This window comes from Emys orbicularis, chromosome 2, assembly GCF_028017835.1.
Source record: "Emys orbicularis isolate rEmyOrb1 chromosome 2, rEmyOrb1.hap1, whole genome shotgun sequence".
NCBI lineage: Eukaryota > Metazoa > Chordata > Testudines > Emydidae > Emys > Emys orbicularis.
The window spans coordinates 140,588,767-140,659,047 of record NC_088684.1 but is presented as its reverse complement, the minus strand read 5'-3'; the positions used below and the strand labels follow the sequence as shown (position 1 = coordinate 140,659,047).

Below are 70,281 nucleotides of genomic sequence, written 5' to 3'. Positions count from 1 at the left end.
ATTTTTGTCTAAAAGTCAAAATTTCTGGGTGTGGGAGGAAAAAACCCCCCAACATTCCCCCCCCCCAGCTCTGTTATTCATCCCCACACTGGCCCTGGCAGAAGGAGCATGAGAGAGAAGATGGCTACAGAACTCCTGCACTTCAGCAATACCCAGTTGGCAGATGTTAGGATAGGTGCCAAAATATTTTAGGGCAGTGAGCTGGAAGGCAGTATAGAATTGTCCCCAGCATCAGGGATTCACAACCTGATCCTTTGGGCCACCCATCTCCCACTGTGCTGCATTTCAATTCCTCAGAGCCTACCAGAGAATTCATCCCCAAGTACTGAACTGAGAAATACATTGTCAGCTACACGTTATTTGCTTTAGGTGGAAAGTTCAGCAGAGGCGTAATAACTGAATGCAAAGGTCAGAGTGGCACATTTTGTTAGTCTTTTAGGTGGTGGCATATAGCTCTATAGTCCTATACCTCTTATCTCTTGTGGGTGAAGTCAATACTTATCAGAAGCATCTCAAGAAATGTTGATTTACCAGGGGAGATTTCTGAATCACTGTTTTTTTCATCTGAGTTTGTTCGATCTGGTTTTTCAGGTGTTATTAGCCTGCTTCTGCTTGGTTGAAATGAAAGAATTTTGCAGATTAGAAAAAGACTCTAACTACAATTTTATAAATTTATCGTTTTCAAAAATCTACATCTCTTGTATTTAAATGATTGACATCAGGTGCTGGGACTAAAATAATGAAACTTCTGCTCTTGGTTACATCAATGTAATCTGTGTTAAATCCATTGGCTGCAATGATATCAAAGTCTGGTATAGGCTACAGCAGGAATTGAACCCATGAAAGTAACTAGGAGAGAGGCAATTTCCTGCAACTTATTTTTCTATTTTTACAAAGCATTTACAGAACTTTTTTTCCATTCCAACACCTTAGTCACGCTCCATTCTCTCCTCTGCAATGATGTTACCTGTCTGACTTTGAGCACAATAACACAGTAGAATAGTAATGACAGATTTTGCAGCCATTGGATGGAAAAGTTTGCTATCCCCTAGCCTTGACCAAGAACAGCTGATGCAAAAAGGGAAATGCAAATAATCAGCTGAAAGTTCAGATTTGCTGAGTGACATTCAAACCTGCCATCTTTAGTTTATGCTGCTTTCATTCTACACAAGGATTGACATTAGTGAAAGCGTTGCACATAGACTGAAGGAAATTTTAAGGCCTTTGGTGTCTAACCTTTTACCTAGCTTTAGTGAACATAGCAAGTATTCAGCTACACAATCAAAAGAGGTTTTACATGGCTTTCCCTCATTGAAAATCTCCCATTGGTGCTTTTGGGATGCATTGTGCATACAATAAATGGGGATTATATTCCCCAAAGTAGTAATGTTATTTGTGCTAGGAAGGATGTACATACTTGTATGAATTATAGTGCAGAGGTAGTTAGAAAACAGCCTGTGAAGTGACTGAGAAGTGGGAACGGGAAGATATGAACCCCACCCTGTAGCCGGAGAGACAAGCAGAAGATTCTATTAACCAATAGAGCGCCTGAGCTGTGACAGAAAAAAGGCAGGAAAACACTAAGGGGAAGAAGAATCCCAACCCATGTCCTGAGAGAAAAACAAAGCTCCTTTTGAACAAATAGAGAGTCTTGCTCCCTGAGCCATGGCAGGAAAATGGAGGGGAAACTGCTCTTGTGCAGCACGAGGGAAGAGAGGACCCTCACCCTCACTCAGTCATGAGCATACCACAGAAGTTCTTATTAAACAACATAGAATATGAGCTAGAGTGGGAAAATGGAGGGAAAACCTGAGACTGCGGAGCATGAGACGAACCTCACCAAGTGGCTGACAGAAACATAGAAACTCTCATTGATCCAATAGAGAGTTTGAGCTAGGGCAAGAAAATGGAGGGAAAATCTGACACTGAGGAGCGGGAGATCAACCCTTTCTGGAGGCTGAGCAAAAGGAAGAAATTCCTATTGAACCAACAAAGAACATGGGCTAGGATAGCAAATGGAGGGAAAACCTGCCACTGAAGAGAGGGACATGGGTCCCACCCAGTGACTGAGAGATAAACATAAAGGCCCTATTGATCAAAATGTCCTGCATGTGAGCTTCCACACTCTCTGAGGAAGGCAATCACCTCAGTCTAAGGGTCCAGTATTTACAGTGTGTTGCCATCATCTTGCTCTTCTTTTCTGATCACCCTGTGAGGTAGATACTACACCTCTTTTATAGATAGCGAAGGGATACTCATTTAACCAGGGAAGCCAACAGTATCACAGAGTTGACATTTTGCTGTCTGGGATGAGTATCTGACTGGCTATTAGTGATATTTCTAGTTGTGTCCTTACTCATATTGGCCCTATGCCCATTTGCTGGTCAATTCAGAGATATGGATGTTGACCAGCAAAAAAGCAATATACTATATACTTCCTTTCCAATGGGAGTTAGGTGCCTATGTGCTGCTAAAAATCCCACTAGGTGTCTTTTGGTGACTAAATATCTTTGAAAAATCTGACCCCAAAGTGATTTAGAAGCATAAGTCCTACTGAAAGTCAACAGAACATAGGCTCTGCAATCACATGAGTGCTTTTTGAAAAATGTACCCTTAATCTTTGTTTTATGGCCCTGTTCCCTGACAAGGCTCAGGGTTATGGAAGGTTATAACTAGAGCTGTGAGAAGAACTGATTTTTTTGGTACAGTGGCCAACCCAAAAAATAGGGGGGGGGGGATTGTTTCAGGTTGATCCTAATTGAAAATTCTTTTGCATTTTTCAGGGAACTCAAAAAAAAGGTGAAAATATTTTGTTTCAGGTCAAATGAAACTTTTTGTTTTCATTTAGATAGTTGTGGTTTTTATTTTTTACCTTTTTAAAAAATAATAAAATTGAAGTAAAATTCAAAACAAAGTCATTCTGAATCAAAAAGTTGAAATATTTGGTTTTGAAAATTTTTCAGAATTTTGGAGCAGTTCGGTTTTCTTGACCAAAACAGTTTGGTGAATTCAACATAAATTTGCAGAAGGTTTTGATGGACCAAATCAGCATTTCTCACCCCCCCCAAAAAAAATTGGTTCAAAACATTTCATCCAGCTGTACTTTTAACTCGTATCACATGGTAGGAGTCAGAATCCACTGTCACAATTCTCTCTCATAGATTAGTTTGCGCTGCACATGGAATATTGTTTTCTGCTAGGAAGAATGTCAGATCTGCTCAACTGTGTGTGTCAAAGATACAACAGTATTGTCAACCCCAAATGTTCAAAAATCACAAGTCAAACTCCAGAAATCATGACATCACAAGTATTTTTTAAAAATATACATATATATTTAGGGGTCTTTTTATTTATCATCTGGCTTTTGGGCCTTTAGGGCACATTATTAATTTTTTTTCTGCAACAACGTCTAGAAACTTTTAAAAAAATAAAAACTGAGATTCTCACACATTCACATAACTCCACAAGCTGAGGTTTAAGAAATACACTAAATATCATGAGAGTCACGATAAAATAGTGAGAGTTGGCAACACCAAGTTAGCCCTGCTAGTGGGAATAAAAGTACAGCGAATAAAAGCACTACAGATAATGGGAATTTTCCTTTAGCAAAAAACAAGCCCATGCTTTACTGAGGAAGGTCATTTTTTTCCTGCTGATTTGAAATTGAGTTCTTTTGTTAAATTAAAAAGGTAAATATCTATATGCATTCTTGAAAAAGTATCATTTTATTAAATTCACAGCTACTGAAGTCTCTTTTGAGCTACTAAACCAGTCACTTTGGAATCTCTGGTTTGATTTCCTCCTCCTTACTTTCAGTGGAAATTATTCTCTTTTCAGTCTGCTTTAAGCCAACTGTCCACATTTCTGCTGTCTCAAGTACAATTATGGTATTGTGCTGAACAATCAATACTATATTCATCATGCAGTATAATGATTTCCTAATCAATCTTAGCAAGAAACCAAGATCCATAATATTTGAATTAAATTCTTAAGGTTTTTCAAATGCAATGTGATTCATCTAAAAAAGTAATTCCACTTCTGAAGAATTTAGCTTTCTGTGACAGCACTTTCACTTGAGAAACAATTTCCTTAGCTATATTTATATGTTTGACTGAGTCCATTCTAAGGCATCAAATTTTGTTTTTCACTAAAGTTTCTTTGCAGATTTCAGACTTGCTTTGAATGCTTAGGTTCACTAGCTCGATTTCCGTAACATTCATGATGCTTCACTGTAAAAATATACTGATGGATCTGCCTAGTTATGTTTTTTACAGGCCATTTCCATGGGGGGAAATGTGCAGTTGGAGATGGATGAAATATTGCAATATGTAATAATAAATTATAATAAAAATAGGCATTTATGGTCATGCCTTTTATTGTGAAGTGTTTGAAGATTATAGACAAGATTCTTGGCCCTGTTCCAGATGCTTGTTGTGCCACTCAACCCTAACGTTTGGACCCTGTAAAATTGTCCCTGATTTAGGGTAATCATTGATGTTCTAGAACAGGCAAAGTGGCTCCTAGACTACTCCTGTCCCAACCCCCAGTGCCAGGTGCAATCCAGGGAGAAAGAGGGTGAGTACAGAACATCCCTCTCCTCGCACAAGCTCTTGCTGCTGCAAAAAGTCTTTGTGGGCCCTGGGCATCCATCATAAATTTGAGTAGATTGACCCCTGACATCCGTCCCTGGCTCTTGCCTAATTCCATTCTCTTTACTTACAGTTTTAATTGGAAATGAGTATACGTTTTCATGTCCTGTCTTAAACTGTTACTAAGCACTATTAAACAACAGCTGCACTCCATTGTAAGGTGGCTGCATTTCAATAATACACTTATTGATCCTCAAATAGCTACACAGATGAATCTAGATTTCAATAATTATTATTTCAATAATAAGTATATTGATTCACAAATATATATATTGTGACAAAGTTCCTCCTCTATCTTGGTGGGTCCTGCGCTTATTGGCGGATTTTCCTGCCTCAGAGATTCACCATGTGGGTTGGGGAACAGCCCAGAGACCTTCCCCTCTGGAAGAACCCACAGTCCAAGTCAATTGGGAGGTTTGGGGGGAACCCAGGCCCGCCCTCTACTTCGGGTTCCAGCCCTGTGGACTGCAGCTGTCTATAGTGCCTCCTGTAACTACTGCATGACAGCTACAAGACCCTGAGCTACTTCACCATGGTCTCCTCCAAACACCTTCCTTATTCTCACCACAGGACCTTCCTCCTGGTGTCTGATAATGCTTGTGCTCCTCATTCCTCCAGCAGCACACCCTCTCACTGTCAGCTCCTTGCACCCCTTGTTCCCAGCTCCTCACACTCACACCACAAACTGAAGTGAGCTCCTTTTAAAACCCAGGTGCCCTGATTAGCCTGCCTTAATTGATTCTAGCAGCTTCTTCTTAATTGGCTCCAGGTGTCCTAATTAGCCTGCCTGCCTTAACTGGTTCTAGCAGGTTCCTGATTACTCTAGTGCAGCCCCTGCTCTGGTCACTCAGGGAACAGAAACCCTGTCTAACCTGGGACTAATAGATCACTCTCCTGTAGCCATCCTGCCTGGAGGGAGGGAGGGAGGGGGCTGCTCCTCCTCTTTCTCTACTACCTGCTTGCTGGCTGGCTGCTAGACCCACCCACACCTTTGGTTGCTGCTGCTCCAGCTACAGCCCCTTGGGGGGGGGCCTGCTGGCCCACTCCCCAGGGGAGGGGAGGGAGAGACCCCAGCCATTGCTCCTGCTGCTGGGGATGCCACCACCACCTCCACCTGAGAAGGGTCCTTCCTGCTGGCCACCAGACTGCCGCCTGGAGCTGCTGCGTTTGCTGCTGGAGCCCTGAGGAGAAGAAGAGGACCATCTGCCAGTGGGGGAGCGCGTAGGAATTCTACAGACCACTGTGGAGGGGGCCCTCCCGGACTGAGTAACTTTTGAACTGTGCTCTTGTGGTGGGGATCTAGACTGTTTTGTGGGGACACAGGGGGTGTGGCGTGGAGCCTGCCCCCTGGTCCATCTGTGTCCCCCCCCCGACCACCACCATCATCATTGTTGCCCCCTCCACCACCCCCACCGGCTACTCACCATCTGCCTCGAACTCCTACCTCTGGGACTCAGCTGCTCACCTAGGCTTGCCACGCCCTGTTGCCACCATTGGGCCTGAAACAGCAGCCAACCTTAAAAGACTTTATTTTCATTGCAAGCGCACGTGGGTGCACGTGCCCCCCCCTTTTCGACTGACCCCCTCCCCCCTGCAGCAAGCCCCCAGCTTTGCCCCTGCTGCCTACGCATTTGCCCCTTGCTGCCTTTTACCCCTCCCCTTTGCCCCAACCCCTCGCTAGCTCTAGCTTGTTTGCCTGCCCCGCCCTTTCCCTCTGCAGCCTTTGTTTGTTTGACCCGCCCCAGCCTCTGAAGCTAGCCCCGTGGTTCCTCTGCCCCATTTCCAGCCTGATTGTTCCCCTTCCCCTGCGGTCCCCTTGCATTGATTAGCCCCTCCCCTCGTGCGCCCATGTCCCCTCCCTTGCGCTTGTGCCCCTTCCCGTTTTAGTTTGACCTTGTCTCACTGCGCCCCCCAATGCTGTTATATTCCCCCTTCCTTGGTGCGACTAGAGGAGCCGGAAACCCTCCCCGAGTCAGTGACTGACCCCTAGCCCTTGATAGTCCCGCTCCCATCCAGCCCACCCCTTTTTGGCGCCCTCCTCCCCTGCCTGCAGCCTAGCGGGGAGAAGTGGTCGACCTGCTTCCCCTCTCCCTGCCCCCTCCGGTGTTTGTTCTGCCCCCGTCCTCATTATGGCAGGGGACGAGGCGAGTGGGACCTCTCGGGCAGACCCTGCTGCCCCTCCTCCACCCGCCCCACCATCGTCCCCCCAGCCTCTACCTCAACCGCCGCTGCTGTGCCACCTGCTAACGCCCCTGCTGGAGCGCCGGCAGCAGCAGATACCGAGGTGACCTCCGCTGCTGCCACGTCCCTCGCTCCCTCCGACTCTGGGGGAGCCCCCCCAGCCGGCAGGAAGGGCCAGGGCACAAAGAAAGGTAAAGGCCCCGCCAAGAAAGCCAGGCCCTCCATGGCGGGGGCTGCCCCCACTACCACGGCCCCGCCATCGGCCGCGCCATCCCTCCCCGCTGTTCCCTCCACCAGCTCTGTAGGTGTCCCTCCCCCGGCCCCCAGGGCATATGCCCAGGTAGCGGCGGCCCCCCCGCCTGCCGCTGCATCATCATCTCAATCAACCACCGCCTCTGCTACCATCTATAGTGGCCGGGGCCCCTTCCCCACCTTGACTAGGAAGCACGGCGTCCGTTGCCTCCTGGTACCCGCCTCGCCCCACGTGGAAACCTACGTGCGGGCGTTGGCGAGGGTGGTGGGGCCCACGGCCATTGTGGCGGCCTCCAAGATGTACGGAAAGGTCGTCTTCTTCCTAGCATCGGAGGCCGCCGCCCAGGAGGCGGTGGAGAAGGGCCTGGCAGTGGGGGGAGTGTTCGTCCCCCTGGAGCCGCTAGAAGACCTGGGCGCCCGACTGGTCCTGACTTCTGTCCCTCCCTTCCTTCCTAATGCCGCCCTGTTACCTGCCCTCTCTACCCTGGGGAGGCCGATCTCCGTGGTCAGCCCTCTCCCGTTGGGCTGCAAAGACCCCGCCCTCCGTCACGTCCTCTCGTTCCGCCGGCAGGTACAGTTACAACTGCCGCCGGCGGCACGTGACGGTGAGGCGCTCAAGGGGTCCTTCTTGGTCCCCTACCAGGGGACCCGCTACCGGGTGCATTATTCAACGGGGGAGGCCCGGTGCTACCTCTGCCGGGCGATGGGGCACGTCCAGAGGGACTGCCCCTTGGCCCGGCACGGAGGGGCATCCGGGACCCCCGAGCCCCGGCAGGGCGCCGGCCCCGTCATCGCCGGCGCCCCTAGCTGCCCGGCGCCCGAAGCCGCCCCTCCTCCTTTCCAGCCCAACAACGCTCCCGCTCGGGCCCAAGGGGTATCTCCCCTAGTGTGCCGAGACGAGCGGGAGGGCCCCGCCTCTGCCGCCTGCGATCTGGCGGGGCCTGTGGAGGAGGGTGAGGTAGGGATACCGCCGGGCATAGAAAAGGGCATGCCCCAGGGTGGCTCCTCCCTCCTACATGCTGCCCCACCATTGCCTCCCCGAGTCCCTGAGCCTTCGCCCTTGCTCCCTGACCCGACCCCTGTTAGCCAACCCCCAGATGATGCCATGGAGGGCTGGTCCTTAGTACAGGGGAAGCGGGGCAAGCGGAAGGCTCGAGCTCCACTCCTCCCATCTGATGCGGTAGCCCCCCGGAAGACCAGGAAGGGGGGCACTGATGCTGAGCCTTCCGCTTTGCCCCCGGGTGGGTTTTGTCCACCATTACCGGCTAGGGAAGACGTGGCAGCATCGGAGGAAAGCACTACCCCTCCTCTGGTGTCCCTTCCTATGGAAGCCCCTGATGGAGCCCCTCTCACCCCCTTGCAATCTGAAGCCCCTGTATGCACCAAGGCGAGCGTCGCTTCGGGTGCAGACGGGGAGAGCCCTGGGGTGGTGGAAGGTGATCTCCCCTTCATTTATGAGGAGATCGAGGCCCTGGGTCTGACCCCGGTTACCCAGGGGGAGGACGACCCTCTGCCAGTGGGCCTCGATTTGAACGACCTCGCCTCGGCCCCCCTTTCCCCGTGTTCCGTCCCCTTATCCACTGCCTCCGTTCCCGCCTCCGAGGAGCCCCTGGACTCTTCCACCAACCAGGCCGCAGATGGCACCCCGCTAGCAGCCGCCGAGCCTCTTGAGGCGATGGCCAGTGCCACGCAGCCGGGACCCGAGTCGCCAGGGGACTCCCTCGTGGCTGAGGGGCAGCCAACCTCCTACCCGGGTGGGGGCCCCATCGTTGATTTTCCACCTACAGATGCCGTGGCCTTACCATCTGCCTTGGAGCACGAGCCCGGCATCGCCGAGGGCCCACCTCCCTCCCCGCAAATCCCTAAGCCCATTTGTGGGGTGCCACCCCCCCCACCCAGTGGCCTGGCTGCTGGGACCCCCGATCCCAATATCGCCCCTTCCCCTGTCCCTATTCCTGATTCCAGCCCTACCCCTGACACTGACCCCGTCCCTCTCCCCTCCACTTCCCGTGATGCTTTTGCCGCCCCTGGGGCTGTCTCCTTCTATATCCCAGAGGATGACCCCCAAGGAGCGGCCTTTGTTTTTTCCCTGTCCCGACCCACCAGGGGCTGCTATTTTCCCTCCGCCGCCCCCCATTGAGCCAGGATCTGAGGCGGGCCACGTGGCGTCGGCCCATCGGACGCCACGTCGAGGGTCTGCCCCCTGCTTGCCCGTCTCGGTGGGCCACGGGGCTGTGACAGGGGCCCCAATGGGGGAAAGCCATAGATCAGTGACCCCACCCCCCCATACGCTGAGAGAGGAGCTACGGGAGTTCCTTGAGGACGTCCGTGGCTCCCGCAACAAGGTACAGCTTGCACTCCAGCGATGGGGGGATTTTCATCAGATCCTCCGGGCCGCGAGGGCCCTCATGGGGGAGGGTAAGAGGACCGGGAGGCAGGCCGCTGCGGCCTACCAACGGGTCCGCCTCTTCCGTGACTCCTTAATCGCCCACGGGGTAGGTCACGGATTGTTGCGCGGCCCGACGGAGGCCGTGAGCGTCTCTGCCGGCGAGGATCCCCCCCAGCCCTCCTTATGGCACCGATCATCTTTGCAACATTAAACACCTGAGGCTGTAGGATGGGTCTCTGCAGGAGCCAGGTGCTCTCCTTCCTTCGGGAGGGGGGGTACTCTGTGATTTTCCTGCAGGAGACCCATACGGATCCGGCCGCTGAAGCTAGCTGGCGGCTGGAGTGGGGGGACAGGGTCTATTTTAGCCACCTCACAGTTCGTACGGCTGGAGTGGCGACCCTGTTCTCCCCCGACCTACGGCCCGAGGTGCTGGGGGTTGCCAAGGCTGTGCCAGGCCGCCTGCTACACCTTTGGGTCCGCATGGAGGGGCTTGTGGTTAATCTCGTCAACGTTTACGCCCCGACATTGGGCCTGGAGAGGTTGTGTTTTTATCAGCAGGCGTCCGCCTTCCTCGGCACCTTGGATCCTCGCGAGTGCCTGGTCCTGGGCGGGGACTTTAACGCCACCCTTGAGGAGCGGGACCGCTCGGGGACCGAGCAGCACCCGGCCGCCGCGGATGTCCTCTGGGAGATCGTCGAACATCACTCCCTGGTGGACGTCTGGCGCGACCACCACCCGGATGATGTTTCGACATTCACTTTTGTCCGGGTGGAGGTCCATCGGTCGTACCACTCCCGGTTGGACCGCATCTATATGTCACGCTTCCATCTTTCCCGGGCCCACTCCTCCAGCATCCGGCCAGCCCCTTTTTCAGATCACCATCTAGCCACCGTGACAGCCTCTCTCTGCGCGGAGAGGCCGGGGCCGGCCTATTGGCAGTTTAATAATAGCTTGTTGGAGGATGTGGGCTTCGTGGCGTCCTTCCGGGAGTTCTGGCTGGCCTGGCGAGGGCAGCGGCGTGCCTTTCCCTCGGCGCGGCGGTGGTGGGACCTGGGGAAGGTGCGCGCCCGGCTCTTCTGCCGTGACTACACCCGGGGCGCCAGCCGACGGAGGGATGCGGCGATAGGGCAGTTGGAACGGGAGGTCTTAGAGCTGGAGAGGCGTCTGGCCGCCAGCCCCGGTGATCCATCCCTCTGCGGAGCGTGCCGGGAAAAGCGGGAGGAGCTCCGGACCCTCGAGGACCATCGGGCCCGAAGTGCCTTTGTTCGATCCCGCATCCGCCTCCTTCGGGAGATGGATCGCGGCTCCTGCTTCTTCTACGCCCTGGAGAAAAAGAGGGGGGCCAAGAAGCACGTCACCTGCCTTCTAGCAGAGGACGGTACCCCCCTCACGGATCCGGCGGAGATGTGCGGGAGGGCCAGGGCCTTCTACGCACACCTTTTCTCCCCAGATCCGACCAATCCTAACGCTTGCAGAATGCTCTGGGATGAACTCCCGACGGTCAGCGCGGGCGACCGAGACCGGCTGGAGCTGCCTCTCAATCTGGCCGAGTTCTTGGAAGCCCTCCGCCGCATGCCCACCAATAAATCTCCGGGCATGGACGGGCTGACCATGGAGTTCTACCGCGTGTTTTGGGACGTGTCACCGTCTGGGCCAAGTCCTTGCAGGGCGGGGTCCTCCCTCTTTCGTGCAGGCGAGCCGTGCTCGCCTTATTGCCGAAGAAGGGGGACCTCCGCGATTTACGGAATTGGCATCCCATCTCGCTCCTCAGCACGGACTATAAAGTCGTAGCGAAGGCCATCTCGCTGAGGCTAGGGTCCGTGCTGGCGGACGTGATCCACCCAGACCGGGCCGCACCATCTTCGACAACTTGTATCTGGTCCGGGACCTCTTGGAACTCGGGTGTAGGGATGGTCTGTCATTCGCCCTCCTGTCCCTGGATCAGGAGAAGGCGTTCGACAGGGTGGACCACAGGTATCTCCTGGGCACGCTGCGAGCGTTTGGCTTCGGGCCCCAGTTTGTGGGTTTTCTCCAGGTGCTGTATGCCTCCGCAGAGTGTTTGGTCAGGCTCAACTGGACCCTGACCGAACCGGTCAGCTTCGGGCGAGGAGTACGTCAAGGGTGCCCCCTCTCGGGCCAGCTGTATGCTCTGGCGATCGAGCCCTTCCTCTGTCTCCTCCATAGGAGGTTGACGGGGTTGGTGCTGCGGGAGCCGGAGCTGCGGCTGGTCCTGTCGGCGTACGCCGACGACGTGCTCCTCGTGGTCCAGGACCCGGGCGACTTGGTGCGGGTGGAGGCTTGCCAGACCATCTATTCGGCGGCCTCCTCCGCCCGGGTCAACTGGGTCAAGAGCTCTGGCCTGGTGGTAGGGGACGGGTGGCAGGCGAGCTCCCTCCCACCCACACTTCAGGCCGTCCGGTGGAGCGCGGGTCCGCTGCTCTATCTCGGCGTTTACCTTTCTGCCACGCATCCGTCTCCACCGGAGAACTGGCTAGGTTTAGAGGGCAGGGTGTCGGAGCGGCTCCGGAAGTGGACAGGACTGCTCCGGTGTCTCTCCCTTCGAGGGAGAGCACTGGTGCTCAATCAACTGGTCCTGTCCATGCTGTGGTACCGGCTCAACACCCTGGTCCCGGCCCCGGGTTTCCTGGCCAACCTCCGGACGTCGATTCTGGAGTTGTTTTGGCCAGGACTGCACTGGGTCTCTGCGGGGGTTCTCCATCTACCCCTGGAGGAGGGAGGGCAGGGCCTGAAGTGTTTGCACGCTCAGGTCCACGTCTTCCGCCTGCAGAGGCTCCTTTATGGTGCAGGTAGTCCAGCGTGGAGCGTATTGGCGCACACCTTCCTGCGCTGCTTCCGAGGGCTCCGATATGACCGGCAGCTCTTTTGTCTCCATCCGAGAGGTCTTCCGCGAGACCTCTCCGGGCTGCCGGTTTTCTACCAGGACCTCCTCCGGACCTGGAAACTGTTCTCAGTGACCAGGTCCGTGGCGGCCACCGTGGGGGCAGATCTCCTCGCGGAGCCCCTGCTACACAACCCCCAGCTCCGTGTGCAGGTGGCGGAGTCCCCCATGGTGAGCCAGAGGTTGGTCCTGGCAGAAGTCACCAAAGTCAGAGACCTCCTGGACTACGACCGGGGAGATTGGCTGGATCCCCTGACGCTCGCTCAGCGCATGGGGCTCTCCAGACCTCGTACTCCCCGGCGCGTACTTCAGGAGGTGAGGGCCACTTTGCCGCCCGCTGCTCAGGACTATCTCGACCGGGTCCTGCGAGAGGGCACGCCCCGCCCACCCTCCACTCCGAGCCCTCCAGACTTTTTTCATCGGGCCCCTGCCCCATGGACCCAACCAGCCCCCTCCCCGTCCCTTCGCCATGAGCCGGCTGCACGATCTGCAGCCGGTTCTGTTCCGGACCGCGCCAAGGAAACATCTATACATGCTCGTGCTCCATGTTCTTCATGTCCTCACCCTCGCGTCCCGCCCCGATACAAAGGGGCGGGACCTTCTGCCACCTCTGGAGGGTGAGGAGCCCCGGTGGGCCAGCCTTTATTCTACTCTGATCCTGAAGCCCACCGGGTACATCAGTTGGCAGCTCCTTCACGGAGCCGTGAGCACAGGCGTGTACTTGGCACGGTTTACCCCTATCCCAGACACCTGCCCCTTCTGCGGCGTGAGGGAGACCCTGGCGCATGTTTACCTGGAGTGCGCCAGGCTGCAGCCCCTATTCCGGCTCCTCAAGGATATTTTGTTAAGATTTTGGTTGCACTTTTCCCCTCACCTTTTTATTTATGCACTCCCTATTCGTCACCCCAGAAAGTCACGGGACCTCCTGGTCAACCTCCTCCTGGCCCTAGCAAAACTGGCCATCTATAAAACCAGAGTGAGGAGGTTGGCCGATGGAGTCTCCTGTGACTGTGGGGCCTATTTCCGGTCCTCCGTTCGTTCACGTATCCGGGCAGAGTTCCTCTGGGCGGCGTCCACTGGCTCCCTTGATGCCTTCGAGGAGCAGTGGGCGCTGTCCGGGGTTCTCTGCTCGGTGTCCCCGTCTGGTTCCCTTCTTTTGACCCTTTGATCTCACTCCTGTCCCTGTTCTTTTATTAGTTGTCCCCCGTAATTTTTTGGTCTCCAGGTCCTGTGGATCCCCCCTTAAGCTGGGGGGGATCCTTTAGCAAAGCCCGCCCACATTCTGGATCCGAATAGGACCAGACTCCTGTACCCCACTGGTCTGGGTCGGTCACAATATATATATATATATTGTGATAGACCCAGGCCAGTTGGGTACAGCAGAATAGCAGAAGGCAGATATACTGGCCACTGGATTAACAGTTTTCTGTTCCCTGACTGACCAGAGCAGGGGCTGCTCCAGGCTAATGAGAACACCTGACTCCAATTAACCTGCAAAGAGTCAGGTGAGGCCATTAAGCTAATGTGACCACCTGACTCTAATTAAGGCCCCGCTGATACTATAAAAAGGGCTCACTCCAGTCAGGCAGAGGAGAGCCAGGGAGCCAGAGGAGAGGAAGTGCGGCTGAAGGACTGGTTAATGAAGACACCCTCAAGTTATTGATAAGGGAGCCCTAAGGTAAGGGTGAAGCAGGAGAACTGTGGGGAAGTGGCCCACGGAAATGTAGCAACTCTGGCAGTGAAAGGTTGGCTGCGAACAGCTGCTACCATTAGGGTCCCTGGGCCGGAACCCAGAGTAGAGGGCGGGCCCGGGTTCCCCCCAACCCACCACTATAGGAACACCTCCTGGGAGGGGAAGTCAGGCCCCTGTCAGGACAGGAGGCTAAACTGTTCTAAAACAAGCCCTAGGGACAACAGAGACTGTGGGAATTCTCTCACCAGCCCCCTTGGTGCTGGCTTATGATGAAAAGGGCTCAGTAGACTGTAACCCTGGCCCTAGAGAGAGAAGGGCTATGTGGAGGGTCACAGAGAGCCACTGAGGCTAGCATATACCACCTAGAAGCACAGGACCCATGGGGACAAGGTCAGAGATCTGCCACAACTGGTGTCAGAAGTGGGATCGTGATTGTTCACAACAGCGTGGCGGAACAAAGAGGTTTTTACTTAAAAAAAAAAAAAAAAAAGTGCACTGGGGTTTTTGGTTTTGGGTTTTTGTTTGTACCACCATGGAGGAGGTGGTGAGAGCGCTGGTGCAAGCCACAGCAGCCCAGCAGGAGGCAACCCGGGCTCAGGCGATGGGCAACAGGAGTCCATGAGGTTACAGTAGGAAACCAACCAATTATTAATGAGCCAGGCGACCCAAGATCAAGCCCTCCTGCGCGAGGTTGTGGACCAACTGAAGATCCTCACCACCCAGGCCCGGGGGTCCAATGGGACGCGAACCCTGAGGGCCACCAGTTGTCTGCCAAAGATGACGGCAGACGATGATATCGAGACGTATCCCCTCTCATTTGAAAGGACTGCTCAGCATGAGGCGTGGCCCCTGGAGCAGTGGGCCAGCATTCTCGCCCCTTTTTTTGTACGGAGAGGCCCAGAAGGCCTACTTTGATCTGCCCACTGAGGATGCCGCTGACTATTCCCGGCTGAGGGCAGAGATCCTAGGACGATCCGGGGTGACGGTAGCGGTACGGGCCCAGAGGTTCCAGGAGTGGAAATACAGGGCGAACACACCTCCAAGGTCCCAACTATTCGACCTCATACACCTCGCTCGGAAGTGGTTACGGCCCGAGGCATGCAGCCCAGAGGAGATTTTAGAGACTTTGGTCATAGACCATTACATGTGGGGACTGCCACCAGATCTCCGCAAATGGGTATGCCAGAATGATCCATCTACCTACGATGAAATGATCACATTGGTGGAAAGACGGATGACAGCCAGGGAATTAACCCAACTACCCAAGGAAGGCCCCTCACGAATCAAACACTCGACCCTGACCGCGGCGGGTCGGGCGGCCAAACCCCCAGGAAATCCTAGGTGGAAGAAGAGGGAGGTCGAAAACCAGTCAGGAACCCAGAAGGAAGAGGAAGGCCTAAGTGGGGAGAACCTTGGGACTAAACCCCCTAACCCACGTGATAGGGGAGTGACTAGAAGCAATTATAGGTGTTACGGGTGCGGGGAGTTGGGGCACATAGCTGCCCAGTGCCCCAATGTCATAGAGCCAATGCAGTGTAACTTGGGGAATGGGGCAGACCCATGTAGCCTACTCAATATTGTAGGGGTCGCAGTCACCCCACATAAATATACAAGGCAGGTAAAGTTGAATGGGGTAGAAACCATGGCACTCGTAGACTCGGGGAGTGCCATCACCCTAACTTTGGGTAAATTAGTGAAGCGCAGCCAGTTAATGCAGGCCAAGCGTATGGGGGTAACCTGTGTCCATGGGACTGTTAGCTACTACCGCATCATACCAGTAAAAATTGAAATTCAGGGAAATGTCACCGGGGTGAAAGCAGGGGTAGTCCCAAATCTCCCATACCCTGTGCTCATAGGTAGAGATTTCCCCGGGTTTGGAAACTTGCTTCCACCGGAGGAATTGGAGGGAGAGGAGCTCCCCGAACTTCAGGAGGCTTCCGCGGTAGAATGTCACCTCCCATTTTTCGCAGAAATGTCCCAGGAGCTATTCCCTGTCCCAGAGAAAGGCAGGAAGACCAAAAGAGAAAGAAGGGTGGCCAAGGCCTTGGGTACCCGAATCCTGATACAAGGACAGAGGGTCGCCTGTGTAGGCAGACGTACACGGGCAACTGAAGGAGAGGGCCCAGAGACAGAGGAGGGGTCAGAGACCACTTCCAACCCCAACCTCATGGAGCCAGCCGGGAGGGCAGAGACAGATCCCTCAGAGTTTGGGCTGTTAAGCCCAGAGACAGAGACTTTTGGACGGGACCAGGTGGAAGACCCAAGGTACGAGAACGCCAGGAAGGAGGTGGCTGAGATAGATGGGGTACCCATAGAGGGAAAGGCCCGGGGGCCAGGGCCTTATTTTGTGATCAAGAGGAATCTCCTATACCGGGTCATGCAAATGCAGGAGCAAGAGGTACACCAGCTCCTAGTCCCCCGGAAACACCAGAAGGCAATATTAAGCCTCGCTCACAGTCACCTTTTTGGAGGGCACTTGGGAGTGGAGAAAACCCAGGCGCGAATCTTACGCAGGTTCTTCTGGCCGGGGGTACATGAAGACGTCCGGCGGTACTGTGCCTCTTGCCCCGAATGTCAACTGCACAGCCCTCGTCCACATCTAAGAGCTCCTCTGGTACCCCTGCCGATCATCGAAGTTCCGTTCGAGTGGATCGCCATGGATCTTGTGGGGCCGCTAGAGAAAACAACTCGAGGCCACCAGTATGTGCTTGTCATCCTAGACTATGCAACCAGGTACCCAGAAGCTATCCCCTTACGAAACACAGCTTCCAAGAGCATTGCCAAAGATTAGTGGCAATCTTTGCCCGGGTAGGGCTACCAAAAGAAATCCTCACAGACCAGGGAACACCATTTATGTCCAAGTTGATGAAGGACTTGTGTTCCGTGCTCCATATCCAGACCCTGCGGACCTCGGTTTACCATGCACAAACCGATGGTCTGGTGGAAAGATTTAACCGAACCCTCAAGGCCATGATAAAAAAGGTGGTAAGCAAGGATGGGAAAGATTGGGACAACCTACTACCATACCTCATGTTCGCCATCCGTGAGGTCCCCCAAGCTTCCACCGGATTCTCCCCCTTTGAGCTGTTGTATGGACGCAACCCCCGAGGCATCCTGGACATAGCCAAGGAAATTTGGGAGGAGGAACCCAGTGCAGGGAAGAACATAATAGAACATGTACTACGGATGAGGGACCGGATATAGCCCAGGTCACTCCCATAGTGAGGGAGCACCTGGAGAAGGCCCAAGAGGCCCAGAGAATGTACTACAACCATCAAGCCAAGCTTCGTCAGTTTCAACCCGGTGACCGAGTAATGGTACTGGTACCCGCGGCCGAAAGTAAGCTGTTGGCCCAGTGTCAAGGGCCCTATGAAATAGTTGAACCCATAGGGAAAGTAAATTACAAGGTACGACAACCAGGACGTCGAAAAGTAGAGCAGATATACCACGTCAACCTTCTGAAACCATGGCATACGCGAGAGGCGTGCACAGTGGTTCAAGAAGAGCTGCACCCAAGGAACAAAAACCCTGAACAAGTGAGGGTGTCTCCTGATCTAACGACAGCCCAGAAGAAAGAGGTAACTGAGATGATTGCCCAATATCAAGATGTATTCTCGACAAAGCCGGGTCGCACAACCGGGACATATCACCACATCATCACAAACCCTGGGGCCAGAGTAACTATGAGGCCCTACCGGGTGCCAGCAGCCAAAAGGGAGGAAATAAAAGCGGAAGTCAGGAAAATGCTGGAGATGGGGATCATCGAAGAATCCCACAGTTAGTGGTCCAGCCCAATAGTGTTGGTGCCCAAAACTGATGGCACCACAAGGTTCTGCAATGACTTCCGTCGACTAAACGAGATATCCCAGTTTGATGCCTACCCTATACCCCACATAGATGAACTAGTGGACCGTCTGGGGAATGCCCGGTACTTGACAACCTTAGACTTGACAAAGGGGTACTGGCAGATTCCCCTAGCTGAAGATGCAAAGGTAAAGACAGCGTTTTCTACACCAGAGGGTCTCTTCCAATATACGGTCCTCCCCTTTGGACTACATGGGGCTCCAGCTACCTTTCAGCGCCTCATGGACAAGTTATTACACCCCCATACCAGTTATGCTGCGGCCTACTTGGATGACGTGGTGATTCATACCCCAGACTGGGAGACCCACTTGGAAAAAGTGAGGGCGGTCCTTGATACCTTCCGGCGAGCTGGCCTTATGGCGAACCCTGTTAAGTGCGCTGTAGCATTCACGGAGGCCAAATAACTTGGCTACATGGTAGGAAAAGGTCTGGTAAAACCCCAACTGAATAAGTTAGAGGCCATCCAAAATTGGCCTCGGCCGAGTCATAAGAAGCAGGTCCGAGCATTCCTAGGGGTGGTGGGGTATTACCGGCATTTCATCCCCCATTTTGCTACAAGGGCAAGTCCCCTAGTGGACTTAGTGAAGGCCCGTGGTCCTGATCCAATCAGATGGTCCGATGCAGCAGAGAGGGCATTCGCGGACCTACAGACTGCCCTCTGCAGTAACCCCGTATTGATAGCCCCAGATTTCACCGAGGACTTCATCCTACAGACAGATGCATCCGAGGTAGGGTTAGGGGCCGTCCTGTCGCAGATGGTTGGGGAGGAGGAACACCCAATTCTCTACCTCAGTAGGAAACTCCTTCCGAGAGAACAAAAATATGCAGTGGTAGAGAGAAAGTGCCTCGCCGTAAAATGGGCCATGGAAACGTTGCGGTATTACCTGCTGGGGCGCAGATTTATCCTTGTGACTGACCATGCCCCTCTTCAATGGATGCAACGGAACAAGGAAAAGAACACAAGGGTAACCAGGTGGTTCTTATCCCTCCAACCTTTCCAGTTCCGCATAGAGCACCGAGCAGGGAATTGCCATGGCAATGCTGATGGCTTATGACGCGTACACTGTCTGGAGTCCCAAGCTGCCCAACCCCTTGGTGTTGAGCAGGGGGGAGAGATATGTGATAGACCCAGGCCAGTTGGGTACAGCAGAATAGCAGAAGGCAGATATACTGGCCACTGGATTAACAGTTTTCTGTTCCCTGACTGACCAGAGCAGGGGCTGCTCCAGGCTAATGAGAACACCTGACTCCAATTAACCTGCAAAGAGTCAGGTGAGGCCATTAAGTTAATGTGACCACCTGACTCTAATTAAGGCCCAGCTGATACTATAAAAAGGGCTCACTCCAGTCAGGCAGAGGAGAGCCAGGGAGCCAGAGGAGAGGAAGTGCGGCTGAAGGACTGGTTAATGAAGACACCCTCAAGTTATTGATAAGGGAGCCCTAAGGTAAGGGTGAAGCAGGAGAACTGTGGGGAAGTGGCCCAGGGAAATGTAGCAACTCTGGCAGTGAAAGGTTGGCTGCCAACAGTTGCTACCATTAGGGTCCCTGGGCCGGAACCCGGAGTAGAGGGCGGGCCCGGGCCCGGGTTCCCCCCAACCCACCACTACAGGAACACCTCCTGGGAGGGGAAGTCAGGCCCCTGTCAGGACAGGAGGCTAAACTGTTCTAAAACAAGCCCGTAGGGACAACAGAGACTGTGGGAATTCTCTCACCAACCTCCTTGCTGGCTTATGATGAAAAGGGCTCAGTAGACTGTAACCCTGGCCCTAGAGAGAGAAGGGCTACGTGGAGGGTCACAGAGAGCCACTGAGGCTAGCATATACCGCCTAGAAGCGCAGGACCCACGGGGACAAGGTCAGAGCTCTGCCACAATATATATATATATATATATTAGGGCTGTCAAGCAATTAAAAAATTAATCGCGATTAATTGTACTGGTAAACAATAATAGAATACCATTTATTTAAATATTTTCGGATGTTTTCAACATTTTCAAATAATTTGATTTCAGTTACAACACAGAATACAAAGTGTACAGTGCTCACTTTATATTTATTATTTATTACAAATATTTGCACTGTAAAAAACAAAAGAAATAGTATATTTCAATTCACCTAATACAAGTACTGTAGTGCAATCTCTTTATAATGAAAGTTGAACTTACAAATGTAGAATTATGTACAAAAAATAACTGCATTCAAAAATAGAACAATGTAAAACTTTAGAACCTACAAGTCCACTCAGTCCTACTTCAGCCAATTGCTCAGACAAACAGGTTTGTTTACAATTTGCAGGAGATAATGCTGCCCACATCTTGTTTACAATGTCACCTGAAAATGAGAACAGGCATTCGCATGGCAGTGTTGTAGCCGGCATTGCAAGATATTTACGTACTAGATACGCTAAAGATTCATATGTCACTTCATGCTTCAACCACCATTCCAGAATATATGCTTCCATGCTGATGACTGGTTCTGCTCGATAACAATCCAAAGCAGTGCGAACCGACGCATGTATATTTTCATCATCTGAGTCAGATGCCACCAGCAGAAGGTTGATTTCCTCTTTTGGTGGTTTGGGTTCTGTAGTTTCCTCATCAGAGTGTAGCTCTTTTAAGACATCTGAAAGCATTCTCCACACCTCGTCCCTCTCAGATTTTGGAAGGCACTTCAGATTCTTAAACCTTGGGTCAAGTGCTGTATCTGTCCTTAGAAATCTCATATTGGTACCTTCTTTGCATTTTGTCAAATCTGCTGTGAAAGTGTTCTTAAAACGAACATGTGCTAAGTCATCATCCGAGACTGCTATAACATGAAATATATGGCAGAATGTGGGTAAAACAGAACAGGAGACATACAATTCTCCCCCAAGGAGTTCAGTCACAAATTTAATTAACGTGTTATTTTTTTAACGAGCATCATCAGCATGGAAGCATGTCCTCTGGAATGGTGGCTGAAGCATGAAGGGGCATACGAATGTTTAGCATATCTGGCATGTAAATACCTTGCAATGCCGGCTACAAAAGTGCCATGCAAATGCCTTTTCTCATTTTCAGGTGACATTGTAAATAAGAAGCAGTCAGCAGTATCTCCCGTAAATATAAACAAACTTGTTTGTCTTAGCAATTGACTGAACAAGAAGTAGGACTGAGTGGACTTGTAGGCTATAAAGTTTTACATTGTTTTGTTTTTGAGTGCAGTTATGTAACAAAAAAAAATCTACATTTGTAAATTACACTTTCACAATAAAGAGATTGCACTACAGTACTTGTATGAGGTGACTTGAAAAATATTATTTCTTTTGTTTATCATTTTTACAGTGCATATATCTGTTATTAAAAATAATATAAAGGGAGCACTGTACACGTAGTATTCTGTGTTGTAATAGAAATCAATATATATGAAAATGTAGAAAAACATCCAAAATATTTAATACATTTCAATTGGCATTCTATTGATTAACAGTGTGATTAATCATGATTCATTTTTTTAATTGCAGTTAATTTTTATGAGTTAATCACGTTAGTTAACTGCGATTAATCGACAGCCCTAATATATATAGTGTGTGTGTGTGTGTGTATTTATAAAATGCATCTGGATTTCAATTATTATTATTTCAGTTTATTGATGCTTAAATAGCCATCTGGGTCAATAAACCTTATTGAAATACAGCTACCTTATCGTGTAATGCAGCTGTTGTTTAACAATGTTCAGTAAGAGTTTAATTCAGGAAATGAATCAGTGTACCATAGCCAATTAAAACTGCAGTGGGAAATTTTAGATAATCATATTAATTTGCCCTAATTGGAATTGGGCAAGTACACTACCATTAACCCTATTCTTGCAAAAAGAATCATGATTTCTTCAAGGCCCGCATGTTCAGGATCTCAGTTTTAAGTAATGGAAAGCACCAGTGTTCTTTAACATCACACAGGGAAACTGCTTCATTACTGACATGGGAGACTGCAACCTTCTAAATCAGGGGTGGCCAACCTGAGCCTGAGAAGGAGCCAGAATTTACCAATGTACGTTGCCAAAGAGCTGCAGTAATATGTGAGCCGCCCCTCACCAGCTCCCCCAACCCGCTCCCAGAGTCTCCCACCCACCAGCAGCCCCGCCGATCAGTGCCTCCCCCTCCCTCCCCGCACCTCCCGATCAGCTGTTTCGTGGTGTGTAGGAGGCTCTGGGAGGGGAAGGGGGGAGGAGTGAGGGCACGGCAGGCTCAGCGGAGGGGGCGGGAAGGGGTGGAGTGGGGGCAGGGCCTGTGGCAGAGCCAGGGGTTGAGCAGTGAGCCCCCCCCCCCCCCCCCCCGGCACATTAGAAAGTTGGTGCCTGTAGTTCCAGCCCCGAAGTCGGTGCCTATACAAGGAGTCGCATATTAACTTCTGAAGAGCCGCATGTGGCTCCGGAGCTACAGGTTGGCCACCCCAGTTCTAAATCATTAGCCTCCTTGCATGCAGCCCCAAGGTTCTCTTTCATTAAGGTCTCCCATCCAAATACTAACCAGGCCCAAACCTCTCAGATCACATCCTGAAACATTATCCGTGACAGAAGACAGAAATGATTAGAAACATGGCATAACTGACTAATTCCTTTTATTGACAGATATTGTAACAGCCTAGATTTGTTCTACACAGAAAACATATGGAGGAGAGGAAAATAAATATCTGATAACATGATGATGAAAAGAACTGCAACAAAAATATTATTTTTCTAATCAGTGGGGGGCATTGCTAGCAGGATTCTATCAGCAACGATTTTATTTGAAAGATGCAGTTTAGCTGCAATAGTTTAATGTCATCATGTGCATTATATTAGTCTTGAAACATTGTCCAGAATAATTGTCTCCTAAGGAAAAAGAAAAACAAAAATGAATATCAGGTGATGGCTAAGGATGTTATCATAGTCATCTATTCATTACAGTCCTGAATAATTCTCCTGCAAAGAACATTCCAAACCATTTCCCATTCAATCCAAACTATTCAAGGTCTATGCCATCTAATAAAAACCCTCAATGAACTATCATGATGTGGGAATCAGTGGATTATTAATTTGTGAGCAACAGCATTAAAATTCCACCTGCCCTACAGTTAATTCTTTTGTATGACAATGAGTTACTATAATCAGAAAAAAAACTCCTTTCCTGCATGCAGAATTTTAATATACTGAAGCATGACCCAAAGCTTACTGAAGTTAATGAAAAGATTATTTCCATGGGCTTTGGTTCAGTTTCAGGACCACTTGGACATTAGTACTTGGATATCTATTCTTCCATCTTAGATATTTACACTGCCCGTATTGGCATATCTGTGTGACTGTGATGTCAACAATCAACAGAGAATGATTTATCCCTCCATGTCTTGAGGCCTCTTCAATTTTTTTCATTTTATTTTTCAGTACTGATTACAGTCATCTTTAAAATCTTGCTAACAATAAGTAGCAAAGATTCAACTCAAAAGGAAATAATGGGCCAGATTCAACATTGGGTTGGTTTAATTTTAGTTCAGTACAGCTGCACTGAAATCAATGCAATCACCACAGTGCAAAACTGGAGTAACAAAGTGGGTAATAGGGCCCAGTAACTCTGAAATAGAATAATTATTTGTTTAGTACCAGTCTTAAAGTCACGCTGGGTTTCTACATTATAAAAAACTGGCAACTATTGAGTATTCCAAAAAATAATTAAAAAAAAAATAAAAAAATGCACTACTGAATAGGGAGACTACGAGGTTTTCAGAGCAATACCATGGCATCTCAACACACTTTGCTGAAAGGAGATACTTCTGCCATAAGATTGTCCTCTGAACCATCTAGATCCTCACAAATCCAGGTGAAGTTCACCTTTGTGGAGAGAGCCAGCATGAGTTCAATGCATCTCTTAAGTCCAACTTAAACTATTAAAAAGGGCAGAAGTGGAATTTAAATGGCATATAAGGCTTTATCCTCTGTCCTATATACACACATGACCTAAGCTAGCATGACCTACCTTCATCAAAATAAAAAGACCAATCTCTTTCTCATCTACAATGAGGCCGTGATTTGCAGAAGGCAATTATGCCACCTATAGACTCAGATTTAAGCAAACAGATTTAAACAATTTGTTTCGGTGCAGCTGTGTTGCTCTAGTCTTTGTTTATCAGAGAAAAAGTAGTTTTTTACTTTAATGTGATGATTTTTCTTATTTCTCCAAACTTCAAACATGAGTCAGTCTTCATCAGTTACTGGAGCAATGTTCAGCACAAAGAAGGAAAAGCCAGTGGTGGAAAATGAATGCTTTAGCAATTTCCACAGACAGCTCCATTTCCCCCCCACCATTGTTTCAAACAATAAAGGAAGTTTATCACAATAATTTGGCCATACAAGTGCTATGAAATAAGTAAGATCCTAACATTACATGACTTCATATTATTTTTACATACCTTAAATACTTTAAATTTCTATGAAAAATTCCATTATCCTTAATCAAAATGACCCTGCTTCCCATTAAAGTAAATAGAAGTTTTGTCATGGGAAATGGAATGAGGCATTTAGTGCTCTCAATTATATTCTTCCTCAGATTTTTAGCATTCTGATTTATAGAGAAAGATTTCGAGGCTATCAAACCTCATTTAAGAGTTCAATTGATTGGAAGGCCGTTGCAATGCTTGAGAGCAGATAAAATTGCTTTGGGTGATATACTACAAGATGAGGGAATAGAGTGGAGAGTGGACAAGTTACATGCAGCTCTAACAGCCTCTAAACCTGCTCTGCAAGGAGATTGCAAGGATGATGAGGGAATAAAGAAATCCTTGCATTTCTCCATTACTTTGTGGAGTGGAAAGAAAGTTGTATGAATATTCATTTAAAATTTTAGATGAGAGCCTGAGCTGCAAAATTCTTTTCTGTATTTTGAACCCCATAAAATCCAGGCGTGGTGGGATCTGAACTTTGGGTTCAGCCCCTTATAGAGATTGCCTGCAAAATTCAGATCCAGATCTGGGTTCAGATCCTGATGTCTTCCTGAAATATCCCAGGTTGCTTCTGGCCCGTTTCCATGTAGGAAAGTGACACGCTTGCCATGTTTCATATTGTAAATTCAATGGGTGGTTTTGCAGCATGAAATGTTAGTTAAATCTGTACTCACCATGAGCTTCGCGAGCAACATAGGTTGAAATTCCTCTGCACATAGATTCAACGGACTTCCCATATGGGGCCAGGTCACTGACTCTGGTTTTTGAGACAGCGAATTGCAGTTCCACTGGGGGAGGCCCTTGAGAGCCGGCTTTCTAAACATTCGGTAAGCAAAGCCAGAATAACAGCATTGAATAAAATCATGATCCTTTTTGTGACATTCCTAAGAGTGCACAGCTTGTGACAATGTGGGTACAGCCTACGATACCAGGAGCAAGCTGAGAGTCAGCTCCATTGCTCAGCTCTTCCATAGGGCACAAGTGGAGAATCCACGAAGGGCTAGGGGCTGAAGACCCCAAAAGGGCACTGAAAAGAGTCATTGGAATAGTGAAGTGCTGCCAATATTTCCACTGTCATGTAAAAACCTTTTTCTTTTATCACTACTCATGCAAACTAGGGGTCCAGTTCACCATTAACCCACACCCTGGGCAGTCACTTTCACCACGGACTGCTAAGAGAGTGCAAAATGACTATAAAACACTACCTGATCAGATTAATAGCATTTTACACCTGCTTTGTTCTGTTGTAAATGACTGCAGAAAGTGCAAGGCAACAAAGAATGAGGCATTAAGGCTCCAGAATAAAGGCTTGGAGCAAACCATGCTTGGCGAGAAACGTGCCTTTTGCTACTGGAACCTTTGCCTCTTTCTACCATTTTAAGATGATGCATTTTCACAAGCAAACTCCCTAGCTCCACCCCCCACCAATCATCCCCACTTTTTCCCCTCCTTCTTACCTTCTTTTCTTTAATCAGCTGGGGAAGCTCTACAACATCAGGCATAACGTTTTTGTTCATTTTAGCAATGATGCAGGCTTTCTTTGAAAATATCCTAGTTGCAATGTAACCCTGCAAAATAAAAGTACAGAGAGAGTGGCATTTTGTTTCAAAACAGCTCCTCTCTTTGGTCACAAATGAAATAAGCAATGGAACTTGGGGCTTAAAAAATAGATGAAGTAGTATTGAGAAATGTGATGTGTAGAGACTTGCTATAGTGCAAGCAAATGATGAATTTTATTTGTTAAGTCATACTATCATGATGACTGGGGCATTTTTATCATGGATGAAGCAAATAAGCATTCCAATGCGGCTATATGATTGGTATGCTCTCCTGTTTCAGGCATGTGAATGGATGCTCAGTTGATAATACTGACGCAACATATATTGTACCAGAAGTAGTAAAAAGGTTAATCAGGACATTTTCAAAGCCATTAAAGGATTTAGGACTAAAAGTTCCATTGATACTCCCAGGCATTTTTGAAAATCTTTTCCTAATACACTCGATTCTTTTGCCGTGGAAGATCTGGATTCAGATTTAGATGGCAAGTGAAGCGTATGTTTGAAAGTTTGCACCTAACTGGTCTTGCTCATACTTTCCTTGGCTTCGGTGAGAACCACTCTACCAGTTTTGAATTTTAATGAAAACTAAAATAATTCTCTTTTCAAGCCTGTTTTCTGCTCTCACTTATACAGGCATAAATCAAAAATAGTTCCGCTGAAGCCAATGGAGTTAGTTACTTACATCAGCGTAACACAGGTGGTGAGAGGAGAATCAGACTCGTTGGAGTCTTATTTACACTGGCGTAACTCCATTGTTTTCAGTGCAGTTACTTACTAGTGATTGATGCCCCAATCCAGTGGAGCAGAATGCGCAGAGCTGTTGGCTCAAGGAGTCTCCAAAAATGCATGTTTGCCACTTACATTGCCATAGTCCCAGATGGAGTTCCATGAGTTCAAGCCATTGTTTGAGTCAATGTTGGCCACGTGCTTATCGTTGTTGATGCTCACAGTCTGGTGGGAGTTTCCGCCATCGTTTCCCTGATTGTTTTCATTCACATTCTGTTTATTTTTTTAAAAAAAGACAAGCATGTATGTGTTTAGATTTCTAAAGATCTGTTCTATAAATCCATTTCCATAACTAGTGCTATGGAAAATCATTGGCCTTAAAATAACGTTAAAGGGATATAACAGAGAGACTTTGTAGAGTGGCTGGGACGCTGCTAAAACTATCTGAGCCAAAGCATAAAGGTTCTTAGACTCATGGACTCATAGACTGTAAGGCCAGAAGGGGCCATCATGATCCTCTAGTCTGACCTCCTGCAGTTCACAAGCCACAGAACCTCACCCACCCATTCCAGTAATAGACCCATAACCTCTAGCTGAGTTACTGAAGTCCTCAAATCTTGATTTAAAGACTTGGGGTTACAAAGAATCTACCATTTACTCTAGTTCAAACCAGCAAGTGACCCATGCCTCATGTTGCAGAGGAAGACACACACACACACACCACCACCACCACCAGGGTCTCTGCCAATCTGACCTGAAGAAAAATTCCTCCCCAACCCCAAATATGGCAATCAGTTAGACCCTGAGCATATGAGCAATACCCACCAGTCAAATACTTGGGAAAGAATTCTCTGTAGTAACTCAGAGCTAATTTGTAAACACAGTCTCCTATGACTGCAGAATTGCAAATACAGTATGAAGGGGGTGGGGGGGGAAGTGATCTGGGAAACTACAGGCCCATTAGTTTGACTTCAATTTTTTTAGCCAGGTGTGAGAACAAATTTTGAAAGAGAAAGCAGTTAAGGACATAGAGGTGAACAGTAATTGGAATAAAATACAGCATGGTATTGGAAAAGGTAGATCATACTAGACCAACCTTATCTCTTTCTTTGAGAAGATACCCAATTTTCTAGTTAAGGAAATGCAGTAGATTTGACTGATCTAGTCCCACATGGGAAATTATTCATTAAATTGGAGAAGATGGGGATTAAAAGGAGAATTAAATGGTGGGTAAGAAACTGGTTAAAGGGGAGACTACACTAGGTCATGCTGAAAGGTGAACTGTCAGGCAGGAGGGAGGTTACTAGTGGAGTTCCTCAAGGATCAGTCTTGGGACTGATCTTATTTAATATTTTAATTAATGACCTTGGCATAAAAAGTGGGAGTGTGCTAATAAAATGTGCAGATGACACAAAGCTGGGAGGTATTGCCAATATGGAGGAGGACCGGAATATTATACAAGAAGATTTGGGTGACCTTGAAAACTGGAGTAATAGAAATGGGATGAAATTTAATAGTGCACAGTGCAAGGTCATGCACTTAGGGACTAACAACAAGAATTTTTGCTATAAGCTGGGGACATATCAGTTGGAAGTGACAGAGGAAAAGAAAGACCTGGGTGTATTGATCAATCACAGGGTGACTGAACTACCAATGTAATGTAGCGTGAGAAAGGCCAATGCAATCCTGGGATGCTTCAGGTGAGGTATTTCTAGTAGAGATAAGGAATTATCATTATACAAGTCACTGGTGAGACCTCATCTGGAATACTGTGTGCAGTTTTGGTCTCCCATATTTAGGAAAGATGAATTCAAACTGGAACAGGTGCAGAGAAGGGCTACTAGCATGATCAGAGGAATGGAGAATCTATCTTACAAGCGAAGACTTATGGAGCTTGGCTTGTTTCGTCTAACCAAACAAAGGCTGAGGGGAATATGATTATGCTATAAATACATTAGAGGGATAAATACCAGGAAGGGAGAGAAGTTATTTAAGTTAAGGGCCAATGGTGACCACAAGAAAAAATAGATATAAATTGGCCATCAACAAATTTAGGCTTGAAATTAGAAAAAGGTTTCTAACCATCAGAGGAGTGAAGTTCTGAAACAGCCTTCCAAGACTAGTAGTGGGGGCAAAAAACCTAACTCGTTTCAAGAGTGAGCTTGATAAGTTTATGGAGGGGATGGTATGATAAGCTTGCCTACAATAGCAATCTAACAAATGCCATGAAAAATAAAATACGTTTCCCATCCAGCTCTCCCCATCATTAATCTGCAAACAGACATTCATTGATATCATTGTACTGTGTTTCTGTGATCTAATCCTCAATGCTATCATTATCCCACCACTCCACCCAATGGTTTCATAATATTTATACTAGTATCAATATATAATTTGATGTTTCCTAAACTGCCAATAATTGAGTTTTCCCCCTGAGTAAGTAAACAGACTAAATATTTTCTTTAGCATGCAAACACAATCTTGTGCTATGTCAGTTTAATGCACTAAGGAAATCTTAGATTCCTTTTCAGAAATTTATTGTTCAGCTGTGAAAACTCATACGCCCAAAAGAAACATTCTGATAAGAGTTGATCATTATACTTACATCATTAGCAAAAATTGGAGTTAGGAAGACTCCGAGCAGAGCAGCAATCACAATCTGAAATTAACATTGGAAGCATAACAATGTAAGTGCTTGCCTTGGTAAAACATGTTCTAAAAGTTCTTTGTTGTCTAAGAATAGGCTTAGGCATGTGCTTACATTTAAGCACATGCTTAAGTGCTTTGCTGGACTGGATCCTAACCTGTAATCTATTTGAAGATTATTAAAATATGCTGAAATAATCATATGGGTAAATCTGTTACTTTTTCTGATGCAAATTCCTATTAGCCTGGGCAGGATGCTTTGCCTAGGTGAGAAGAGCAACATTTGGCTCATAGTATTTGTAACAGATTTGGCAATTTCCAGCAATATCCTTGAAAAACCTTGCTGAATTAAGTTCAAATATATTTGGAGTCCATTGTATCAAATGTAAAGGTTATGTATTATTGTGGGCCTGGATGATCAAAGGACTATATTGAACAATATGGCAAAGAAGAAGGGTCTTCTGGGACAGTACACGTGAAGTGTATTTCCTGATAAATATCTAGCGGGAGGTGAATGCAAATTCCCCACCCTCAGTTATACAAAAGCCCTTTTGAAGCTCCACCCTAAGCCTTTGTCTGCTGATCACCTGAGGCCACGATCAGAGGGCCAAGCTGTATAAAGAAAAAACTGAATTATTCATGGTTGTTCTGGTTCTAAGCTAAGGCTGCTATGAACTTGTAACCACAGAAAAAGGCTAGGTGGAGTGTGAAGGACTAACTCCTGTCAGATCCTTTGATGGAGTTGGGGGGTGATCTCTAGTAAACTTATTAAGAGGCATGTAGGTTATTTTATTGTTTTTAATATGTTTTCTCTGTAATGCTTTCACCTTAAGAATAAATATACTTGCTGTGTGTTGACTTGTTAGTGCAGGCAATCAGAGCCATTCAGAGCCTTCAAAGAGAAAGCAAAGCATAGACACTGGCCTTTTTGGATAGTTTGGCTTGCTGGGAATATCACAGTGTAATCAGGGAACTGTGCCGCCTGGAAAAACTCTGGTCAGGAGGTGACAGATGACCAGCTGACTGCGTAGAGTGTTTGTCCTTGATGGACCATGGAAAGGGAATATATGTGCAGTTGCCCTGAACTGTGAGAGTATTTAAAGCCTACCAAAAAAAAGTGTATTTTAAAATAGTGGAATGTCCAGGATGTGGGAGACAAGCTTATAAACTCTTGGATAGGAGGTGAACCCTTTGGATGGAATATTTCATTCTTTAAAAGAGAGTTGATTTTTTCCCTTGATGTTTTTATTTTGAATATTGACCAGAGCAATAACATTACATTATATGTGTATTCATAAAGAGTTAGGTCATGCCTGATCAGCACAGTCCTGTGCTGAGAACAGTGCAGAGATACATAACCTGCCCCTCTCCACTCCCTTTAGGGTGAGGCATGCCCCGAGGGAACATCTTGGTAGCATCTCTGTACTTCTCCAAGTGCATTTCTGGATAGCTTTTATGGCTCCTTAACCCCTTCCCCATGTGGGTCACACAGGGCAGGGGAATTCTCTTTAATTCCTTCCCCATATTGACTAGTCAAACTAAACCAAAATTGAGACTGGTTCAATACCTGACTATGCTTTGCTGGAAGTGATTGGATATTTATAGAGGACATAATTTAAGAGTTCACATCAGAGATTGATTTTCAAGTTGAGACAGACACAACATAAACAAACCTTGAAATTACATAAGTAGCACTTCTTTGTTTCAATCCAAAGAAAATGTTAACAATACCCCTGAATACAGAAATAAATAATGGAAGGGCTGACACAGTCTTATTTATTGCAGAAAACAATAATGCTAAATGCTTTTGTTATTCTGTTCTAAATACATACATAATTTTTACATAGGCTAAATATTATTCAAACTTCCCTAATTTATTTAGTCTAAGTCAGAGCCAATATATATTGCTGTAACATTTAATAATTTTACATTATGTCATTTCAAGACATAATTATTGTCTTAGAGACAAATTTTGAAATCTTTCCTCAGATGTCAACTCCCACTGACTTCCATAAGAGCTTCTCACGAGTAAGTGCTGAATGTGACTCAGTAACGTCTTAGAATTAATTCCTCAACAAACTAGGATGAGTTTAAATACAGTTTTGCTCTCCAGTCATATATCCAGATTCTCACATTTCATGATTCTATGAATCAGATTCTCCCCTTACTTCTGTGATCATACACCAGTGTTGTAACCCCCTCAAATTTCATGGAATCGCTTCTGATTTAAGCTTAGGTACTGTAAATGAGGATCGGGCACTCTGTAGACAATACAACATGCATTTAAGTCTGGGATAAAAATTCTCTCCTATTTTCATTAAAATTCTAGAGATTAATGCATAGATGGGTCCATTTCCTTATGGAGTGAAATCTCTGCTGAAAGTAAAATTTCTAAAACTTCTAATGAAGTTAGCAGTAGTTCTGCGTGTGCATGGTCACATCCCAACCCTGTGCAACATTCCTGTTATATAAGAAGAAAGTAGTAAATGTACTCACAGCGACCTTCATTTTGATGGCAGAGGAGATTCAAAATCTGCTGGGCTAAATGAAACAAACCCTTCTACTTTTTATACACCAGTTTCCAAAGTTAAATACGGGAAGGTTAAATACTGAAATAAACTTATCTTATGGGCATGTATCCATTCATTTATGACATTACACACTGTTTCCTGGTGTAATTGCTCTAACAAGCAATTTGTCACCAGACTGATAGTGTCAATCACATGTAGCAGATAAGAGACCATTTGTAATGGTAAACTCAATATATTTTATCATAACTTTCTGTTATAGTTACACACAGTACATTTCTTTTAACAATGCTTAATCAAACCTAGATGATTAATCCATAAAGTCAAACAAGATTCCCAGTGACAAATTTTGCCTGCATGTTAAAGGCCTCACCCCAGATATCTTATATCCATAATTCATAATATTGATAAAGTATACCAGATTGCCAGCCTCAAGCATTCAAAAATTAGTCAGGCCCCACAAAATCATGAGATGCTGTAGGTCTAGTTGAAACATTTCAAAATTTGAAATGTTTCAACACAAATTAAAGACAAATTTTTCACTAAAACACTCTCTAAAAAATTATCATTTTCCAACCAGCTCTACTTCACACCCACTTTACATTGCCAGAGTGATATAAAGAGACCTTCATGAAACTAAGAACTTAAGCAACTGGGTCAGATCTTCCCATGGTGCAAATCTATGTGCTTCCTTAACCTTAATGCAGTTATGACAATTTAAAGCAGCCAATTGTATATAGAAGCATCAGGCCTGATTCTCATTTACATTAAGGCTACTTTGAAGTGAACCATTGTGACTTTTAAAGGGATGGTGCAACATTATCTGTTGTCTTGCATCCTGAGTTGTCATTTACACTTGTGCTAAGTGAAGGCAGAGGAGGTGTAAAATTCTACATTTAGCACAAGGTATAAAGTAGAGACCACTCAGGCCAACAGACTGCTGAGTGGAATGATCTACAGTTCTTGTAATCTATCTGAATTGCAGATGGCAAATGGAGCTGCATATGTGTGCTGTCAATGGAATCCAAAACACACAGAACAGTACATTGTTCATGTCGTCAACTCCTCTCTTTTTTTCTAGACCATTAATAAATTGGGTAGTGATTATGAGAAAGGGATCAAGGAAACTGAGTTACGTAATGCCATTTAGCTAATCTCTGTGGTATCATTAGCAACGACTTGGAAAGTTCCTTTGTCCAAGAGTTCAATAACCAAAGCCATTTTGGCCATCACAGATAATGTGTCACACTTGGAAGTCTGAATCTACAAATCCCTCATCAGCTTTTCATTGTTTATATAGTCTGTTTGGCAAACTTGAATGGCTGGAGTTATTGATTGTAAGACAAAATTATGGAAACTAAATAGAATGGTAGAAATCAGAGAAGGAAAAGTTCCAACTGTACAAGATCCCATTCCTTGGCCAATGTTTCCTGTAATATTATCTTTAAAGCTTTGCTCAGAACATTTTCTCTCTATATACAGACTCTTAGAGGTTATCAGACAACAGGGAAACTCATATTGTTAAGAACCAACTTTAACCAAAAGTGAATTAGATTCTATTTCTGAGGCCCAAAGACATTTTCATTTTATACATATATATTTGCTTTTTCATGCATCATTACACATCCTTTCAAGCAGGATCAGAACTAGAAATAGTGAAATTCGGGCTGGACTAACCCAAGTAATTTTTTTTCTAACCATACGATTTGTAGAACCCTGAACCTGAACCTGCCCCTGCTCTTGGGGAATGAAACCCCCGGAAAAAGGCTTTTGTAGGTAAATGTTATCACATCATGATCCAATATCAAGATATTACAAATGGGGTTATGTACTATGTGATCAAAATGAAGCAACTAGCGCTAACTGGGAAAACTCTGATGAAACCATATTCCGTTGAAATATGTGGTTCAGTCAAAATCGAAATTCTTTGTGAAATTGGGTCCATTTTGGCAAATTTAATTTTAAAAAATTTAAAATAAGCTCCAACAATGTTGAAACATCACATTTCAACATTATGGGAATGAAACATTTCAATTTTTCATTTTGAAATGACTTTGCATTTAGAATTATTTTACTATTTGTTTTATATATTACAATGATATATATATATAATATAACTTTTTAAAAACTTGAAATTTAAACAAAACATTTCAGTTCTGTCAAAATGAAACATTTTGAATGGCCTGAAGTGAAAACTGATTTGGAATTTCCCTTCACAGAGAATTTTGAAATGTTCTTTTTTTTTTTTTTCCAGTTTGGAATGAAGCCAAATGTAGAAATCCTTTACAAAATGGATCTTCTGTTCTCCACATGGCCGTAGCAATTTTCATTCATGCCTGGCCAGTACAGGAATCCAGACACAGCCTGTTTTACAGCCCTTACATAAAGTCCTGCTAATGCAAAAACGAAAGAATGCAAAGGCTGGCGTGGTACAGTTTGTTGGTTTCTGAGGTGGTGGTAGGCACTTTTTCCCTCATGTCAGCTTATCTCTTCTGGGTGGAACAAATATTTATCGAAACCACCCGAAGAAACCATGATTCAACAGGGGAGTTTTTTGTATCAATATTTTTTTCCATCTTAATTTGTTCGATTTGATTTCCTATGTGGTGTTAACCTTATGCATTGAAATTTGCTGGATGACTGGAAATCAGTCTTGAACTGAAATTGCACACGTTTTTCCTTGATTCTATTTTCAAGATCCCTTCGTTTAAATTATCTACAGTGGGTGCTGGGGCTAAAACAATGGGCCAGATTCTCCTTTTGGTTATACCAGTGTAACTCAAGAGTAACTCCATTAACTTTAAGAGTATTGCACTGGTGTAAATAAGGGCAGACCTGGACCCATGAAAATAACAAAGACTGACAATTCCTCACAACAAGAAATTAATTTGATTTTCTCTATTTTTACAAGCATTTACAGTGCATTTTCTTTTGTCCCAGCACCTGAGTCCAGCTCCATTCCTTCCTCCCATATTCTCTGTGCAGATGTCACCAGTTGTCACCAGACCTTGAGTTGTCACCAGACTTTGAGTGAAACAGCTGAGAAAAAGTGGCTGATTTGGGGGATGTGGAAGAGAAAAGTTTGCAACCCCCTGACTTAGACCAAAAGCAGCCAAGAAGCTGGCTTTGGGATATGTGAATATTCAGCTGAAAGATCAGGTTCACAGAGGGATACTCAGACCTGAAGTGGTCACCTTATATAAAACCTCATTCTGCATGAGAGTTGACATTAGCGAGAGCTGTGCACATGAAATTCGACATACAGGAGTCACCACTGAAATGATACTGCAGTTCGGTCTCCGTTGGTCATTCAGTCCTTGATCTCTCTGCTGAGACTGCAAAGAAAGAAAGAATGCTGAAAGTAAAAGAGATGATACATAAAAGATATAAAAATAAAATATAATGGATTATTGTAAAGAACTGGGAAATACAGTATTTAGGAAGGAAATTTTTATGGGATTTAAACTCTTTCTTTGAATATAGTTTTAGACACTAGACCAAAATTGCAGACTATTATTTTTGAGATACAGAATGTGTCCTTTGTGTAGGACCTGATCCAATGCCCACTGAAGTTATATGAAGATTCCAGTGGAAAATAGATTAGGTCCAGTGGAACCGCTGGTGTTTTTCCATTGACTTTGGTGGGCATTGGACTAGGCCCTTGTAGCATAATGCAGTTCTGGGTAAAGAATAAACCTGCTGGACTTAAAATGAACTCTGTTAAAACACATATAATTAGTTGGTCAAATTTATTTCTGAAATAAATGGGAAAACTGCCTTCTTTTCTCTCTCTCCCTCATGCATCTCTGTGAAACCAGCAATGTCCAAAAGTCTCGCCCTTTTCTTCCCCCACAAACACACAGGGCTCCTCCCTTTGAACTTATATATTATTGGCAATGGTGGGCTTCTGTGTTTACTTAGGGAGTTGTCTGCCCCTGCTACTGCCTGAAGGCAAAGAAAAGTTAATAATGCTATTTTCACCTGTGCTAGCTGATATGGAATCATTAAGAGAACAAAGATGGAACGTACCCATTTTTATAGAGTAATTTTTCACAATACGACCACACTGTAAGGGAGGCAGTGAGGTCTAGCTGAAATAAAGAACAGTCGTAACTGGGATTCTATTCCACACTCTTCCAGTCATCCATTTTGTGACAATTCACACATCCTCTCTGTGCTAGTTTCCCCATACATCTTTATATCAGGGAGACTAAGACTTACCCAATGTATGCATTCAAAGCATTATTAATAATAATAATATGTCATTTTAATTACAGTAGTTTTTTAATGGGCTATTTTGGAGGCAATACACCTCTACCCCGATATAACGCTGTCCTCGGGAGCCAAAAAATCTTACCGCGTTATAGGTGAAACCGCATTATATGGAACTTGCTTTGATCCACCGGAGTGCGCTGCCCCGCCCACCCGGAGCACTGCTTTACCACGTTATATCTGAATTCGTGTTATATCGGGTTGCGTTATATCGGGGTAGAGGTGTAGCTAAAAACTGTGAGGTGCAGTAGCTGACTGGTTCAGGTGTTCAACTAAAATCCTGCAGGGTGTGGGGTTTTGGCTCAATAAATCGCATGTTAAAAGGCCACATCCAGTTTACCCAGGTGCAAAATGGGTACCTGATCTATCAGGTTAGAGCGTTCAAAGGTGGTCACCTGTGATGCTGGCCCCATAATGCCCTGGTGTTCTGTTAGGGTGACCAGATAGAAAGTGTGAGAAATCGGGACAAGGATGGGGGGGTAATAGGCGCCAATATAAGAAAAAGCCCCAAATATTAGGACTGTCCCTATAAAATCGGGACATCTGGTCACCCTATGTTCTGTTGGCTATGAAACTGATATGCATTAACTGTTCCAGCCTGATGAGACATTGGCTTGGGGGAACCTTGACTTTGACCTAGAAAGTTGATCTATTCATTGGTATTTAGCCAGTACTGGTGGGTTGCCATGATATGGATATTTCTGTCCAGGTTCATCTTTAAGCTATGTGAGTGTTTGGGGATGGAGATACAGAAAAGGAAATTTAAACAGTAGGAAAGAACAGTAGAGTCTTTCCTTATATCCATTTCTGCTAAAGAAAGCTTGACAAGTTAAAATTATGTCTGTGTATTAAAAATTAAAATAGTATTTGTATCCTCTAGAGAGTTAATTAGTAAATAATAGATATTTGCAAAGTGAGCAATTTTAATCTTTTCAGGGTGGACTAAAGTGCTTTCAACATATCAGGCCCAAAATTCAGATAAAGCAGTTTACCATGGTGTGGCATGTAGATATGGAATCACTGAAGTCACAAGGCATATTTCTGTTAAGTGTTTCCCACACCTACAGCAAGATATAAAAGTTACAGGTCTCTTCAATTTTTTTCCATTTCATCCACAACTTCTTGCTCTTATCCGAAAGAAAAATGAACACAGTTGTGAGTATATTTGTCCTTTATTGCAGTTGTAATTATTTTTAAAAGCTACTATTTATATAAAAATGTGAATTCTTTTTGACTAGAAGCAAGAGTGTTCAGTGAAGTTAGCACTGTTTTGAGAATAATTATGTTTCATGTTTCATTTGCTGGTACAATAAGAAGGTACTGTCCTGCATTCCTTGTGCTGCAGTAATCTCCTTGAAATCAGTGGGAATCATGCATTAACAAGGGATGCAGGATTGAGCCCAAACGTAAGCATGTTTCATTGCTAATTTTTGTTATCATTTTTTAGAGGAATCAATAAATATTTTTGGAAGCCATCAATGTAATTTTTGAATAGCAAGAAAAATGTAATTTCTTAAAAGGAAAAGTATTGTCTGTTGTTTTCTGAATGAAATAATTAAGAAAACTGAATTTACAAAATTTTTACACAGACAAAAGTGTGAGAAATGTCTCAGACAAAGTCAGACAAGGAATGGTAAAATGCACATGAATATTACTGTCTGATAGAAAATATTTAGCAAGTTTCATTTTTTAAATTTAGACTTTGGACTGGACTTTGTAATATTTTATCTAGTAAAGTAGGCCTCAACTAAATATGGGAATCTAGGAAATTCCATACTAGATCTGACCTGTGGTCATTATAGTCGTACCAGTCACAGACAGTGACCAGCACCAGATTTTTTCAGAGGAAGGTATAAGAAACCGTGCTGTGGGCAATTAGGGAATCATCAATCCACCAGATATAAATATCCCAGATTTTGTGGGAGATCAAAATCTGGATATGCTTCTAGTTCCAATGGAAAGGGGCAGGGATTTTAGGTCTGACCATCTAAAAGTTTTTGCTTGTTTTTGTTAATGCATATTTAATGTCAATGACTAACATTTTGGAGGAAGAAAGTGTTTGTTAAATTCCTTCTTCCCTTCAGCTGAGGCGTGAGAGCTGATGTACTTTGAGACCCCACCAACAGGTCCTCCAACAAAACTAGGGAACAGTAGGTTTGGGATTCCTAATATTTCTAAGACAAAAACACAAGTATCAAAACAATCACAAAGTAGATAGATAGATAGATAGATAGATAGATAGATAGATAGATAGATAGATACCATAATACCATAAACAAGTTCACAAGTAGAATTTTTTTTTAATTCCTTTTTGGGTTCCCTTTAAGATTAAGCAGTTTTTATAAAGTTTCACAGTGATACAAGCAAAATGAAACGTAACCAGGAGAAACTTACAATTGGAAAATGTAATTATTTTCAGATAATCCGCATGCAATGCAAATTTTTCAAGCCTTGGGAATAAAATAGCTTCCCTTGATTCATTAATTCTGCAAGCTCTGAGTTTTGGCGTGAACTCTGTCCATGTGTCATGGTGGTTTTTAGTGTTTCTATTGCATATGAATGCTGTTATTTCTTTTTTCAGGCTACAGTAATTGCTGTGCTGGGAGTCTTCTGGACTCAAGCTTATTCATATGAAGTAAGTAGACTGCCAATGCTTTGTACCGCCTAGTATTCATTTGCAATGCATTAGGTCCCTGGAGAAATGGGATAACCAGGAAGAAAAGCACTGAGGAATTTAATAAAATGCTTATTGCTGAGCACAAAGGAAAAGGTAATCTTCGCCAAACCAGACAATCCTATAAATTAAGGAGCCAATCCTGCTGTCATTACTCAGGAAGAACTCTCATTGACACTTGCCTGAGGAAGGACTGTTAGATAAGGCCCCAAAGAAGAAAAAGACCTGTGAGGTCACCTCCTTCCATCCCACTAAATCAGTTCAGGATTATTCCCAACAGTATAGATATTTGCGAGCGCAACACTTCCTAGGCAAGAATAATCCACAGTCCAATAGATCTTGCCATGAAGAAATTATTGCTGCTTTATACATCCCAAATAATTGTGTTCACTTTATAAACCGTTGCTCCTGGTTATCTCCCTTCTAAAAAATGTCTCCCTTCTCTTAATATTTCACCATGTCATATATAGATAGTATCTCCCTCCTTAATCATCCCTTTAGTGAAGTGAAGCAAGATGCAGCAGGCCTGATTCTTACTTACAGTAAGGCCCCTTTGGTAGCGTAAAGGGGCCTTGTACTGCCAAAGTGATGCAAAAGAGCCATAGCGTAAATAAAAATCAGACTCATTTTAGTTCTTTGACTTCATTAGCCCTGGAATCATAACAGGTAAAATACTGTCTTTTATGTTGCACTTTTCAGATGAGTGAAAAAGGTGACTATCACATATTTTGTGTTTTGTACTCAGATCTATAGCCTCCCAGGAACAAACGGTGACTATGTCCAGCAAACTGTGACTATTAGCAATGAACTTCATATTGCTGATATCCATGTCCATGCTGGGATGTGCTCCTCTGATACCATTTTTGACTACAAACATGTAAGTGAAACCAAGAATCTGTCTTGGCTCAAAATCATCTCAATGTTTTTTTTTCTTTTTAAACACAGTAAACTAGCTTGATACCTCTTCTTCCTCCTCATGAATAATCCTTAAACGATGTCTATTTTAGTCATCCATCTCTTTGGTTTCTTCATATGTCTATGCAATGCAACAGAAATACAAAATGAAGAAAAGATAAATTTTGCCCTTAGAACTGTACATAGACATAAACACGGAGATATATATTCTGTTCCTAGTTACAATGGTGTGAATGCAGAGTAACTCCATTGAAGTCCATGAATTCACTCTGCATTTACACTATTGCAGCTCAGAGCAAAATTTGGCCCATCATACAAAGAGAATTAACAACTGGGTGGCAGTAACTGTTTTCAAATTATAAACCTGCTCTTGTATATCACAGGGATATATTGCTACAAGGCTGTTTTCCCGGAGGGCCTGCTTTATCTTGAAAATGGAGAAAGGATATATCCCAGAGCTGGAAGAAATTGGACGGCTTGCTTACGAGAAACAGGTAATTCTCTGAAGTATTATGTACTATATACAAGCAAGTCATGTTAGCGAGGTGGTGTGATGGAAGTAAAGGGTACTGCCATCTGGAATACTCTCTTTTCTTAGGAGTCTTTCTTATTAGACCGGTGATAACAAAACAGAGACTTTGATACTACAGTGATGCAGGTTTCAGAGTGGTAGCCATGTTAGTCTGTATCAGCAAAAAGAACAAGGAGTACTTGTGGCACCTTACAGACTAACAAATTTATTTGAGCATGCTCGGGGATTGCATAACTAGTTAGCATGCCAGAGTCTCTGAACATCTGGTCATCAGTTTACTTGGGCCAAGCCATGAAGTTCCTATACAGGCAAAACGTTCACTGAAATCAATAGGGATTTGGCTTGAGTGGGAATTTCAGAATTCGGCCTCTTATATGACAGGTGAACAGTAACATATTCATAGCAAAATTACTTAATATATTTATAATAACTGTACAGATTAGGAGGGTGAACATGGAAAACAAAGTGAAAGCTACCAAAGTGTAAAACTATATGGCTGTTCTATATTATTATTAATCATTATTAAGTATTTTATTAACGCAGTTCATTTTTGCTATGTGTATATAATTACCGGTACTCTTCAGTGAACTTTGTGACTATTTCCTTCTTTGTAATTAGCAATCTGTTACTTCTGTAGATGACGCTTTGTATGTGGCTAGAGAAAATTTGTTAGAGGTGGGTGGGTTTTCTCACAAGGATGTTACAGAAGATTAAGGAATAAGATGTCTTGCTAACTATATTTTAATATTTTCTCCTTTAAGATGATGAACAAGATGTTTTCCGAAAAAAAACTGTGGGTGCAATATGAACCCAGTGATTCTATATTTGGTGAAATCAAGGAGTGGTTTACCTTTGGTAAACCCATTGAGAAACTCTGCAAGGGTGTGCCTGTCTACAAGGTTCGCAAGGTTGAAGGTGAGTAACAAGAATGAAACCAAATTCTTTAGAAGGCGCCGAGTCTTAAAGAAGCTGTTTTTCCTAGTTCTGTCTCTGGTTCTGATGTGAGCCATAGTTCCTGAGCACCTCACAATCTTTCGCATATTTCCTTGGGATCTAGGTCAGTGTTATTATCCCCCATTTTATCGATGGGTAACCAAAGCAGAGAGAGGCTAAGGGTGGAACGCTCAAAAGAAGTTAGGATAACTCCTTTTGAGCATCCTACTTTAAGTCACTTGCCCAAGGTCACACAGGAAGTCTCTGGCGGAGCAGGAAATTAAACCAGGTCTCCCAAGTCCAAGGTTAATACCCTAATCACTGTACTGTCCTCCCTCTCTTGCTGAATATAAAATTACCGCTTGGACTCATCTCTGCACTCCACAATTTAGTAACAAGATGGATTTGCTGGAGTGGCGGCCCAGGATCTGTCTTGCAAGGCAGACAAAGGTAGCACTTTCTGGAGCCCCTATTGATGCTCCTCCATTACACCCTGCTGCTGGCATAGAGGATGTGGCCATGGGAAGGGGGGGAGCCAAGATTCCTTTGTTCTCTAATGATCCCCTGCCAATGGCTATAGTAGGTCTAACTTATGCCAGAGCACTGGCTTGACACATGGCTGGCCCAGGACCAGAAGCACAGAAAGGTGGCTTAAAGCTGCATTTGCATCTCCCCCATTTGAGTTGCACCATAAGAGTCTGATCCAACTCCCACACACATCAACTGGAGTCCAAAATGTGTGTTGGGCTGAACCCTAACTGACAATCAAGTCCTGTACTTGTATTTTATTTTATTTTATTTTTTTGCTTGATTTTGGAGAATTGTCACTGAAAATATATTTGTGTCCTTGTTTCCTGTTTAGGTGCCATAAGAGCTGGTGGCTGTGCTAAGGCAGGAATCCTGGGCATTTTGGGCATTTCAATCTGCGGAAAGATCAATGTTTAGACATAACCCTGGCAGTGCCATTGCTTGGAATGGGCTTATTATTTTCCAGGTGCTCTCATACTTTGTAAGCCACGAGCGATGTTATTAAATTGGGATAGATCTCATTGTTCCAGATAATCAGCCTCTCCCGATCTTTCTGCAAACTATGATCTACTAATAAAAGAATGAAACATTCCAACTGCCTTACGTTTCTTTTGCAAAACAAGCAGCACACAACTAAATGAATCCCCTCTCCTCTTATTTTTGTGCTTTTATGCTTCCCTCAACTTTGCAGGGTTTTTTACAGAAAAAACTCCCCAGTGAAGTCAGCACCTAGATACTTCAGTGACTGGCACTCCATAAATGTCATGGCTAGAGATAGATAGATAGATGTCATCCAAACTAGCAGCCACATCTTTAATACTTCCAGAACTCCTTTTAGAATGTTTTATTTAAATGTTACTTTTAGAGATTCGTCTGAACCAAAACCCCAGACCTTAACATCATCAAACTTTGAGAAAGTTTAGATCTGGAAGTTTACAGTCAGTCCCTATTTTTATTGTGAGATGAATCAGACATTGAATGTGAACACCATCCCAACTTGGGAAAAGTTTGGATGGGACCCTTTGTTTTGCAGTGCATTTCAGATTCCTCACTGACTTAGATTGCAATTTTCAAAGGGGCCTACATCAATTGGAATTGACTACCTAATTTACTTATAGCCTTTGAAATCTCACCATCATTTATCATCATTATTATTAATAATAATAATTGTTTGTGTTGTAGTAGCAATTAGGGCCCTAATCAAGGACCAGGTGCTGGGTGCTGTACAAACACAGAACGAAAAGATATGTGCCCCAAAAAGCTTACTTCCCAGATTATAAAGAATCCTTTCCTCAGCACCAATTCTAAAAGCTGTGCCTATTGCTAAGTGCACTTCACATGTTTTCCCAGAGGGCAGCTTGCAAGGGGAACTGAAGGACACAAGGTAGCATAGCATAGCTACAGCCCTGTCTCTTAGATTTCAGTGAGGGAATTAATATTTGCAGTGTTTGGGGGGAATGCATATTTTAGAGTCGGAAAATGCAGCCTACTGAGCCTTGAAGGGCTGCCAATGAGCAGAGCATACTTAGGAGTCCGGGGAATTGGATAATTTCCTAACCTAGTTATTTTCAAATCTGGCTGCTTATCAAACCATCTGTCACTTATTAAAGGAGCATTTTATCTTCTTATGATGAAACTGTTCTGTTAGACAAATTAATCCTATTCACAACAGGCTGCAGGACTTTGGTGATCCAGAAAAATGTATCTAGAGGGTTCAAGGCTGGCAATTAAATCCAGGAATATTTGTGTGTGTGTCTCCAAGAGATAGGATTTTCTATTTAATAATATTTTACAGTGAACCCAGTGCTGGTGAAAAGTGCAGGATTGACAGTCTTGGAGTGCAAGGTCCTCTATTGGTCCAGAGAAGAGGTACAGCCTGAGAAAACTTCCCCATCTTGTCCTGCCAAAGTGCCTCAACATTGCTGGAAGGGTGAGAAGGTAGTTCATTCTCCACTCAGTCTTTGGGCTCTCTGTGAGGGTACCATCAAGAGGAGCTATTCAGTAGAAGGGATTTGTAATGTGGACAGCTGTACTTTAGAAACTGGCCTGGGACCAGTGTTGGGTGAGAAATGGTCTTCCCGCCCTATGACAATTTTAGGATTTAGGTCTATATCAATACACAGGTCCTCTCTCATTATACTTCATGGCCAATATTTTTGCAGCAAGGCAGAGAATGAAAAGCAGAATAAGGCAGCAGTGTGGGGCATGATGCTAGCTTGGTGTTTTAACTTCCAGCCAATATCCTTTTTATTAAACTCTGAGAGGAAAAAAAGAAAGTCAGGCACCATCCCTTTCATGAAAGCACTTTATTTAACAGTTGGAGGCCAGACTTGAAATCAAACAATGGAAAGTATGAAATGGTGTATTTCTAAAAATAGAACTAAAGAGACAGATAAGGTGAACAGAGAATAAAAAACCCAATGCAATGAGGCTCCTGAATGATGACCAACAGCTAAGCTTAGCAACCTGAGATGTTGCCACACAGGTAAATGCCAAACAGGCCCAGGATTCCAGCATCAGCACAGCCTTGAGACTCAAACAACAGGGCTCCTCCTTTAAGGGAAAAAGAAAAGATGAGAAATGGTTAGAATATAACGAGATACTTCAGAGATCAATTCATTATACTGCTTAGTGAGAAACTGGCTTCCAAGAGCAGCTGAACAATGCCCTAGAAATACAAGTTTCTCTAGCCCATTATCAATCTCATCCAGTCCCCATTCAATGCAATAATCCACATTCCCCTTTTTCATGCATTATCATGTTCTAAACACTCAGGCAAAAGTGCTCACCCTGATCCTGTTGTGCGTAGTACGTAGGGACTCCTTTACAGAGATTGCCAATGGACCTTCCGAACTGGGCAACATTCCTGAAGCGGGTCTTGGTGATCGAGAATCTCAAGAAAGGTGGTGGTGGCGTACCCTTGGCTGGCTATATCATAGCAGAATGTGAAGAATACAATCAATAGGCATCCTTAAGATATGTGTGAGTGTTCATTTGTGTCACCTGGATGTCTGACCTTGACCCAGGAAAGCATCTTTACTACAGAGGGTTGAAAATGTTCGATCAAAACTGCTTTTTGACTGAAAACTGAGTTTTGGACTCAACAAAAATTTTCATGAAAAGCATCTGCTTTCTGCCCAAAAAAAAAGGCATTTTGCTTAAAAACTGAACACCTGAAAACTGAAAGCTTTTGGCTGAAAGCCAAAAACATTTTACCCCAAAACCAAAAGGTTTTTGGACAAAATTTTTCAGTTTTGGTTTTTCAAAAAAAGTTGAAATTCTCCACACAAAAGAAACCAATTTTCCATCCAGCTCTAACCTTTGTGCAGGTCAGCACTTATGGATGTCATTAATTTTAAGCACATGTTTAAGTCTCCTTGGAGTCAATTTACCAATACTTTGGTGACTTCTGAATGAAATTTTGCATGATTTTGCTCATGACTGTTCTCATTTTTGTTCTGTGGGCAACTGAGTAAGTGAAGATTTGTCTGTATCAAAACAAATTTTGGCACAGGGTGACTGACTCCTTTAAGGGGAAATAGAGACAGCCTCATCTGTACCGTAATTAACTGCCTCCCAGCCTGAGTGGGCAGGACTAATGGGGTCAGGTGTTCATATGGCCAACACCTGGACCTCATAATAAAAAGGCTTAAGGGAACCAAGTCAGGAGCTGGGTGTGGAGGAAAGCAGTCACGGTGGGATGTAGCTGGAGAGCTGAGCCGCAGGAGTGGCACTAACTCCTGGAACAAGGAACCACACTCCAGGGTGCCAGTCCTGGGGGTGATGCTCCACATCAGGAACAGGGAGCTGGAAAGGAGCCCAAGAGGGACAAGAGGCCCAGGCCTGGAGAGGGGCAGAAGAAGCTTTGGTCGTGTTTAATTTTGCTTGTAGTTTTGAGTTCTACAGAGAGGCTCAGGGAGAAGCCCTGGGACCTGGTATTCTGCGAACAAAGAGTGTGATTCTGTTAAGTCCTGTTTGATTTGGAAGGACTTCACTGGTGGCCCAGTGAAGAGCTGGGCAAAGGGGTTTTGAAGAGGCCAGCTGAGCAAAGCTAGTGTGGGGGCCTGACCAACTACAGCTGGGCTTCTGTTACCTCAAAAGGGGACTGAACTTTAAGTGTGACCTGCCCAGAGGGCTGAGTCACCCAGAAGAAGACTGCAGAACCAGATTAGCTGATAAAGGGTACGCAAGAGTGGAAAGATTCCCTGCAATGCCACATCCTGACCTGAGGGGGCGCTCTAGTGATGAGAGTGCCCCATGACACACAAAGACCTTGAAACAAAATATATTTGGCAAGGAAACATTGATTTTGGGTCCCAGCAGAAGTAAATTCTTAAGAGATCCACACCTGGTGTAAATTAGCATAGCTCTCTTAAAGTCAGTGAAGCTGTGCTGATATTCACTAGCTGAGCAGCTGGTCTTAGGTCAGCCAATTAGGGAATAGTACCAAAACCATGTGACTGTAGCCAGTCATACAGCTGGTTTATCGAATACTTAAAGGGATACTCTCAGTGGGTAGTTGTGTAACAATCAATAGGCTGCAAATTTGTTCATGCAGGGTGAAATTTACCCTTGTGTAGAGAGACAACACAAGGCTTAGACGCCATTTATGACCCATATAACTTAAACAGAATCCAAGTGGTGTTTAGGCCTCAGACTGGTCCTATGCATAGGAGTGAATTTCACCAAGGCATTCATCAAATAATTTTTGAATAGTGAATAAATTCATGAAAATTGCAGTGCATTTGTGGATATTTCATGAATAAGGGGGGAAAGGTCCCATTCACCAAATAAACTGCTCATTGTAAGTTGTTGGCCCAGCTGAGAATCTGGCCCATGAAAAAGAAATAGATTGAAAATGTATTAAGATGAATACATGCCCAGGTTAACAGCATTCTATATCTGTCTTAGATAAGAATGTGCTATGTAATTGAAGAACAGCCTAACATGGTGTACATAGCAGTATTTGAATAACATTTCAGAACTTACGCAAACAGCTAATAATACAAAACTAAACTGAAGAGGATAATGCAGCTTCTTAATATTGTTGTATTAATACAATGGGTGTGAACCTATAGGTTCTGATCTCAATTATGTCTGTTTTGTACTGATGTAACTCCACTTTGGCGTACTCTGCTTTTCACGAATGGAAGTGAGAGAAGACTCAGGCCCAATATATGGAATACAATACGACATAGACCCAGATCGCCATGCTTTTCTGTCCCATTGAGCATTTTAGAGAGTGTGGACGTGATTCTCCACTCTTTTATACCAGTTTTAAACTGATGCGACTGCACTGAATTTAAGAGCTATGGACTCTTCCACTGATCCCAGTGGCAAAACTCCCATTGACTTCAGTAGGAGCTGGATTGTGCTCTGTTTCTAAAAGGGTTTGTTTTGACTAACATTTCCTCATATGTATTGATCTCTCACCTTCTGGTCCTTGAACTTGCTGAGTTTCTCCAGACTTGGGAATGCATCTTTATTCATCTTTGCAACAATGCAAGCCCTCTTGTTGAACAGCCTGGTGGCAAAAAGTTCCTTTAAAACAAAGAAGAAACTGCTGACATGTATATTACATAACATCGATGTGAATAAAGAACAGGAGTACTTGTGGCACCTTAGAGACTAACAAATTTATTAGAGCATAAGCTTTCGTGGGCTACAACCCACTTCTTCGGATGCCCACGAAAGCTTATGCTCTAATAAATTTGTTAGTCTCTAAGGTGCCACAAGTACTCCTGTTCTTTTTGCGGATACAGACTAACACGGCTGCTACTCTGAAACCTGTCATCAATGTGAATGATTACTTATCTGATTCTGTGTAGCACCTTTTAACTAAAACATTGCTCCAGTGACGAAAGTACTGTATCTTTTTTGCCTTAATCTCATCTATCGTACTCTGTGCTCCTTTATGCCTATGTATGAACCAAATTTCATGGAGCCAAAAGATTCCAAAGTTCTTTCCAAATTGATATGCCAACTATATAGAAATTATTTCACCTGACATTAAAATGTAGCCATCACTGGAATAAAATAAAACAGGTCTTTTACTGCTAATAGCAACACTACAATAGCAGTTTAGGACAGGAAACAAATAAGAATACTACATCTAACCGAATTAAGAAAAAGGGAATTCTCCCACTTGGAATTTTAATATAAAAAAACAAATGCCATGGGATCTTTAATAACTCCAAGCGGTCAGAACCTCAGTTTTATAGCTGATCTGAAAGTTGCATGGAATTCATTGTGATGGAATATATTTTTGCAGATTTTTTATTTATTGTTAATGACTTGTCTACTTTAGAAGGTTGTACCAGTACAGTTAACGTGATAAAATCCTTGTGTGGACATAGTTATATTGATATAAAGGTGCTTTATACCAACACAGTATTTGTGTACAGGAAGAGGAATAAGCTATCCCAGAATATGTCACCTTTATACAGGTCTTGCTGTTCCCACACAGGGGTGGCAGTGATATAACTATTTTGGTTGAAAAAAATCACACCCCTACAGAAATAGTTATACTGGTACAAAAAGTCCAACCGACATGACTTGCATTTGTGCAACGTGCTGTCAGCCACAGACTGAAAACAATTTTGGATTAGACTGTGCAATTTACACAAAGTCTGTACATGTCCAGGCAAGGGCTGATCAACTTCTGGCCCAGAGGATATAAAGTGCAGATGTGTAAAATACAGGGTGGAACGCTGAGTCAGGGCAAGCTGCATCCTTACATTTCAGGAGCCTGATCCAGAGCCCACTGATGTCCATGAGAATGTTTACATCGACTTCAGTGGACTTTGGGTGACACCCCAGAGCAATAACTGATTAATAGCTGGAGTCAGGAATACATTTCTCCTTGGCATGTAGTAATTGACAAGTGGCTCCTATAGGTGGAGGAGGAGTAGGGGGTAAACCTTTGTCCATTCCAGTATGTCAACTGTGGTATATCGAGAGCAGCACGATACAGTGGATATGACACTGCACCGGGAGTTAGGAATCTGAGGTCCCACTGAAGTAGATGGGGGGTTTGCCAAACGCTTCAATGGAGCCAGGATTTCGCCCCTGAGTTCCATCCCAGCTCTGCCACTGATTTTGCTTTGTGACCTTGAGCAAGTCACTTCCCCGCTCTCTGTCTCAGTTTCCCCATCAGTAAAACAGGGATAATGACATTTCCCTTCCATTTGCAGATCACTTTGGATGACAAGTGATGTAAGCACTCCAGTCATTATGAACACCCATGTTCTTACTGTATCCTGACCTTGCTGTAATCCCAGACTGCAGCCCAACCCTTCCAATCATTGTAGCTGTTGATATTGGCAATGTGGTCTTGGTTGTTGATGTTCACGTTCTGGTGGCTGTTTCCACCATCATTTCCTTGGTTGTTTTCATTGACGGACTAAATGAAACAGAACGGCATGAATAAGAATGATACAGTTTCACTGTAGTCTCACCCAGGGCAAAACCCACCGGATTTCAATGGGAATTTGGCCTGGGTAAGGACTTTGGAACCTCATTAATAGAGTAAATATTGGGTCAAATGCTCCTGTGTCACAAATTGAAATGAATGGGCCTTGCCAGTGTAACTGGGTAAAGAATTTGGCCAGCTGTGCATAAGATTCTTTGCTCAACCTGTAGGTATCACCCATTAATATGAATGGGAATTATATTCATTCACGAAGGGTCAAATCTTCAGCCATGCCTGAATTGCTGGACAGGGGTGTGGGAAAGAAGCCTCTTCCCAAGCCACGAAGTAGCTGTGAGACCCAATGGATCAACCAGTTTCCCCATGCTCCACCATGCAGGAACAATCACTATAAAATCCTCAGTCTTTGTGCCTTCCCTCTGCTCCATCCCCTGCATTCTGCTGGGCAGGGGGTCCCTGCGGAGGAGGCAGGGGCTGTTCCAGGCTGGTGCCTGGTGCCTGCCTCATCTCTTTGGTGCGACAGAAGCATCATGATGATGCTGTCAAGGGGCCTTTCATGGCCCTGGAAAAGAGAGCAATATTTACCTCCCCCTGCCAAATCATAGGTCAGTATGCGCCTCAGACACGTCATATTGTAATTTTAGGGGGACGAAAGCCAGACCATAAATGAATACAAAGTACTTCAGATAACAGCGGGAAACCTGCAGAGTCTCTAGGGAGCTGCCTATCAATTTGAATACTGCAGTGCTGATTAAATCCCGTTGTACAAACTGAGTACTTTAAGCCAGATTCTAATCTCATTTATACCAGTGTGAATCCAAAGTGACTCTGCTCCAATGTGTTTACTCCAGACTTACACCACCATAACCGTGATCAAAATTTGTCCATTTTACTCTCCGGCGTGTCTTATCTAGATCAGAAGTATATTGTGGACTTTGCCCATTTCATGTTTTTTATTGTTTAAATATTGATTTTACTACTTGTTTCGATAAGCCATGCACACAGAAAAGTACTTGCATCCACTTACATCGTCCGCCAGGGCCTGAGTCAGGCAGAGTCCCAGGAGAGCACCAATGATTATCTGAAACAGAGACAAGTCATGCAAAGTAAAGCCATGGAATTTCTGCACATTATGCAGCATCTCATAGACCATCACAAAGCAAGGAGTTCTTTCAAAATGATTCTAAGCTTGCTCTAATGTTGGAAGTGTTCGAGAGTAATATACATTCACAAGGCTAAATAACCAGCTTTTAGAAATAATTAAGGGTGAAATTTGTCCCTGTGCAGAGGGACAGCAAAAGGCCTATGTATTGCTGATATCTTATTTATGCATTATTGTGAGGGCTTAAGTGGTGCATGGAGCTTGTGATGAGTCTATGTCACCAGTAAGGCTATATTTTCAGAAGTAGTCTCTAATTTGGTTGCTTCCCTTTTTTAACATCTGGTCCGACGCTCAAATTGGACATTCAAAAATATTATTTATTATTTGTATTACAGTAGCGCATTAGAACCTCAATGTGCTAAGTGCTGTACAGACTTATAGTGAGAGACAGTCCCTGTCCCAAAGAGGTTTAAGTCTTAGTAAGGGAGGCATCAAAAATTAGACACCTGTTTTGAAACACTGAACCTTAGCAATTCTATATTCATAAGGCCAGGTCCTTAGCTAGTGTATATCTGCAAAATTACACTGAATCCAAAGCATGAGATTCTGGCCCCGCTGAAGTCAGTGCGAATTTTGCATCAATGTCAGTGGGGCTAGGATTTCACCTAAAGACTGGCTGTGCAAACTGATCAGAAGTCAAGCAGACCCAGCTGTCTGGGAATTCCCCTTGCATAAGGGGAATCCATGGGTGGTGTACAGCTGTGGTAGTAGTTCTGTGCACCCCTGTGTATTCCCTGGCATAGGGATGATGGTGAGGAAGAGTGATGTGGCCAGAACTCCCTCCACTTTAGAGTTCCCTAGGTGTCACAATGGTCCATTAAAGCCATAGACAACTAGTATACATTAGAGCAGCCTTGCGGCTGCTCTAAACTGAAGTAAGGAGTTGGGGACTAAACTGGCCCTAGCCAGCACTGCAAGCTGCAAAGGTATCATAAAGCAACTTTTACTTCCCACCTCTCACCCTGAAATGATCAGAGGATCAGGCCCTATTTCCATGTTTTTCTCTTTTCTGTTCCTCTTTCTTTTTAACATAGACTCAAATATAAACATATTAATTATAATAGAATTAACAATTATTGCAACCCAAGCATAAAACGTATATTTTACTTGCTGTATATGTATATATGCATGTTCAATACAATATAACATAAAGCAGAAGTATAATGTTACAATATTCATAACACTGAAATAGTGTTGCAATACAGAATATACTATATTTGAATAACTGATACATCCACTTCATTCTCAGTGTATATCCCATTAGTGTTTTTTAATTATTACAGTGTGGTTATTCAATGCGGGCATGCAGTGACGCATAAGGGACAAATCTACCTATCACTGAAACAGAGGGAAAAACACCTGTTGACTCTTGTAGAACCAGGGCGTGGCCCAAGCAGTATAAATTCATAACAGCATCCATGTCCATCTAAAAGCTGACTCGGACACTGGTTCCACTGCCTTCAGTACAGTTACTCCAGACTCTAAACTCTTGTTGAGGAATTGTTTTGGGAAAGGAAGTTTTATGGCCTGTGTTATGCAAGAGCTCAGACTAGATCAGTGGTCTCAAACATGTTGCCCGTGGGCTGCATGAGGCCCACAGGGCTATTTCCTGCAGCCCGCCAAGCGGCCCGCACTCCCCCCCAAGCGGCCCGCACTCCCCCCCGGCCTACCTTCAGGCCAGGGGTGGGCAAACTACACCCGCGAGATTGCCCCCCTCGAGCCCCACGTCGCTCACTGAAGCAGCTGGCATCACGTCCCTGCGGCCGGGGGGAGGGGAGGGAGCAGAGGGCTCCGTGTGTTGCCCTGGTTTCCAGGCACCCCCCTTCCCCGCAGCTCCCATTGGCTGGGAACGGGGAATCGCGGCCAATGGGAGCTTTGGGGGAGGTACCTTCTGCATCCCCCCTCCCCCAGGGGCCGCAGGGACATGGTTCCAGCTGCTTCCCAGAGCAGAGCGGTGTGGCGCCGGGGCAGGCAGGGAAGCAGGCAGCCTGCCCTGGCTCCGGTGTGCACCACTGCCACCCCGGAGCTGCTTTACGTAAGCGGCTCTGGGCCAGAGCCTGAAGCCCTCCTGCACCCCGCCCTCCAACTCCCTGCCCTGAGCCCCCTGCCTGCACCCCAATCCCCTGCCCTGAGCCCCTGCCACATCCCACATCCCTCCTGCACCCCAACTCCCTGCCCTGAGCCCCCACTGCACCCCACACCCCAACCCCCTGCCCTGAGCCCCCTGTTGCACTCCACACCGCTGCTGCACCCCAACCCCCTGCCCTGCGCCCCCTGCTGCATCCCATACCCCTTCTGTACCCCAACCCCCTGCCCTTGCCTGAACCCCAATCCTCTGCCACACCCTGTACTCCCTCCTGCACCCTGCACCCCAACTCCCTGCCCTGAGCCTCCTGCTGCACCCCGACCCCCTGCCACACTCCTCACCCCTCCTGCACCCCACACCGCAACTCCCTGCCCTGAGCCTCCTGCTGCACCCCGACCCCCTGCCACACTCCTCACCCCTCCTGCACCCCACACCGCAACTCCCTGCCCTGAGCCCTCTGCCGCACCCTGCACAACTCCTCCACTCCCTGCCCTGAGCTCCCTGCAACACCCTGCACCTCAACTCACTGCCCTGAGCCCCCGCCACACCCCTCCTGCTCCCTCTGGGGGCAGGGAGGGGGCGGAGTTGGGGTGGGGACTTCGGGGAAGGGGTTGGCGGGGGGCAGGGAAGGGTGGGAAGAGGTGGGGCAGGGGCGGAGCCTCATGGAAGGGGTGGAGTGGGGGCAGGGCTGGGAGCAGCGAGGAGGGGGGGTGTCAGTGATGCGGCCCTCAGGCCAATGAACTAGTCCTCATGTGGCCCTCCTGGTCATTTGAGTTTGAGACCCCTGGACTAGATGATCACCGTGGTCCCTTCTGACTTCAGAATCTATGATCAATGCAGCCATCAGGACATCAGTGACAAGCTGTGTGTAAAGGAGATCAGTCAGGCACACTGATTCTTAGGGGATGAGGGTTGGATGGCTCAGGTGATTGTTAATGGAACACAGAACCCTCCACTTCAAAGGGTCTGATCCTTCGCAGCTTCACTCAGGTCAGTAATGATCACTCATGAGAATAATCGCATTGACTTCATGAATGAGAATTAATCATGACACTAAATCTTGCAGGACCTGCCATTACCAGTTCAAATCCAGTCTTGCTTCGGGGTTCTATGTGAAATCAGCTGACAGTCCAGTTCCTAGAGAACAGGCATCTATATTGCATAAATAATCACCACAGCTGCTACCGCAGGAACCTTTGTTGGAAGTGTCAACATAGCACCTAAGTACTGAGTGCTCCAGGGGGCTGAGCGATTTGTCTCTGATGGCTCCAGAGACACTAACTACCCATCTCAGATGATCATTCCCAGTTACATTTGAGGCCCATTGTGAGGACAATGGAGGGGAAGCTTGCATTGCTTCTGCACCTGCTCTAGAGATAACCAGATGACTTCAGTCTCTGCTAGCGCTCTCAGGGCTGCACCTTTTAAATTTACTGCAAATAGACTTTAATAAAACAGACTTACAAATCCCTCTGTCTGATTTGAGCTAGATGCCCAGCATTGTAATGCCGTAAAAAAGCAGAGCAATTCCTTTACAGTAATAATTTAATAGCCATCATACTGAAGGTAGAATGCACTCATGAGTAACCTAATACCCATCACACTAAAGGTAGAAAATATACTTACTAGGTTCTTCATTTTTTCCTCAGGGTGATACTCAAAGAAACAGCTAGAAAATACAACTATATATATACTTCTCTTATCAGCAGCTAGGAGGTGCATGGAGATAGGAAATCTTCAGCACCCTAGAGTGATTAAAGTTCTTTCTCTATCTCAGTGAGCATTCCCGATGAACAATCTAATCTTTTGTCTTACATGGACTAATTAACGAACAGTTTTAAAGTCAGCCTCCTCCATCTCTAGCTCAAAAAAAAAAAAAAAAAAAAATGATTCAGCTTAATGTATTGAGTATTATTTGCCCATGGTGCAGTGCTCTGAGATAGCTACCTAGGGTCTGTTTAAAACAGAAAAAAGGCTGGGAATGTGACGGTGCCAAAACTACTCTCATTTTGGCTGAAATTCACATACTTGCAGGGAGCTCACAGTCATTAGGTCTTATGAAGTCTTGCCCTTTGCAGCACCCTTGATTTCCCACGGGGCCAAATCTTGAAGACTCTTACGTAGGCAAATTTCTGATAGAAATTAGTGGCCTGAGTAAGGATGAGGCCTACTGACTCCAATGGGAGCAGAGGGTATGTAGCACCTTGCAGGAATCAGTCAGTACTTTGCAAGTTCAGGCCTATGTAGCGCTTTTCATCTTCAAAATGTTTCCTAAATGGTGTTGATGATGATCATAATTTATTACGGCAATGCCTAAGGACCAATCCAGGCCCATTGTACACCTGGTCCCTGCCCCAAAGAGCTTATAATCTAAACAGACAAACATGGCCACAGTGTGGGGCAAAGGGATATAACACACAAGCAGAGTGAACAGTGCGATGGCAGCAAATCTCATGTTAGTTCTATGTTTTGGGGACAGTGGGTTTACTTAGGAAGGGATAGGCTTTAACTTTGTCCTCACAGCACCCAGGGGATTCATATAAGTGAAGACAGTTATCCCCATCTACGCGATGGGGAAACTGAGGCAGAGAGATTAAGTGATTTCATCAAGTCTTCAGAGGAAGTCGGTGTCAGAGGTGGGATTAAAACTCAGGAGTTCCTAGTTCTATTTTCAGTCCAATACACCATGAGTCTCTCTCTCTCTCTCTGGCTTAAATTTCTCCATCTAATCATACTAAAAAGAAAAGGGACACATTTTCATGGTGGGAGGGATACAGAGCTACAGCCCCCACCTTTTTAGAAGTGCCCCTCACAGAATCATGAATGGGAGAAGCAGACGAATAGCTTCCAATTATAAGTAAACCAATGCAGTGCCATGCAAGGAAATGCAGGCAGTGCAATGCAGCATTGTTCATATATACTGTGTCCTGAGATGCTTTGCTGGATGGATCCGCTCTAAGCTGCGGGCTGAACTTTTTTGTTCGCACAGAGGGAGGCAAGATTTTTGTAGTGCTCAGAAAGAATGTCTAGAGCGTGCGTGGTGCTGAAAGCCCTGAGAGCAATGGGCCGACCTGGGGAATGTCAGGGTGGAAATGGAATGATTGGAAGAGTGTTTCCCTTCAGCATATCTCCACTGAATCAGAAGAGAAGTGAAGGAACAAGGTGGGGAGATTGTTAACGAGCACTATCGCCTCTTTCTGGAGCATTGTAGTGAGCGAAGAGCCTGACCTCTGCTCCCCAGCTATCTCGCTTGTGTCAATTCCCCTGCCCCCTAAGCGTGGCTTTGTTCATTACTCTTTAGATTATTTTTTCTGAGCTTTAAAATTACAGCAAGCAGTATCAATGACATTGCTTTTAAAGGGGCAAGGCCAAATTCACCATCCGCTACGGTGCAAGCAGCATGATTGAAGTGAGTGGGGCACGGATCACTGCTGCCTAGGTGGGGAGTCAAATTTAGTGTTTGAGGTCCAGATCCGCAGAAGTATTTATGCTCCTAAATTGCCTGTAGATCTTGATCAGTGGAAGTTGTTCCTTCTGACACCCGGGCTGAATTTGGTTCAATTGAGCTCTGCCTGGTTATCCCAGGGGTGAATTTGACTCACCACAGCTGTTAATTACTGGTCAGACACTAGACTGGGCTCTGTCTACCTGTGTTTTAATAGTGCGCTCATCTCTGTCCCATCTGAATGCCTAGCAGGGTCTTTCACAGAGTACTCAGAATTGCTGCGCAGTCTGAATATTGTCACAGCCAAGACTTGACCAGGCTGCCTCTAGGTGTCATCTCTGCCTGCAGATCCCTGGTGCAGGATCAGGGTTCAAGACACTAAGAGCTGGGCTAATCTCACGGCAACTGACGCTGCTCTTTGCCTATTGTCCTGAGGGAGACAATGCAAGTGATAGTGGGATTATGAGAGACACAGCAAGAAACTGAAATAGTGCAAACCTGTTGTTACAATTTTAACATGAAATGTTATTGCTTTTGTTTAAAAAAATGGATTTACAGCACAGCTTATAATGTGTGCACAATCACACTGCACATCTGAATACCTGACCTATACACCATATGTTGCAATTCACAAGTGCCCACCGGATACATATTCCCAAAGGGCTTGGTCCTGCTTTCCTTTCTCCTGTTATTGGGAGATTTGCCTGAATAAGGAGTTTAGGAGTAGGGCCTAAATCAGCCCATGACATAGATATTGCTATATCGGGCAATAGAGGAGCAGGCCTTCTGTTATAGCCAAGGAACAGACAGAGCTAGTCAGAGTACACATGCAAAGACGGCATCAAACTTGCCTCCCCTGATCCTGGGGACTAAACTAATTAGAAGGAAGCATTATCATCCCATTTTTATAGAGGGGGAACAGTGGCACAGAGTCTCAAAGGTAGTTAGGTGCCTAGTTCCCATTGAAACCAAGATCCTTTGAGGATCTAGGCCACTGAGATTGATGGTGAGTCTGTGACAGAGCCATGAACTGAATCTAGATCTGCTGAGCCCTCATCTAGTGCCTTAACAAGACATTCTTTCCTTTCTGCATTAAATGTACTTTTCTTCATAAAAATGGCAAACTCAAAAGTAGGGGGGTTTGTCCTCTGAGAAAGCAATACTCCCAGATTAAATATTAACAAGCCTTTAGTGTACATTGTCTATTAGTTTTGAAGGCTGTGCTGTATATTCTGTAGATTTGTGTTTGGAACGCATGCCAATGGTGAAACAAAGAGCTTCAGTGAAAAGCTCCTAGATACATTATCATAATACCGTTTGGTTTGGCTTGAGAGAGGGGGGATAAAGTGTTCTGCGTTCTGCCCCTTTTGTACTCAAACATGGAAGGAATTTGATCCAACTTTTCTTGATCTCTTATTTTAAGCTTAATTTAATTTATTTTAAGCCTTATTTTAAGGTATTTGGGTTTGTGCTCAGTGTGTTATTGTCTGGAAAATGATGTTGTAGAGACATATTTATCAATGTCAGCCACTTCCCAATTGAATTTGCTGGGGTTACTAGTCAAAAGATGATTTTTCTAATAACCAGTGCTGCAAATTTCACCAGAAAGCTGAAGGGCAGGCCCTTAGCGGAGGAAAATCAGTGTAGTTCTGTTGAAGTCAATGGAGTAACACAGATTTACACCCGTTTAAGATTCCAGCCTTGAAACTCCAGCTGGGCTATTTCTGCCTCTTACCCCAATAGCAGTCAGAGAGATTCTGCAATCAGAACTTAGCTAACAGTTTGCTGATGATGCATGAGCCAGAATAGAATCCAGCTCCCTCTCCCGTAGCTGAATTATGTCTGAGGAGTTAAAGCTCACTTATCCCTAGTGAGGCATTTGACCTCACGAGGGCATAGAGCAGAACTGCATCTCCGCAGGTAAAGTTAAACATGCTAGGCATGTTTAACTTTAAGAATGATTGTGAATCCATTTAATCATCATACATCATTAACGGCTCTGAACCTTTCCCATGCCAGGTCCCCCCAAATGCCTCTTCCACAGAGATGGGACTCCAAACCTATTTAGTAATATGGGCAGGGTAAGCTGATCATGATCCTGTGGCATGTCTTCCTGAGAACTCCCAATTAACAAGCACTCTCACCCTACATACAAACTTCAGGCCTAAACCTGTTGCCATTAGCAGAATTCCCATTGACTTCAAAGGGGAGCAAGGATCAGGCCTGAAATGGCTGCAGAGCAAAGCTGGGGAGAACCAAAAGCTAGACAAATACAAGTGCACACCCAGCTGCAGTGTGAAACAAAAGCAGACTTGCAAATATTGAAATAAGTAAGATAGTTTTGATAGCGTATCAAGTTGATATTATTGTTGATTATTGGCATTTCCTGCCTAGGAACAGTCTCCAAAATATGTAGATTCCACTAGGTCCAGTTGTTGGGCTAAAGGGAAGGGCGTGGGAGATAAATCAAGGGAACAATAGATGGGTTGTCCTCTGGAAAGGTGGCTCACAAGTAGACTTTAATGACTCTAACCTGACAATGTTTATGCTGTCTGAAACAACAGCCTAATAGCAACGATGATTACCTTAAAGAAATGTATCTCTCTCTATTTACATATGACTTAACTTCATAACATGAGATACAAAAAGCATTTGATGTTGCATATCTTATGATGTAACAATAATATTAGTGGTATCCAGAACCCTTCATACTGCAGGATCTCACAGTTTCACCACTTACATGTAGAACCTTAACCAGCTCCTCTGAAGTTGATGGAAAGAGAGCCATTTACATCAGTGGGAGACGGATTGGGTCCCAAGACTATCAACAGTGTACAGCTCCCTTCTGGGTGGAGAACAGCTGGCAACCAGCAAATGGCAGACAGCACAACGGTGGAGCGAGGGAAGTTTTGTTCAGACTCGACAAAGAAGATCCCTTACTCGTACTCAAATTTCCAAAGGATTTTCAATGTAAACAATGCACTGAGCACACAGGACATGAGGGTTTGTTAGCCACAATGAGAAGACCGGCACAGTGAAAACTGCATGGTAGTTCATATAGCTACATCAGAAGGGATGAAGGGTTGAGTCTGTCGGACCAGGATTTGAACCTGTATCCAGGGCAGACTGAAAACAGCAGGAGTGAGCAATTGCATATAGGTGGAAACTCTAAGACCTGATCTACACTGGGGGGGATCGATCTAAGTTACGCAACTTCAGCTACGTGAATAAAGTCGACGTGCTTAGATCGACTTACTGTGGTGTCTTCACCGCGGTGAGTCGACTGCTGCCACTCCCCCGTCGACTCTGCCTGCGCCTCTCGCGGAGGTGGAGTACAGGAGTCGAAGAGAGAGAGCTCAGGGATCGATTTATCTCATCTAGACTAGATGCAATAAATCAACCCCGCTGGATCGATCGCTGCCTGCCGATCTGGCGCGTAGTGTAGACATACCCTAAGACAGGCCTGCACAACATGCGGCCCGCGGGGGCTCACTGTGCGGCCCACGTGCAAGTGACGGGGGGAGCTGCCAGCTTCACCCCGTGCCCGGGGGCAGAGCCGACCTCACAGCCCCGCCCGCGCGTCCCGCGCTCCGGCCGGTGAGAAGCGCGGCTGCCGGGTTCACCCCCTGCCGGGGAGGGGGGGGGAAGGGAGCAGCAACCTCACAGCCCCGGCCGGTGAGAAGCGCGGCTGCCGGCTTTGTCCCCTGCCTGGGGGGGGCCAACCTCACAGCCCCGCATGTGCGTGCCGCGCTCCGACCACCCGGACGGTCAGAAGCGCGGCTGCCAGGGGCCCGTGCGCGCCGCGCTCCAACCGCCCGAACGGCCAGAAGCGTGCACACGTGTGCACGTGTCTCCATCTCCCGCTCCCCCCGCCTGGCGTACAGCGGGTGCGTCACTTCCGGGGCCTGCTGAGGCGGGAAGCACTGGGCACGAGGCAGAGCCGGTAAGTGCGAGCAAGGGGAGGGGCGCCCGGCCTGGGCTTGAGCCGCAGCTGGGGGGGACTGGGCCGAGACCCCCCCCAAACCTCCTCTTCGGTTGGGGGTGGGGTGGCTACTGCGCTGGTTGCTCCCAGGGCGGCCTCCGTAGTGATGGGGGACGGGGTTTGAACTGTCTGTGGGCAGCCGGGAAAACCCGGGGGGGAGGAGGGAGACAGAGAGAGAGAGAGAGAGTGTGTGTGCACGCGTGCGCGCTCGTGCAAGGTCGGCTTTAGGCCGATTCAACTGAGTCCCCTGAATCGGGCCCCAAGCCCCGGTACAGCGTACCGGGGTGGCCTGGCTTCTCCAGGGGGCAATTTAAAGGGCCTTGGGCTTTGGAACCCCAGGCCCTTTAAATAGCCCCCAGAGTGCTGGGATAGCGTGGGGCTCGGGGGCTATTTAAAGGGCCGGGGCTCCAGCTGCCTCTACTGCACCCCCTACCCACACCACCCCGCACCCCCTGCCCTGCCCGCAGCCAGCCAGCCCCACACATGCCCCAGCCCCGCACCCCCTGCCCTGCACTGCCCGCAGCCAGCCCCTGTCTCCAGCCAGCCCCACACCCCCTGCCTGCAGCCAGCCCCTGCTCCGCCCCCTGCCCTGCCTCCAGCCCTGAACCCCCTGCCCTGCCTGCACCAGCCCGTCTCCAGCCAGCCCCTGCCGCACCCGCTGCCCTGTCTCCAGCCAACCCCTGCCGCACCCCCCTGTGGCCCTGCCCGAAGCCAGCCAGCCCCACACACACCCCTGCCCGCCCCAGCCCCACGCCCCCTGCCCTGCCCGCAGCCAGCCCCTGTCTCCAGCCAGCCCCACACCCCCTGCCCTGCGTGCAGCCAGCTCTGCACCCCCTGCCCACAGCCAGCCCCTGCCGCACCCCCTGCCCTGTCTCCAGCAAACCCCTGCCGCACCCCCCTGCCTGAAGCCAGCCAGTCCCGCTCTCCTCTGTCTCCAGCCCTGCCAACCCCTGCCGCACCCCCCTGCGGCCCTGCCTGAAGCCAGCCAGCCCGCCCCATACCCCCCTGTCTCCAGCCAGCCCCGCACCCCTTGCCCTGCCTGCAGCCAGACCCTACCTCCAGTCAGCCCCTGCCCTGCCTCCAGCCAGCCCCATGTCCACTGGTGCCCTGCAGTTCCCAGGGCAGTAACCCTGCACACCTGCTTCAATGAGGGGGGCAGGGAGCAGCTGGGACCCACACATGTGCACACCACTAGGGTGACCAGACAGCAAGTGTGAAAAACCAGAACAGGGGTGGGGGGTAATAGGAGCCTATATAAGAAAAAGACCCCAAAACTGGGACTGTCCCTATAAAATCGGGACATCTGGTCACCCTAGGACACCCCCAGGGAGTGGCGGGGACCCACACATGTGAAATGGAGCTCATTAATAACCGATCAACAGCATATATAACACAATGTACATAATATATAATTTTAATTATTTATATAGTTATGGAAAGTAAATAATACATGGAAGAAATGAAAGGCTTTTTTTTACATGTTTTTTCTTCTTCTAGTCATCCCTGCTGGGGCCCCGCCGAAAATGTTCGAATTGGGCCCCGCACTTCCTAAAGCCGGCCCTGTGTGTGTGTGTGTTTTGCACCTGCCCTGCCCTGTCTGCTGCCCCCTTCCCTGGTCCAGGGACCTTATCCCTCCCCGGCCCCTATCACACTGCCCCTCCCCCCCCCAGGGCTCCCTGCGGCCCCTGTGTTTGTGTGTGGGACAGTCACATCCAATCCCTTCACACTGCTCCCCTTCCCCCTCCCTGGCTTAGTTCATACCCCCAGAAAATCCCTTCAAACTGTCCCCCTTTTCCCCTCCCCTTATTTCAGGGGGGGATGACGAACCGAGCGGGCGGATGGGCAGGTAGTGGCGGCGAGGCTTTATACCTGGGGGGAGGTGAGGAGGCGAGCGGCGAGTCGGTGGCTGGAAGGAGGCATCCATTTTCAGTATTTTAATTTTTGGTACTGCTGTGTGCAGTAATATAGTGACCCCTGGGGGTTAAAGAGGGGTGTAATGGTGGGGCCGAGCAGGGAGGGGGCGGGTCCTATTTTACTGCTGTGATCTGGTTACCCTATGCACGCCGTTTCTTTCCCCTTCTACAGGCTTCCACACACCGTCAGTGCCTTGCTAGTGTGCCACGCGCCGTGAGATATCTCTTCTCTTTGTGTGTGACTGTGTGTTTCCCTTGTGTGTGAATTTATTCAACAAAATCTTGAGCTTCATAATGGCTACCATGAGTGAAAAGAAAAAGAGAAAAATAGAATCAGAGCACAGAGTTTTCAACACTGAATGGACAAATAAATACTTATGTACTGTTTCCAAAGACAAAATACTGTGCCTTGTGTGTCGCGAAACGTTAGCCGTTCCGAAAGAATACAACCTTCGGCGGCACTTTGAAACTAAACATCCCAATCTCGCCAAATTGAACCCAAATGAAAAAATAATTAAAGCAGACAGTTTAGTGAAAAACCTTAGTGGAGAACAGCAAATTTTCAAGAAAGTGAGCACTGAGAACGATACAGTTACTAAAGTAAGCTTTCAAATTTCTAAGGAAATTGCTGCTGCTGGGAAATGCTTCACAGAAGGCGAGTTTTTAAAAAAGTGTATGTTGATTGCTGTATCTGAGTTATGTCCAGAAAAGAGGGGAATATTTGAGAATGTCAGTCTATCACGCATGACTGTACAGAGAAGAATAGCTGACATTTCTACTAATCTAAGTGATCAGTTAAAGCAGAGAGTCAGTGAATTCTGCTTTTACTCCCTAGCTATGGATGAAAGCACCGATTTAAAAGACACTGCCCAACTTCTTATTTTTATTAGAGGTATTGATAAAAACTTTGAAATTACTGAAGAACTTGTTGGCATGTGCTCCATGATGGGTTGCACAACTGGAAAAGAAATCTCCAGTGAAGTGATAAAGTGCATGAATGATAAGTTGGGAGTAGATTTCACAAACTTGGTGGCCATTTGTACTGATGGTGCTCCAGCTATGTGTGGAAAAAATGTTGGAGCGGTTACTCTTCTTGAAGAATTTATCGGGAGACAAATAACCAAATATCACTGCATTATACATCAGCAGGTTTTATGTAGCAAAGTCTTAAAATTTGAGCATGTAATGTCAGTGGTAGTTTCCATTGTAAACCTCATCCGTTCTAGAGGACTAAAACATAGGACATTTCGAGCCTTTCTTGAAGGGGAAGACGCCGAGTGCAGCGACTAAGGGCAGGTCTACACTTACTTCCTGGTCCGGCGGTAAGCAATCGATCTTCTGGGATCGATCTATCGCGTCTTGTCTAGATGCGATAAATCAATCCCGGATCGATCCCGGAAGTGCTCGCCGTCGACGCCGGTACTCCAGCTCGGCGAGAGGAGTATGTGGCATCGACGGGGGAGCCTGCCTGCCACGTCTGGACCCGCGGTAAGTTCGAACTAAGGTACTTCGAATTCAGCTACGTTATTAACGTAGCTGAATTTGCGTACCTTAGTTCGAAGGTGGGGGTTAGTGTGGACCAGGCCTTAATCTACCATATGGAAGTGAGGTGGTTGAGTCGAGGAAGAGTGCTCCAGCGTTTCGTTGCTTTGAAAGAGGAGATAGCAAAATTCCTAGAAAATGGGCCAATAAAATTCCCGGAGCTTGAAAATGAGTCCTGGAATCAAGATCTCTTTTTCTTTTGTGATATTACAGCACACTGACCCTGCCAGCAGATAGGGGATCTTGGGGGACAACTACTGCACTGGTGGGGTGCAAAATAAGCTTTATTAAGAAAATGCAAAAACAGGGAAAATTTAATAGTGAGGGGTATGGGGTTTGTTAAGGTAGACAATTGGGGAGGGGTTTCTTTTAGTAAATAGGATAGGGGGTTTCAATAGTGGGGTACAATACAGTGGGGTACAATACAGTTGGTAACCAATTAACACTGAAGTATAAATGTAACAGGTAGCTAACAGTTTCTATGTAAAGGGTGTGTTACAGCAGCATATAACCAACTAACAGTTATGGGTAAAATGTGTTAAATAACCAACAACTCTAGGTAAAAATATGTCACAGTGGTGTAAATGTAAAATGTGAGGTGTGTTAGAAAGAAAAAGGGTAACCAATGGGGGTTATGCTAGACTTTAGTAATACAATTGAGGTTTGGCAGCAGTAGGAGTGGGGTGAGCACGTGGGGGAAGGGATTAAAAGAGAGAGAGAGAGAGAAAGGCAGTGGTAGAGGAATGAGGTTGGGGGATGGGGGAAGAGGAGCACGTGGTGGAGCAGAGACCAAAGGCAGAGGCGCTGCGGAGGGAGATTTAAACTCAGGGAGACACAGAGAGCAGACAGGCTGCAAGTTTAAACAGCAGAGAAACTGCAACGAGTGACTGGGGAGCTCGGGGGGAGACACGGGCAAGCTCGGGGGGGTGGGGTAGCGGGAAGACAGACTTAACCACAATTATACAGAACACAGCAAAATCTTATCTATGATCTAACCTAACCAAGACAACACAAATTAGCAAGTAACAGAACACAATGCAACAATTTTTTAAACCTAACTTACAGAGCACAATACAAACAATTCTTTAAACCTAACTTAACCACAGCTATGCAAAATGAAATTACAACTTATCTGGACTAAGAACCTGATTCTAATAGGTGCACCTTACACTCCCTGCCACTTCTTTGATCAGGAGGGGGAGCAGTTCCAGAGGGCAGAGTGGTGTGTGCCCAGGGTACAACCCGGGGGGGGTGGGGGGGTTTAACTAGTGGTGGCCGCAGCAGTGGGGTGGCTGCAAGCCGGCAGCCCAGGATACAGTCCAGGAAGGCACAGGCTTATTTCTAGCAGCAAAGGCGCTGCGGAGCAAGAAACAGATTACAGATACAGACCAAGGAGTTAGCTTGGGTCTGTCTGCTGGGGAAACAAGGCCAGCAGCTAGGACAGGGGGAGTTTGCAAGAGGGAGTTCTTACCATTCCCCAGGACAGCAGCAAGCACAGAGACAGGAACGGCAGTAGCATCGGAGGATGGAGAGAGGACTCGATTCGCTTACAATAACACTGCTCTACAGCCAAAATGCTTCTGAAATAAATGTAGTCAAACTTTACTAACTCTGGGTCACTGAGAACAAAAATGATGCTTAAAATTGTTGATTGGCTCTAGTTTTCAAGATATGCTATTGGGTCAGTATATACGACCCTTGACTTGGGAATGGCGGAGGATAAGTGAGTTATAAAGGGAAGGGATCTCAATTTAAACCAGAAATGACTAAAATACATCTTTGACTGGATCTATGAATAAATCTATGACTGGGTTTGGACAGTACTTGCTTTTTAGGCAAAACAATGAATGATGCAATCTGAAGCTGGTATTGCGTCATACATGATATGAATTGCATCATGTTATTCCTAGAAGTCATGGATGATGCAATCATAACGAAGCTTACATCACTCTGCTGAACAAATTGCTCTATATCAGCTCTAGAAATCATACAGTGTCGTGCTCTCTTATTTGTCAGTGTTTGATTTTGCAAAGGGACACATTTCTGTTTAGCCAAAGTGAGCAGAGATGCCTCGTACTTGTGTGAACAGTGCAGATAACTTCTGCTATGTTTGTGGTGAAGTGACTTTTGCATCACAAAAGCGCAGTATAACCACTATGGTTAAGAAAGCCTATCACCTTTATTTTGGCTGCAAAATTGGAGATCAGGACAAGAGGTGGGCCCCACACATATGCTGCAACACTTGTGCAACAAATCTTCGCCAGTGGTTGAACAGGAAAAGGAAATCTATGCCTTTTGCAGTGCCAATGATTTGGAGAGAGCCAACAGATCATACCAGCAATTGTTACTTCTGCCTGGTGCCTCCAGTTGGGAAAGGTGTGTCAAAGAAGAAAAAGTGGACTGTGCATTATCCAACATTCCATCAGCTATACGCCCAGTACCCCACGGAGAAGGACTGCCGGTTCCTGATGCACCAGAATCAGTCTCACTTGAGTCAGACGAGGAAGAGGAAGAGGATGAAACTTCTGGTCCTGAACCATCAATGTCACAGGACCCACATTTTCTCCCATCCTCCTCCTTTGAACCACACCTCATAACACAAGGTGAACTGAATGACCTTGTCAGGGATTTGGAACTACCCAAGGGTAAGGCAGAGCTGTTGGGCTCCAGACTACAGCAGTGGAATCTCCTGGCAGGTGATGTTAGGGTGTCCATGTTCCGTGACCATCAAAAGGATCTTGTCCCATTCTTCTTCATGGAATGTGATCTTGTAGCCTGCAACAACATCGATGGTGTGATGGCAGCCCTCAACATCGTTCACGATCCAGATGAGTGGAGACTGTTCATTGATTCATCGAAGACGAGTCTTAAAGCTGTTTTACTGCATAATGGCAATGTTTTGCCATCAATTCCAGTTGGTCATGCAGTCCATAGGAAGGAAACCTATGACAACATGAAACAACTTTTGAGGTGCATAAACTATGACCAACATCAGTGGCAGCTTTGTGGCGATTTGAAGGTTGTTGCTCTCTTGCTTGGTCTGCAGACTGGATACACAAAGTACTGCTGTTTTCTCTGCGAATGGGATAGTCGTGCAAGAGATTCCCACTACATCAAGAAAGATTGGCCACTCCGACAGTCATTGGAGCCTGGGAGGAAAAGTGTTCAGCATCCACCACTTGTTGAATCAAGGAAGATTTTGTTACCACCCTTACACATCAAGCTGGGTCTGATGAAGAACTTTGTCAAGGCCATTGACAAAACACAAGCAGCTTTCAAGTACCTCCGTGGAAAATTTCCAAGGTTAAGTGAAGCTAAGATAAAGGAAGGTGTCTTTGTTGGTCCTCAGATTCGTGAACTTCTTCGACATGATGCATTTGACTATGCACTGCGTGGCAAGGAAAAGACGGCATGGAAAGCCTTCCAGTTAGTGGCAATAAATTTTCTCGGAAACAACAAGGCAGACAACTACAGGTTGTTGGTGGAAAACCTCCTCAAGGCATACAAAAGCCTTGGTTGCAACATGTCACTAAAGATACATTTTTTGCACTCTCATCTAGATTTTTTTCCACCGAACTGCGGAGCAGTGAGCGACGAGCACGGCGAGCGATTTCACCAGGACATTGCAACAATGGAGAAACGCTATCAGGGCAAATGGAGCCCATCAATGCTTGCAGACTATTGCTGGACAGTGACAAGAGATGCTCCATTTAATGAATACAAGAGACAAGCCAAGAAGCGCCGAGTAGACACTGAATAGGACTAAACTATGTACATAATAGTTTTTTGCCTTTTGTTTCATAATAAATTTTATTTATATAACCCTTTTACTGATTTTTAAAGTGTTACATAAACAGGACAGGTGAAATATTATCATGTAAAGCAACCATAAACACATGAAAAGACCTAGGTTTACAATTTATGATTAAAACTCTACTATCTGCACAATATACATAGACATAAAATGTAAAAACTTAAATATCTTAGAAACAGTAGCCAATCAGTTGTTTTAATTGTCATATTTGAATTCAGCACATCAAAATACATAATAAATAGCACATTTTATCTCTGAAGCAGACGACTTCTCAAAAATTGTAGACCAGTGTAATCAGGAGATCTCCAGGCACAAATTCGTTGTTCGTGGGAGGGGAGTTTAAAAACGGGGGTACACTCAAAAACACTCAAGAACAGGGAGAGAGCCCCCCAAAGACCCCTAGCTGATCAGACCAGGTGGCAAAGCAAGGACCTTCTCCGAGGTCTGATCAGAAAATGTCCGGCTTTAAAGGCAAACTCAGGCAGTTTCCCACCAGTACTTTTGATTGGCTCCTCTTGATACAGGGGAGGAGAGAAGGCAGGGAAAGGCTGCAGGTAAGCATAGGCATGCCTGGGCATGTTCTGAGCCACAGGTATGACTCATATGCTTAATTAGTTGGCCACTTCAGGTCTTTCTGGCCAGCGCCCCCCACACCGAGCCCGGGTCTGAACAAAGGAACCAAACAAAGAAGCAAGAAGCCCCCTCCCTAGGCAGAGCAATGGCTCCAGTTAGTCTGTACAAGCCATTCCTATGAATAGGGCTGTGACTTTAGTTAGCACAATGGCCAGGAGGGGCGGCCACACAGGACAAACAGAAAGGAGAGGGGGAAAAAGGAATGCAGCAGGGGGACAGCTGTAACAGACACACACCTGAATGATCTCAACATTCAACTTCAGGGAAAAAATCAACTTATATTTCAAATGTGTGCAGCAGTGAAAGCTTTCAAAATGAAATTGAAACTTTTCAGAAGTCAGCTGTCAAAAGGTGAAATGTGTCACTTTCCCACTTGTGCACAGCGTATCCCTCAGCACAAACACGCCGAGTTAGGAGAAAAATATGCAAAGCACATCAATCTTTTGATTGAAGAATTTGACAGAAGACTTACTTTGTCTAAAGATGATGACATCCAGTTGAAGCTGATTGAAGATCCCTTTTCTGTGGATCCAGAGGAAGTGCCACAAGATTTGCAGTTGGAGGTTATTGAACTTCAATGTTCGGCAGTTTACCGAAATAAGCACAGAGAAAGCAGCCTGTGGGACTTCTACAAAAGTCTGGATGATGACAAATACAAGAATCTTATTGAAGTTGCACTGAAAACGTTCAGCATTTTTGGAAGCACTTACATATGTGAACAAACATTTTCCATCATGAACATGAATAAAAACAAGCAACGTTCTTCTCTGACTGACGACCATTTGGAAGACATTATGAAAATATCCACTTCAAATATGACCCCCGAATATGACAAGCTTGTTGCCGAAAAGAGATGTAATATCTCTCATTAAATTTGCAAGATAATTATGAAAAGTACAAATGTTTTCTTTCAACGGAACAGGTGTTTTTCATTTTTCCATGATTCATAAAAAAAATTAAAATAATTTTTAAAATTGTTTGCTTTAATTGAAAAATTCTTAATAAAGTATCACACCTTCTCCCCCCCCCCCCCAAAAAAACCCTTCCTTTTCGGCCCACAGCTGTTTCGGCGGGGCGGCGCTGGGGAAGGAGGGTTTGTTTCCGCGGTGCGGGCGGCGCTGGGGTGGGGGATGTGTTTCGGGGGGTGTAGCAGGGTGGTTACCCCGCTCCTGCCCTGAAGGGCTTAAAACAGCCTTGGGGGAGGGCTGTGGCAGGGGAAAAGCTGAGCTGATTGGGGAAGCCGCTGCAGCTGGGCCATGCCACAATCAGGCCCCAGCTGGCCTGAATAAAAAGGCTGTGAGCCAGAGGCCCAGAGGAAGTCTCTCTCTGCTTGTAGAGAGAGAAGGGTCTGGCTGCTAGGGAGTTGAGCAGGGTACTGGGAGTGGAGCAGGGCTGGGGAAGGCTAGAGGAGCTGGGGAACTCCAGCCTGGAAAACCCCCAAGCTGCGGACCTAGCTAAGGGCCTAAGACCAGTACCAGGGCTGCAGAGGGGCAACCCAGCTATAGAGGGAGGCAGCAGGTCCAAACCCAATCTTGCCTGTGATGAGTGGCTGATATACTGCAGTCTACCCCAGGGCACGGGGGCTAGTTGGTGACTGGCAGTAGCCTTATACTGAGGTGAGGTGGGGATTAGAGGATTGGGGGTTCCCCAGAGAGAGGAGACCAAGAGCCAGAGTGTGGGGGTATTGCCAGGGGGCAGCACCCCAGATCAAAGGGCACCGGAGTCCAGGAGGGACACAGAGCCAGCGGCAGTGGGACACCGGCCTACAGAGGTCGCTCCAACGGCTGGATGAGCTAATTCCCGAAAAGACCAGCAGGACGCGCCGCTGGGGTGCGTCCTGCTTGCTTACACGGGGGCTGGGCGGCACTGGGGGGGACGGGGTTCGGCGGGGCTGTGTGGCGCTGGGGGGGGGGGGCGTGTTTCAGCACGGCCGGGGGGTTTCGGCCCTCAGCTATTTTCTTTGGAGTAATATGGCCCTCGCCGCTTTACGAGTTGTGCAGGCCTGCCCTAAGAGGAGTTTGAGGAAGGAATCTGGGAAGAAAAGCAAGGATAAGAAGATAGCAGGGCAGGGCTGTTACTCTTTGCAAGTTATCTTAAAGAACCCTGCTGACTGCTGACTTTCATCAAAGTGCAATAGGGAGTTAAATTTAATTTGGCTCTGACCCAGTCCTATGCTATGTCAGAGCTTCAGGAACTTATTTTATAATAGAGGAGAGAGAGAGTGTGTATGTATGTGAATTTGCCCATCAGAAGTGTTTTCAAGCAGCTTTTACTGGTCTAATTAATGAGGGTGTTAATCCCAGACCAGGATATCAGCATAATACTGAGAATGGATTTCCCTCTTATTAAAACCAGAATGGTGACTAAAAGCTTGTCTGGGATCCCAGAGCTGGTATCATTCAATGCACATTGACAAGCAGTTAAAATATGTCAAGTATTCCATGGTGGAAACTAGCACAAATTCCAGTCTCATCTCTCAAGCTCTGCTACATTTAACCTTTGTTGATCCCCATGCTCATCAGTGGGGCAGTAAAGGTCTATGGTCATCCACTGCCAAGCACAAGTATTTATCTAATCACACACATGC

General features: G+C 46.0%; 3 protein-coding genes across 3 annotated transcripts; 1 reads left to right on the top strand and 2 right to left on the bottom strand.

Moving 5' to 3' along the window:
* Window positions 1–22,703: 22,703 nt before the first annotated feature.
* On the bottom strand, window positions 22,704–31,814 carry LOC135874994 (gastrokine-1-like). The gene is made up of 6 exons (XM_065399963.1): window positions 31,803–31,814; window positions 29,266–29,319; window positions 26,796–26,933; window positions 25,833–25,943; window positions 25,050–25,191; window positions 22,704–22,774 (listed from the first exon to the last, which is right to left on the bottom strand). Exons 1-6 carry the CDS (start codon window positions 31,812–31,814, stop codon window positions 22,704–22,706), a joined length of 528 nt encoding a protein of 175 aa, XP_065256035.1.
* A 5,435-nt stretch (window positions 31,815–37,249) lies between these two features.
* On the top strand, window positions 37,250–42,105 carry GKN2 (gastrokine 2). Its single transcript, XM_065400176.1, has 6 exons — window positions 37,250–37,261; window positions 38,688–38,741; window positions 39,526–39,657; window positions 40,079–40,189; window positions 40,989–41,142; window positions 42,023–42,105. The coding sequence occupies exons 1-6, from the start codon at window positions 37,250–37,252 to the stop codon at window positions 42,103–42,105; spliced, it is 546 nt and encodes a 181-aa protein (XP_065256248.1).
* Window positions 42,106–44,146: 2,041 nt separating this feature from the next.
* Window positions 44,147–54,003, bottom strand: LOC135875211 (gastrokine-1-like). Its single transcript, XM_065400204.1, has 6 exons — window positions 53,992–54,003; window positions 50,145–50,198; window positions 48,953–49,090; window positions 47,122–47,229; window positions 44,478–44,616; window positions 44,147–44,241 (listed from the first exon to the last, which is right to left on the bottom strand). The coding sequence occupies exons 1-6, from the start codon at window positions 54,001–54,003 to the stop codon at window positions 44,147–44,149; spliced, it is 546 nt and encodes a 181-aa protein (XP_065256276.1).
* Window positions 54,004–70,281: the final 16,278 nt, after the last annotated feature.

Bases quoted from the DNA above. Each gene is read 5' to 3' on its own strand.
- LOC135874994 (XM_065399963.1), bottom strand. The intron at 25,944-26,795 runs GTAAGTGGCAAA...TTTATTTTGCAG, and splicing joins CCATCTGGGACTATGGCAAT to GGTTACATTGCAACTAGGAT. The intron at 22,775-25,049 runs GTGAGTACAGAT...CTTTTTCCTTAG, and splicing joins TGTTGCTCGCGAAGCTCATG to GAGACAATTATTCTGGACAA.
- GKN2 (XM_065400176.1), top strand. The intron at 39,658-40,078 runs GTAAGTGAAACC...TGTATATCACAG, and splicing joins CCATTTTTGACTACAAACAT to GGATATATTGCTACAAGGCT. The intron at 41,143-42,022 runs GTGAGTAACAAG...TTTCCTGTTTAG, and splicing joins CAAGGTTCGCAAGGTTGAAG to GTGCCATAAGAGCTGGTGGC.
- LOC135875211 (XM_065400204.1), bottom strand. The intron at 47,230-48,952 runs GTCAGGATACAG...TTTGTTTTAAAG, and splicing joins CAGTCTGGGATTACAGCAAG to GAACTTTTTGCCACCAGGCT. The intron at 44,617-47,121 runs GTGAGAGATCAA...GCTATGATATAG, and splicing joins GCAAGTTCAAGGACCAGAAG to CCAGCCAAGGGTACGCCACC.